The sequence below is a fragment of the Triticum urartu genome, chromosome 7A, assembly GCF_056163025.1.
Source record: "Triticum urartu cultivar PI428250 chromosome 7A, HENAU_Tu73, whole genome shotgun sequence".
NCBI classification, from domain to species: Eukaryota; Viridiplantae; Streptophyta; class Magnoliopsida; order Poales; family Poaceae; genus Triticum; species Triticum urartu.
This window is the reverse complement of record NC_141879.1, coordinates 157362233-157433780: the sequence shown is the minus strand read 5'-3', so window position 1 is coordinate 157433780 and position 71548 is coordinate 157362233. Positions and strand designations below refer to the sequence as shown.

The 71548-nt window shown below is 44.5% G+C and overlaps 4 protein-coding genes and 2 non-coding genes across 6 annotated transcripts; 5 read left to right on the top strand and 1 right to left on the bottom strand.

The window, feature by feature from the left end:
- Nucleotides 1–17906: 17906 nt before the first annotated feature.
- On the top strand, nucleotides 17907–21734 carry LOC125523993 (transcription termination factor MTERF15, mitochondrial-like). The gene has a single exon (XM_087536688.1). The coding sequence runs from the start codon at nucleotides 17921–17923 to the stop codon at nucleotides 19172–19174; it is 1254 nt and encodes a 417-aa protein (XP_087392814.1). The 5' UTR covers nucleotides 17907–17920; the 3' UTR covers nucleotides 19175–21734.
- Nucleotides 21735–28607: 6873 nt separating this feature from the next.
- On the top strand, nucleotides 28608–30073 carry LOC125520351 (transcription termination factor MTERF8, chloroplastic). The gene has a single exon (XM_048685246.2). It carries the CDS (start codon nucleotides 28701–28703, stop codon nucleotides 29877–29879), a length of 1179 nt encoding a protein of 392 aa, XP_048541203.2. The 5' UTR covers nucleotides 28608–28700; the 3' UTR covers nucleotides 29880–30073.
- Nucleotides 30074–31169: 1096 nt separating this feature from the next.
- TRNAW-CCA (transfer RNA tryptophan (anticodon CCA)) lies at nucleotides 31170–31241 on the top strand. The gene has a single exon. It is a non-coding gene; the product is annotated as a tRNA-Trp (tRNA).
- A 274-nt stretch (nucleotides 31242–31515) lies between these two features.
- Nucleotides 31516–31587, top strand: TRNAW-CCA (transfer RNA tryptophan (anticodon CCA)). Its single transcript has one exon. It is a non-coding gene; the product is annotated as a tRNA-Trp (tRNA).
- A 1579-nt stretch (nucleotides 31588–33166) lies between these two features.
- On the top strand, nucleotides 33167–40627 carry LOC125523196 (electron carrier/ protein disulfide oxidoreductase). Its single transcript, XM_048688247.2, has 7 exons — nucleotides 33167–33476; nucleotides 34644–35976; nucleotides 36232–36287; nucleotides 36397–36630; nucleotides 36961–37252; nucleotides 38963–39159; nucleotides 40236–40627. Exons 2-7 carry the CDS (start codon nucleotides 34666–34668, stop codon nucleotides 40387–40389), a joined length of 2244 nt encoding a protein of 747 aa, XP_048544204.1. The 5' UTR covers nucleotides 33167–33476; nucleotides 34644–34665; the 3' UTR covers nucleotides 40390–40627.
- Nucleotides 40628–41361: 734 nt separating this feature from the next.
- On the bottom strand, nucleotides 41362–44563 carry LOC125523197 (membrane-anchored ubiquitin-fold protein 3). The gene is made up of 3 exons (XM_048688248.2): nucleotides 44126–44563; nucleotides 42514–42681; nucleotides 41362–41903 (listed from the first exon to the last, which is right to left on the bottom strand). Exons 1-3 carry the CDS (start codon nucleotides 44256–44258, stop codon nucleotides 41848–41850), a joined length of 357 nt encoding a protein of 118 aa, XP_048544205.1. The 5' UTR covers nucleotides 44259–44563; the 3' UTR covers nucleotides 41362–41847.
- Nucleotides 44564–71548: the final 26985 nt, after the last annotated feature.

The window sequence follows — 71548 nt, the reverse complement described above, 5'->3', positions numbered from 1 at the left end:
ATGATGTGATGGACAAGACCCAATCCTAAACATAGCTTAAAGATCGTATAGTTCGTTTGCTATAGTTTTCCAATGTCAAGTATCCTTTCCTTAGACCATGAGATCGTGTAACTCCCGGATACCGTAGGAGTGCTTTGGGTATACCAAACGTCACAACGTAACTGGGTGACTATAAAGGTATACTACGGGTATCTCCGAAAGTGTCTGTTGGGTTGACACGGATCAAGACTGGGATTTGTCACTCCGTATGACGGAGAGGTATCACTGGGCCCACTCGGTAATGCATCATCATAATGAGCTCAAATTGACCAAGTGTCTGGTCACGGGATCATGCATTACGGTACGAGTAAAGTGACTTGCCGGTAACAAGATTGAACGAGGTATTGGGATACCGACGATCGAATCTCGGGCAAGTAACATACCGATTGACAAAGGGAATTGTATACGGGGTTGCTTGAATCCTCGACATCGTGGTTCATCTGATGAGATCATCGAGGAGCATGTGGGAGCCAACATGGGTATCCAGATCCCGCTGTTGGTTATTGACCGGAGAGTCGTCTCGGTCATGTCTACATGTCTCCCGAACCCGTAGGGTCTACACACTTAAGGTTCGGTGACGCTAGGGTTGTAGGGATATGTATATGCAGTAACCCGAATGTTGTTCGGAGTCCCGGATGAGATCCCGGACATCACGAGGAGTTCCGGAATGGTCCGGAGGTAAAGATTTATATATGGGAAGTCCTGTTTCGGCCATCGGGACAAGTTTCGGGGTCATCGGTATTATACCGGGACCACCGGAAGGGTCCCGGGGGTCCACCGGGTGGGGCCACCTGCCCCGGGGGGCCACATGGGCTGAAGGGGGTGCGCCTTGGCCTACATGGGCCAAGGGCACAAGCCCCAAGAGGCCCATGCGCCTAGGGTTCACAAAAGGGAAGAGTCCCACTAGTGGAAGGCACCTCCTAGGTGCCTTGGGGGGGAGGGAAACCTCCCTTGGCCGCCGCCCCCTAGGAGATTGGATCTCCTAGGGCCGGCGCCCCCCCCCCCTTGGCCCTCCTATATATAGTGGGGGAAGGAGGGCTTTTGATCCACGCCTTTGGTTGCCTCCTTCTCCCTCTCCAACACCTCCTCTTCCTCCATAGCGCTTGGCGAAGCCCTGACGGAGTACTGCAGCTCCATCACCACCACGCCGTCGTGCTGCTGCTGGAGCCATCTTCCTCAACCTCTCCTTCCCTCTTGCTGGATCAAGAAGAAGGAGACGTTACGCTGACCGTGCGTGTGTTGAACGCGGAGGTGCCATCCGTTCGGTGCTAGGATCTCCGGTGGTTTGGATCACGTCGTGTTCGACTACCTCATCCCCGTTCTTTGAACGCTTCCGCTCACGATCTACAAAGGTACGTAGATGCATCCGATCACTCGTTGCTATATGAACTCATAGATGGATCTTGGTGAAACCGTAGGAAATTTTTTGTTTTCTGCAACGTTCCCCAACAGTGGCATCATGAGCTAGGTCTATGCGTAGTTCTTCTTGCGCAAGTAGAACACAATTTGTTGTGGGCGTTGATGTTGTCAACTTTCTTGCCGCTACTAGTCTTATCTTGCTTCAACGGTATTGTGGGATGAAGCGGCCCGGACCAACCTTACACGTACGCTTACGTGAGACCGGTTCCACCGACTAACATGCGCAAGTTGCATAAGGTGGCTGGCGGGTGTCTGTCTCTCCTACTTTAGTTGGAGCGGATTCGATGAAAAGGGTCCTTATGACGGGTAAATAGAAGTTAACAAATCACGTTGTGGCTTTCACGTAGGTAAGAAAACGTTCTTGCTAGAACCCTACTTCAGCCACGTAAAACTTGCAACAACAATTAGAGGACGTCTAACTTGTTTTTGCAGCAAGTGCTTTGTGATATGATATGGCCAAAGTTGTGATGAATGATGAATGATCTATATGTGATGTATGAGATGTTCATGCTATTGTAATAGGAATCACGACTTGCATGTCGATGAGTATGACAACCGGCAGGAGCCATAGGAGTTGTCTTTATTTTTTGTATGACCTGCGTGTCATTGAGAAACGCCATGTAAATTACTTTACTTTATTGCTAAACACGTTAGCCATAGTAGTAGAAGTAATAGTTGGCGAGCAACTTCATGGAGACACAATGATGGAGATCATGATGATGGAGATCATGGTGTCATGCCGGTGACAAGATGATCATGGAGCCCCAAGATGGAGATCAAAGGAGCTATGTGATATTGGCCATATCATGTCACTATTATTATTTGATTGCATGTGATGTTTATCATGTTTTTCATCTTGTTTGCTTAGAACGACGGTAGTAAATAAGATGACCCCTCATAATAATTTCAAGAAAGTGTTCCCCCTAACTGTGCACCATTGCAACAGTTCGTTGTTTCGAAGCACCACGTGATGATCGGGTGTGATAGATTCTAATGTTCACATACAACGGGTGTAAGACAGATTTACACATGCAAACACTTAGGTTGACTTGACGAGCCTAGCATGTGTATAGACATGGCCTCGGAACACAGAAGACCGAAAGGTCGAGCATGAGTCGTATAGAAGATACGATCAACATGAAGATGTTCACCGACGTTGACTAGTCCGTCTCACGTGATGATCGGACACGGCCTAATTGACTCGGATCATGTTATACTTAGATGACTAGAAGAGGGATGTCTATCTAAGTGGGAGTTCATTGAATAATTTGATTAGATGAACTTAATTATCATGAACTTAGTCTAAAATCTTTACAATATGTCTTGTAGATCAAATGGCCAACGTAGTCCTCAACTTCAACGCGTTCCTAGAGAAAACCAAGCTGAAAGACGATGGCAGCAACTATACGGACTGGGTCCGGAACCTGAGGATCATCCTCATAGCTGCCAAGAAAGATTATGTCCTACAAGCACCGCTAGGTGATCCACCCGTCTCACAGAACCAAGACGTTATGAACGCTTGGCAGACACGTGCTGATGACTACTCCCTCGTTCAGTGCGGCATGCTTTACAGCTTAGAGCCGGGGCTCCAAAAGCGTTTTGAGAGACATGGAGCATATGAGATGTTCGAAGAGCTGAAAATGGTTTTTCAAGCTCATGCCCGAATCGAGAGATATGAGGTCTCCGACAAGTTCTTCAGCTGTAAGATGGAGGAAAATAGTTCTGTCAGTGAGCACATACTCACTATGTCTGGGTTACATAACCGCTTGACTAAGCTGGGAGTTAATCTCCCGGATGACGCGGTCATTGACAGAATCCTCCAGTCGCTTCCACCGAGCTACAAGAGCTTTGTGATGAACTTCAATATGCAGGGGATGGAAAAGACCATTCCTGAAGTATTTGCTATGCTGAAATCAGCAGAGGTAGAAGTCAAGAAGGAACATCAAGTGTTGATGGTGAATAAAACCACTAAGTTCAAGAAGGGCAAGGGTAAAAAGAACTCAAAGAAGGACGGCAAGGAAGTTGCCGCGCCTGGCAAGAAAGCTGCCGGGAAGAAGCCAAAGAATGGACCCAAGCCCGAGACTGAGTGCTTTTATTGCAAGGGAAGTGGTCACTGGAAGCGGAACTGCCCCAAATACTTAGCGGACAAGAAGGCCGGCAAAACAAAAGGTATATGTGATATACATGTAATTGATGTGTACCTTACCAGTACTCGTAGTAGCTCTTGGGTATTTGATACCGGTGCAGTTGCTCACATTTGTAACTCAAAGCAGGAGCTGCGGAATAAGCGGAGACTGGCGAAGGACGAGGTGACGATGCGCGTCGGGAATGGTTCCAAGGTCGATGTGATCGCCGTCGGCACGCTGCCTCTACATTTACCTACGGGATTAGTTTTAAACCTCAATAATTGTTATTTAGTGCCAGCTTTGAGCATGAACATTGTATCGGGATCTCGTTTAATTCGAGATGGCTACTCATTTAAATCCGAGAATAATGGTTGTTCCATTTATATGAGAGATATGTTTTGTGGTCATGCTCCTATGGTGAATGGTTTATTCTTAATGAATCTCGAGCGTAATGCTACACATATTCATAGTGTGAGTACCAAAAGATGTAAGGTCGATAATGATAGTCCCACATACTTGTGGCACTGCCGCCTTGGTCACATAGGTGTCAAACGCATGAAGAAGCTCCATGCAGATGGACTTTTAGAGTCTCTTGATTATGAATCATTTGACACGTGCGAACCATGCCTCATGGGTAAAATGGCCAAGACTCCGTTCTCAGGAACAATGGAGCGAGCAACCAACTTATTGGAAATCATACATACTGATGTGTGCGGTCCAATGAGTGTTGAGGCTCGCGATGGCTATCGTTATGTTCTCACCCTCACTGATGACTTGAGTAGATATGGGTATGTCTACTTAATGAAACACAAGTCTGAAACCTTTGAAAAGTTCAAGGAATTTCAGAGTGAAGTTGAGAATCAACGTGACAGGAAAATCAAGTTTCTACGATCAGATCGTGGAGGAGAATACTTGAGTCACGAATTTGGCACACACTTAAGAAAACGTGGAATAGTTTCACAACTCACGCCGCCTGGAACACCTCAGCGTAATGGTGTGTCCGAACGTCGTAATCGCACTCTATTAGATATGGTGCGATCTATGATGTCTCTTACCGATTTACCGCTATCTTTTTGGGGCTATGCTTTAGAGACTGCCGCATTCACTTTAAATAGGGCTCCGTCGAAATCCGTTGAGACGACACCGTTTGAATTATGGTTTGGTAAGAAACCTAAGTTGTCGTTTCTAAAAGTTTGGGGATGCGATGCTTATGTCAAGAAACTTCAACCTGAAAAGCTCGAACCCAAATCGGAAAAATGCGTCTTCATAGGATACCCTAAAGAAACTATTGGGTATACCTTCTACCTCAGATCCGAAGGCAAGATCTTTGTTGCCAAGAATGGGTCCTTTCTAGAGAAAGAGTTTCTCTCGAAAGAAGTAAGTGGGAGGAAAGTAGAACTTGATGAAGTATTACCTCTTGAACCGGAAAATGGCGCAACTCAAGAAAATGTTCCTGAGGTGCCTGCACCGACTAGAGAGGAAGTTAATGATAATGATCAAGATACTTCTGATCAAGCTCCTACTGAAATTCGAAGGTCCACAAGAACACGTTCCGCACCAGAGTGGTACGGCAACCCTGTCTTGGAGATCATGTTGTTAGACAACGATGAACCTTCGAACTATGAAGAAGCGATGGCGGGCCCGGATTCCGACAAATGGCTAGAAGCCATGAAATCCAAGATAGGATCCATGTATGAAAAAGAAGTATGGACTTTGACTGACTTGCCCGTTGAACGGAGAGCCATAGAAAATAAATGGATCTTTAAGAAGAAGACAGACGCAGATGGTAATGTGACCATCTATAAAGCTAGGCTTGTCGCTAAGGGTTATCGACAAGTTCAAGGGGTTGACTACGATGAGACTTTCTCACCGATAGCGAAGCTAAAGTCCGTCCGAATCATGTTAGCAATTGCCGCATTCTACGATTATGAAATATGGCAAATGGACGTCAAAACGGCATTCCTTAATGGTTTCCTTAAGGAAGAATTGTATATGATGCAGCCGGAAGGTTTTTTCAATCCTAAGAATGCTAACAAGGTGTGCAAGCTCCAACGCTCGATTTATGGGCTGGTGCAAGCATTTCGGAGTTGGAACATTCGCTTTGATGAGATGATCAAAGCGTTTGGGTTTACGTAGACTTATGGAGAAGCCTGCGTTTACAAGAAAGTGAGTGGGAGCTCTGTAGCATTTCTCATACTATATGTAGATGACATACTTTTGATGGGAAATGATATAGAACTCTTGGACAGCATCAAGGCCTACTTGAATAAGAGTTTTTCAATGAAGGACCTTGGTGAAGCTGCTTATATATTAGGCATCAAGATCTATAGAGATAGATCAAGACGCCTCATAGGTCTTTCACAAAGCACATACCTTGATAAGATATTGAAGAAGTTCAATATGGATCAATCTAAGAAGGGGTTCTTGCCTGTGTTACAAGGTATGAAATTGAGCTCAGCTCAATGTCCGACCACGGCAGAAGATATAGAAGAGATGAGTGTCATCCCCTATGCCTCAGCCATAGGTTCTATTATGTATGCCATTCTGTGTACCAGACCTGGTGTAAACCTTGCCGTAAGTTTGGTAGGAAGGTACCAAAGTAATCCCGGCAAGGAACACTGGACAGCGGTCAAGAATATCCTGAAGTACCTGAAAAGGACTAAGGAAATGTTTCTTGTTTATGGAGGTGACGAAGAGCTCGTCGTAAAGGGTTACGTCGACGCTAGCTTCGACACAGATCTGAATGACTCTAAGTCACAGACCGGATACGTGTATATTTTGAATGGTGGGGCAGTAAGCTGGTGCAGTTGCAAGCAGAGCGTCGTGGCGGGATCTACATGTGAAGCGGAGTACATGGCAGCCTCGGAAGCAGCACATGAAGCAATATGGGTGAAGGAGTTCATCACCGACCTAGGAGTCATACCCAATGCGTCGGGCCCAATCAAACTCTTCTATGACAACACTGGAGCTATTGCACTTGCCAAGGAGCCCAGGTTTCACAAGAAGACAAGGCACATCAAGCGTCACTTCAACTCCATTCGTGAAAATGTTCAAGATGGAGACATAGATATTTGTAAAGTGCATACGGACCTGAATGTAGCAGATCCGTTGACTAAACCTCTCCCTAGGGAAAAACATGATCAACACCAGAATTCTATGGGTGTTCGATTCATCACAATGTAACTAGATTATTGACTCTAGTGCAAGTGGGAGACTGTTGGAAATATGCCCTAGAGGCAATAATAAAAGCATTATTATTATATTTCCTTGTTCATGATAATTGTCTTTATTCATGCTATAATTGTATTATCCGGAAATCGTAATACATGTGTGAATAACAGACACCAACATGTCCCTAGTAAGCCTCTAGTTGACTAGCTCGTTGATCAACAGATAGTCATGGTTTCCTAACTATGGACATTGGATGTCATTGATAACGAGATCACATCATTAGGAGAATGATGTGATGGACAAGACCCAATCCTAAACATAGCTTAAAGATCGTATAGTTCGTTTGCTATAGTTTTCCAATGTCAAGTATCCTTTCCTTAGACCATGAGATCGTGTAACTCCCGGATACCGTAGGAGTGCTTTGGGTATACCAAACGTCACAACGTAACTGGGTGACTATAAAGGTATAATACGGGTATCTCCGAAAGTGTCTGTTGGGTTGACACGGATCAAGACTGGGATTTGTCACTCCGTATGACGGAGAGGTATCACTGGGCCCACTCGGTAATGCATCATCATAATGAGCTCAAATTGACCAAGTGTCTGGTCACGGGATCATGCATTACGGTACGAGTAAAGTGACTTGCCAGTAACAGGATTGAACGAGGTATTGGGATACCGACGATCGAATCTCGGGCAAGTAACATACCGATTGACAAAGGGAATTGTATACGGGGTTGCTTGAATCCTCGACATCGTGGTTCATTCGATGAGATCATCGAGGAGCATGTGGGAGCCAACATGGGTATCCAGATCCCGCTGTTGGTTATTGACCAGAGAGTCGTCTCGGTCATGTATACATGTCTCCCGAACCCGTAGGGTCTACACACTTAAGGTTCGGTGACGCTAGGGTTGTAGGGATATGTATATGCAGTAACCCGAATGTTGTTCGGAGTCCCGGATGAGATCCCGGACGTCACGAGGAGTTCCGGAATGGTCCGGAGGTAAAGATTTATATATGGGAAGTCCTGTTTCGGCCATCGGGACAAGTTTCGGGGTCATCGGTATTATACCGGGACCACCGGAAGGGTCCCGGGGGTCCACCGGGTGGGGCCACCTGCCCCGGGGGGCCACATGGGCTGAAGGGGGTGCGCCTTGGCCTACATGGGCCAAGGGCACAAGCCCCAAGAGGCCCATGCACCTAGGGTTCACAAAAGGGAAGAGTCCCACTAGTGGAAGGCACCTCCTAGGTGCCTTGGGGGGGAGGGAAACCTCCCTTGGCCGCCGCCCCCTAGGAGATTGGATCTCCTAGGGCCGGCGCCCCCCCCTTGGCCCTCCTATATATAGTGGGGGAAGGAGGGCTTTTGATCCACGCCTTTGGTTGCCTCCTTCTCCCTCTCCAACACCTCCTCTTCCTCCATAGCGCTTGGCGAAGCCCTGACGGAGTACTGCAGCTCCATCACCACCACGCCGTCGTGTTGCTGCTGGAGCCATCTTCCTCAACCTCTCCTTCCCTCTTGCTGGATCAAGAAGAAGGAGACGTTACGTTGACCGTACGTGTGTTGAACGCGGAGGTGCCGTCCGTTCGGTGCTAGGATCTCCGGTGATTTGGATCACGTCGTGTTCGACTACCTCATCCCCGTTCTTTGAACGCTTCCGCTCGCGATCTACAAAGGTACGTAGATGCATTCGATCACTCGTTGCTAGATGAACTCATAGATGGATCTTGGTGAAACCGTAGGAAATTTTTTGTTTTCTGCAACGTTCCCCAACAGTTCTCTCCCATCAAAGAAGTCACCTTGCAAACCAACACACACAATAGCCCAAACGGCGGGGTTATGTCCAAGAATACACATTTTCATTTTATGCTTCCAACTAGCAAAATTAGTACCATCAAAGTAGGGACCTCTACGGTGATAATTTCCCTTGCTAGACGCCATACTCTCCTAGGTTGTGAAACCAAGGCTATGACCACCAAAAGCTATGGAGATCAAAGAAAATGGAGACCAAAGCTCTGATACCACTTGTAGGATCGAAAGTATGTCTAGAGGGGGGTGATTAGACTACTTGACCAAATAAAAACTTAACCTTTTTCCCAATTTTAGTTCTTGGCAGATTTTAGCTATTTTAGGACAAGTCAAGCAATCATCACACAATTCAAGCAAGCATGCAAAGAGTATATTGGCAGCGGAAAGTAAAGCATGCAACTTACAAGAATGTAAAGGGAAGGGTTTGGAGAATTCAAACGCAATTGGAGACACGGATGTTTTTCCCGTGGTTCGGATAGGTGGTGCTATCCTACATCCACGTTGATGGAGACTTCAACCCACAAAGGGTAACGGTTGCGAGAGTCCACGGAGGGCTCCACCCACAAAGGGTAACGGTTGCGCGAGTCCACACAGGGCTCCACCCACGAAGGGTCCACGAAGAAGCAACCACCCACAAAGGGTCCACGAAGAAGCAACCTTGTCTATCCCACCATGGCCATCGCCCACACAGGACTTGCCTCACTAGCGGTAGATCTTCACGAAGTAGGCGATCTCCTTGCCCTTACAAACTCCTTGGTTCAACTCCACAATCTTGTCGGAGGCTCCCAAGTGACACCTGGCCAATCTAGGAGACACCACTCTCCAAGAAGTAACAAATGGTGTGTAGGTAATGAACTCCTTGCTCTTGTGCTTCAAATGATAGTCTCCCCAACACTCAACTCTCTCTCATAGGATTTGGATTTTGTGGAAAGAAAATTTGAGTGGAAAGCAACTTGGAGAGGCTAGAGATCAAGATTCATATGGTAGGAATGGAATATCTTGGTCTCAACACATGAGTAGGTGGTTCTCTCTCAGAACATATGAGTTGAAATGGTGTATGTGTTCTGATGACTCTCTCTTCGAATGAAGAGGAGGTGGAGGGGTATATATAGCCTCCACACAAAATCCAACCGTTACACACAGTTTTCCAATCTCGGTGGGACCGAATCAACAAACTCGGTCGGACCGAAAATGTAAACCTAGTGACCGTTAGAGATTTTCGGTGGGACTGACATGCAACTCGGTAGGACCGATATGGTTAGGGTTTGGGCATAACGTAATCTCGGTGAGACCGATTACACAAACTCGGTGAGACCGAATTTGATAATTAGCTAACCAGAGAGTTGGTCAGGCAAACTCAGTGGGACCGATTTGCTCTTTCGGTGAGACCGAAAAGTTACAAAGGGGAAACACTGAATTTACATTGCAATCTCGGTGGGACCAATTCGCTCTTTCAGTGAGACCGAAAAGTTACGAAAGGGAAACAGAGAGTTTGCAATCCCATCTCGGTGAGACCGGGATCCCTATCGGTAGAACCGAATTGCTAGGGTTTGGCAGTGGCTTATGACAAGTGAAACTCGGTGGCGCCGGATAGGAAGAATCGGTAGGACCGAGTTTGGCTTAGGGTTTAGGTCATATGTGGATATGGGAAAGTAGTTGAGGGTTTTGGAGCATATCACTAAGCACATGAAGCAAGACGCTCATTAAGCAACACCTCATCCCTCCTTGATAGTATTGGCTTTTCCTAAAGACTCAATGTGATCTTGGATCACTAAAATATAAAATGAAGAGTCTTGAGCTTTTGAGCTTGAGCCAATCCTTTGTCCTTAGCATTTTGAGGGTTCCACTTCCACATCCATGCCATGCCAATCATTGAGCTTTCCTGAAATAATCATCTTGGAATAGCATTAGCTCAATGAGCTATATGTTGTTATGAATTACCAAAACCACCTAGGGATAGTTGCACTTTCAAGGACATATGAGCTAACAAAATTTGTTGTGATTAGTTCCTAGATGTACAATGTTAACCCAAATTGAGATATTCTCAACTAGGGTAGAGGTGTCATTGTTGTTGCAAGTACAACTAATCACACTACAAGCAACATGCAGTGGCGGGGATTCCAACATGAAGGCAAACCTTTTGCTCTCGAGATGGAGGTGGATCCCTTTGACATGGTGCCCCAAAAGTTGTGCTTAGACTAACAATACCAAATTAATCAATCGCACGCATTAATTTCCCAACCGTAAAATAATTCATGTTGACTTTCAAGCCTAACAACTCACTTAAATACAACCTGATCTCTACTATCTTCATATAAGAATGATCTCCATTCATCATCACTAGACTATCCAACTCGAATATAAAGAGGCTTGGACATGACATATGTTTATATATTGGGCATTGTTGTCGCGAGATGCTTCACTACATTGCATTTTATCGGGTAGTGTGAATGTACACTTCTTCATTTTTAGCACATACAATACTCTATTCTTGTGAGTTGCTATCTGCCATTATTGTAAAACCATACTTTTTTCCCATATGTCATAAGCTCACACACATTTGATAAGGTCGCATGTCGGTTGTCATGTGCTAGAGCTATTAAAGATCCAGAGACTAGGGATATGTTACTCACCCTCATGTAACAGCTCACAGGGCCTAATTTTCGAGAAGAGAAAAAAAACTGAAATAAACTTGCATTTATGCATACCATCTCAGAATATGTTATATGAGCCACTTCAATCGGGCAAAACATGCGAACCCTCCCATCCCAGTCCATGGCGCGAGTACCACACACGGTAGCGGATGGCGGGTGATCGGGCCCTAACAAAGCCTCCCTGCCAATTCCTGCCTATATGCTCTATGACATGTCATGAACCGACGCGAGCTGACTTCAGCTAAGATGGGGCAGGGTTGCCAGATGGCCCTATGTGATCTCTTGGCAGCACCAATGACTTTATGTCCGCAGCTTGCGTCTAATTACTAACTATCAAAAACTTGGGGCAGGCATAAAAATAGTTATCATTATAAGCTTGTTTCCTTCCAAGCCATGTGTGACGTTTGCAAAATAAACAAATTATGTGGTGGATGAATAGTCCAAATCCAATTTGAAAAATGAACATTCACCTTGTTTTCCAACAAGTTTTATGTTTTTATAGAGTTATTCCTGGTTTTAGGTTTCCATGGATTACTCAGGTGTTGGTTTTTCAATGTAGGACTAGGCAAAGTCTCCATATCTCAACCTGTCAAAAAAAATTCTATGTAGTTTAATGCATTTGTTATAGGTCTCCACTTTGCATGAAGCTTGAGGATCCTGGTCGACTATATATTATGAAAATATCTTATATCGAAGATGAAAGCACAATAGTGGATCTAAGGGTATACTGAAACCACCAAAAGGATCTAGGAGTATATTTGTGCATATGCCACTTCATAGAGTGTTCTCTCGAGATTTATGCCTACCAGCTTAACAAATCTAGAATTTTAAGTTGTTGTTAATGACAGGCATTCTCTTACATTTGATTATCAATAATAAATGATCTAACAAAGTTACTAATGAATCTCCTTCTCAGCTCTATTATGTCAAGATGAGGCCATCTAAATTATGGTACAACAGTGATGCCTACTGTAGTGAAAATACCATGATCACACCACGAGGAACTCAGCTCATCGGTCGTAGGGATAGCAACATCAAGGAAAACTTTGGTGATCAAAATGGGTGTGGATTCCATGGACATGACTAGCATTGTGGGGTCCTATGAAATCAATTTGATGTAAGGCTAGAAAATCCGGGTAGTGAGTATGGATATGACGCCTAGCCTGATGGGACTAGGTGATGACATCCCTAGAAGTGCTCAAGTAATAAAATGATTCTTGATGTCTTTCAAGCCTAGCAAGTTATGTATCTACTCTTTGATCTCTGTTCCACATCACTAGAGTATGTGGAACTGAGAGGCTTGGATGGACACATGTTTTTGTGTTGCGCGTTGTTGCATGAAGTGAAGATAGTACATTGCATTGCATGTATTGGCTTGAGTGGATGCACTCTTATTAAATTTCAACACATGTCGTACTCTCTTGTAGCCAGATTTGATTTGCCATCTTTGCCTATTATTGTGAAAGAAAATTTGTGTCATAGGCTCACATGCCTTTGATACGACTTCACCTACATGAGGATTGTCATATGTAAAGTTGATAAGATCCAAAGACCAGGGATATGATGCTTAATCACGTCTAGCCGTAGGTTGATCATATGCGTGATTCAAAGAGTGCCTAATCATAGGTGTGATTCAAAGAGGCTCCCATGCTTTAGTTTGTGTCTTCTGACCAACTCGTTGCTTAATTATAAATCAATGCATGGTGTCTATTTTATTGAAAATACTTTTGAATTGATCCCTAAGAAACTAGTCCTAACATACAAGAAATATTCTTGAATTGTAAGAAACTAGACCTGTCCCTAGCTATCTCTAGTTTTCTAACTATTTCTATCTCTGTATTTAACACCTTAAATAAGATCTAATATCTTTATTTGATTATATGACATTGTTGTGTTGTGGTATTGCATGCTTCCATTGACATGACCACTAATCTGTCCATAGCTTGAGCTTGGGGTTGGGCCCATGCCATGACAATGATTCTAATTCCAATAACAACCTAATAAAAATGAGTGAATTACAAAAGGGTTGGAAATATGCCCTAGAGGCAATAATAAATTGGTTACTATCATATTTCCTTGTTCATGATAAATGTTTATTATTCATGCTAGAATTGTATTGGCCGGAAACTTATATACATGTGTGAATACATAAACAACACCGTGTCCCTAGTAGGCCTCTACTGGACTAGCTCGTTGATCAAAGATGGTTAATGTTTACAAACCATAGACAAGAGTTGTCATTTTATAATGGGATCACATCATTAGGAGAATGATGTGATGGACAGACCCAACTATAAGCTTAGCAACAGATTGTATCGCTTAGTTATTTGCTACAACTTTCTTCATGTCAAGCATCAGTTCCTCAGACATGAGATCATGCCACTCCTGAATACCTGGGGAATACTTTGTGTGCTATCAAACGTCACTTCGTAACTGGGTGATCATAAATTACTCTACAGGTATCTCCAAAGGTGTCAGTTGGGTTGCATGGATCGAGATTGAGATTTGTAGCTTCGTGTGACAGAGAGATATCTCTAGGCTCTCTCGGTAATACAACATCACAAGAAGCTTCATGTGACTAATGAGTTTAGTCATGGGATCTTGTATTACGGAACGAGTAAAGAGACTTGCCGGTAACGAGATTGAACCAGGTATGGAGATACCGATGATCAAATCTCGGGCAAGTAATATATCACCGGACAAAGGGAATTGCATACGGGGTTATTTGAATCCTCGACATCGTGGTTCAACCGATAAAGATCTTTGTGGAATACGTAGGAATACGTAGGAATCAATATGGGCATCCTGGTCCCGCCATTGTTTATTGACCCGAGAGGTGTCTCGGTCATGTTTATATGATTCCCGAACCCGTAGGGTCGCACACTTAATGTTCAGTAGCGCTAGGGTAATGTTGAGATATTAATAGTGGAAAGTATGAAAGTAGTTCAGAGTCTCGTATGTGATCCAGGACATCATGAGGAGCTCTAGAATGGTCCGGAGGTAAAGATTTATATATGGAAGTCATATTCAGGGTCTGAAAAAGTTCGGGAATTTTCGGTAGAGTACCGGGAAGGTTCTAGAAGGTTCCCAGGGTTCCACCATGGGGCCCGATGACCCAGGAAGGGCCCACATGGACCGAGGGGTGGGGCTATAACCCACATGTGCTGGCTACACCATTCCCGAAGGCATATGTCGTTTAAATCTAGAGATAAGGTCTTATCTCTAAATTTAAAGGGTTGAATCTAGAGATAAGATGTTATCTCCAAGTTTAAAGGGATTTCTCACATGTGGCCAGCCCTAGGAGGGTTTTGGACACCCTCCCCTGCCCCTAGCTTATATATAGAGGGGGGAGGCGCATCGGGGCAGCCAACCCTTCACCCTTGCCCATTGCCTCTCCCAACTCCTCCCACATTTCTCCGGTACGTGCTTGACGAAGCCCTGCCGGAATTCCGCTGCCACCACCACCATACCGCCGTGCTGGTTCTGATCTCATCTGCCTCCTCTCCCTTGCTTGCTAGATCAAGGAGAGAACGCCATCGATCTGAACGTGTGCTAATCTCGGAGGTGTCGTCTGTTCGACACTAGATCGGATTGGATCATGATTGGATCGCGAAGAGTACGACTACATCAACCACATTATATCCGCTTCCGCTTTCGGTCTACAAGGGTATGTAGACACACTCCCCTCTCGTTGCCTTGCATCTCCTAGATTAGATCTTGGGTGTTCGTAGGATTTTTTTTATGCTTCCTTACCCTTCAAAAAGGATGGTCGTTGATTATGTGGTCAAATTAGACGGTGCATATTTTTAATCCACAATCTAGAAAGTAGAGGTAACTGTTGTGTTTGTACTACAAAATGGACATTTAGGACTTACCGATTGACTGGAAATAATGGTATCAAATGAGAAAAAACAATTTGGGAGCCCAAACACCTATGTGAGTATGAACATCAAAGGAGTCTATGATTTACAACAACTATGCATCATTGGTTTGAACTATGGAAATGATCTTTTTGTCTTTAGTTGATCTATTTTTTGTTCATGTGTTAATTCTATTGTACCCTTTATGGCTTTATTGGGTATGTTTTGTATAGTTCTTGAAATTTGTGGTATATGTAATGATAGCGGGACTAATACTATGGTTGTAGCCAATGTTAGTCATATACTCCCACAATAACCAAATACTCCCTCCGTTCGAAAATAAGTGGAGTTGTTTTAGTTCAAATTTGAACTAAAACCACACCACTTTTTTCCAAATGGAGAGAGTATATGTCATTGTAGCTTTGGAATTCTATTTCCTAAAATATGCAATCATATGATTTTGAGGTAACATTTTACCACATTTACGTGTGATTGTATGCACCTTAAGTTTACATCATTGATATGGGAATATACTTTCCCGGCCAACTTGAATTGCCTAGTATTTCATTTCAGGGCCTCTCCGATTCACATAATTCCAAAAAAGTGCATGAATAGGAAAAAAACTCATGATCACAATGTCATACTCATATAAACCAAAAACCCTACAAGATTTTGTTTGTTTGCATAACATGAAAAACAAAGACATTTCCTAAAAGTTTTGAGAGAATGGACAAACTCCTTTGAGTATAGGGCATGCCTGATTTTCTACCCAAATTGGGTAGCCATTTTTTTGGCATATTGATAGTTGGAAATGTCAAAACTTCCCAAAAGCGGGCAAATTATATTGAGAGACTGGGCAATTTGGTAACCCAACAATTAGTAGCCAATTTTTGGCTTAGCCCAAACAATGGTAAGTAAAATTTAACCTCAGACCAAGCATTTACATAGTGTAACAAATCCTTAGTTTTTTATAGAATTTGATGCGACAAACCAAACCATCCATGTTGAAAATATTTGTAGTGGTTTTGACCTTCAATATTCCTATAAGAATCATTTGAATCAAATAGACCTAAGAAATGGGAGTGGCCAAGCAGGGTCTATTGGTAGCTCATGCATACTCAAGAGCAAATGCATGTGACATTGGAGTTAAATGTAGAACTCAACCAAAAGTTTCTTTATTCCAATCATTTGCATATATGTCTTGCTCGTACTTGGAAATGTAGGTAACATATTTGAGGAAGATACATGATGCGACAAATGAAGTACTGACGTAAGAAAATTAAATATGTTTTCAGTTTTGTATGTTGAGAAATTTTGTTGTGTGTCTTTGATTTAAACCGCCTTCCAATCATTAATCGCCCTTTTTACATCTCAATCCTCTTTTATTCATTGGTGATAATCGTTACATCATTGTTAAAGAGGGGGAGTATAACCCTAGGAGCTTCATGCAATCCCCCGCTACAAATAGAACTTGTAACCATTTTTGAAAATTCATAAGCTGCACAGTTGACCTCCCTAGGACAATGCTCAAAATATGAGGAAAATGACATGATAGATGATAGTAGTCATCTAAGATTGTTGCCGCCACACCAGCCGAATGTCCAACATCTTTCATTGTTGTTATGACTTTTAAACAATTTGCCACCATGTTGCACCCTGCTTACAACTCTAAAGAGACACCACATCCGTCTCTTCGTGGCATTTGCAACAACGATTTTGACTATGAGAAAATACTTCGTATTGATTCTCCAAAAGTTCCTGGGATAATGGACTTTGTCTAAAGTCATCTATCTTATCTTAGGCGTAGGGTTGGGTGTACAGTTTTATCATCCAAGTTTGGTTCATGTAGGAGTGTATAAATAGTTTTTTACACCCATTTCAATTATATGTGCAACTTGCGTGAGCAAAATGAAAATGTTTTCGGTATATGTCCACATTTCAAGGCTTATATTGTGGAAAACACTATTTCACAAGCACTACAAAATTGTTTTAGCTTTGAACACCGATTCAAATAAAAGTCTCTAAGAAATATAAGCTGGTTCTTTAGTTGGCAACCATTGTTAAACTCCACGGCAAAATTCAATTTCTTTCGAGAATCATGGGGAGGTAAAGTATTTCACTGCTATAGTGCTAAGTCTTTTTTTTGCGGGTAGCTATAGTGCTAAGTCAACCGATCATTTTTCCCTTTTGAGAAAATTCAATTTCTGTGGAAACTTAGGCCCACTTCATTGTTGAGCAATGTTCATAGGCATCATTACAAGATCATGTGGCACCCCCAACCAAATGTGGCAGCCAACATCTAATGTTAAAGCATGCTTAGCAAAATAATGATATTTAAAATTTCTACTTCTACCCTCATGAATATTGAGAAAAGTCAACTGATCTTAGGACATGCAGCCCAGAGATCAGGCCTGTATAGATAGATCCAGTATAGATGGGAGAATATCAGGTGCTCCCATCTCTTTGGTGCTCCCATGCTAACAGTTTTCAAAATGCACATTTATAGATTTCAAAAAATTCCAAAAAACAATTGTGGATGTTCACATCACATGAGTGTACATGTACAATTCCTAAAAGTTTCAAATCAAAATTTGAAATACACTAGTTGTATGTACAATCCCCAAAAAATTCAAATCAAAATTCAAAATGTGATGTCAACATCCAAAAATGTTTTCGGAGTTTTTGAACACTTATTACATGTTTTTAAGGGGACTTTTTTGAAGGATTTTTTAGGGGAATTTTGAAACACTTCATGTGATTTTTGAAAATTTGGAGCATGACAGAGCACTGGATAAGTGGATATCTACCCCAGTACAGATATGGGCCGGCCTTTGATCCACCGCATGTGTACAATTGTACCCTTCCCTAAAAAAAAAATTGTACCCACGTTCCGCTGCCCTGCCGCCGCGTACGTTTCCGCTGACCGCCGCCGGCGCCGCCGCCACGCCATGATCCACCACCTCCGAACGCGCGTCCTTTCTCTCCTCCTCCGCTACCCACCATCCCATCTCCCCGCCTCCCACCTCGTTCCCCTCCACTGCCTCCTCTCCACCACCGCATCCATCTCCCCCAAACCTTTCTCCGCCAAGGACTTCCTCGTCGCCGACTGCGGCCTCACCCGAGCACAAGCACTCAAGGCCTCCAGAAGGCTCTCCAACCTCACCTCCCTCTCCAAGCCCGAGGCCACGGTGGCTTTTCTCTTGGGCCGCGGCGTCCCCCGCTCCGACATCGCCGCCGCCGTGGTCGCCGATCCGTCCCTCCTGTACGCCAGCGTGGGGGTGGTCCTCGCCCCCCGCTTCGCCGAGCTTACCGAACTCGGCTTCTCGCCTTCGCAGATCGTGGCCATCCTCTCGATCCGCCGCACGGGCGCTCTCCGCGGCAACCTCCTGTTCTGGTTCGGGATCTTCGACTCCTACCCCAAGCTGCTCTTTCTCGCAAAGTCAAACCGCGAGCTCCTCAGCGCCAGCCTCGAGAAGGTGATCAAGCCGAACCTGACCACCCTCCAAGAATGTGGGATAAGTGCTCGTGATATTGCAGGTTTAAGCTTGTACTCCTGTCGGCTGTTCACCGTGAAACCCAAGTTTCTGGTGGACGCCGTGGCGCGGGTCGAGGAGTTAGGTGTGCAGCGAAGCTCATGGATGTTCCGTCGTGCACTCGCTGCACTCGCCTTCATGCACAAGGACGTTCTTGCCAGGAAAATACAATTTTTACATTCGCTGGGGTTTTCACAGGATGATTTGGTGAATATCGCCAAGAAGGCGGCACTTGTCCTGGCTTTATCTGATAAAAAGATCCAGCGATCTGTGGAGTTCTTGATGAAGGAGGTCGGTCTGCAGGCTTCGTACATTGCTCGAAGGCCAGCGCTGATCATGTATAGCGTTGAGAGGCGGTTGTTGCCCCGGTACTCCCTGCTTAAGCTTCTCAGGCAGAAGGGATTACTGGACGTGGAATTGGACTATTATAGCATGGCATCGCTGGCTGAGAAGAAGTTTGTGCAGAATTTTGTGGATCCTTATAAGGATAGTGTTCCAGGCCTAGTTGATGAGTATGCCTCTGCATGTCATGGGAAAGCACCAGAAGGAAGTGCTCGGCTATAACACTGAAACTGTGGTGTGCGAGAATCCGTTCATTTTGAAATTATCCGAGGAGTTTTTTGGCCACAAGACTGAGTTTTTGATCGGTGAGATCGGTTCGGAGTCAGAGTGCACTGTGAATTGATAAAAAGTCTGTACAGTTCATGTACTGCATGAAGAAGTGTCTGGTTCCCGGTATCATGAAAGGTCCTGCCAACAGATAGATTGTTGTGCAACTTTAGTTTTTACTCATTAATTGCTCGTTCTGTGGAGACTAAGAAATCAAAGTTCATTGATTTTCAGAAGGACAGTGTCTCTGAGCTCGCTGATATGTATACGCAGCTTGTGCTGGGGAGGTTGCCTCCCGAGTCCAACTTTGTCATTTTAAGATATTGAAGACTTGTTGTATCCTTTAGTGTAGTACATGTTCAGATGGTAACACTGCAGATCCTACCCATTAGTTACTGTCCATTGTGCAAACACTCTTAGTTCTTAGTCTCAGCAATTTAACAACTAGTTATCCGATTGCTACAAAAACAATTTGTGTTTTTTTTTTGAGGAATCGATTACAGTCCATGTTCAAATTTTGGATATGTGGTACGAAGGAACTAGATTGTCTTATTGCCTTATTGCTCATGCCTGCTAGCCAGTACTTATCCCTGCCACACGGCTCAAGGTTATGCTTTAGTTGGAATCTTCTTTTACAAAATGGTCACCGGAGTATTGACAGATTAGCTGCCTCTTTTCTCTCATCTGCTCATACTGTTTTTGTTTCTGACTGAAGTTTACATCACTGGCTAGTCACTGCTGCTTCTTTGAGGCGTTGTCATTTGTTTTTAGCTAATGGATCACTCCCATTCCAACTGTTGTTTTATCTGTCCATTACACCATTAAGGCTTGACTAATGGGCTTGTAGATAGTGGCAAGTCACTACAGAGAAGGGTTTTCTTATCAAGCACTTTTAGAATAATATTGGTGTTCTAAGGAGCAACCAAAATTTCCTGCCTGTTTATGAACTAATTTGGTGGCTCTAGGTGCTCTTCGTGGGCTGGGGCTCACATGGGCACCGACTTCAGAGCCCCGATAAAAATTCTGTCGTACAAAGCTTACAGGACATGGTATATATTACAAAAATGTTTATTTGTATTAGTATACGTTTTAAAACAATAATATGTTCAGTGCCATCACAAAAATGAGATAACTCCCCTCCATGCTACTAAAGTCATCCATCTCCTGATTTTTGCTTATATTTCTTGGCTAAAATAGGCATACAAAATAGTAAGTATTTCCGAAATAGTAAAATGTAGGGTAGAAGAAATATGTTTCTGTTTTTGGAAACTTTGATGCATTACTCATTGATTTTAGGTTGTTTGTAAATATGCTGGAGCAGCTTGAGCTTGAGCAAGATGGTATGTGTACTCATTTGTTGTTAAGTAAAATGCTTGCCCTGAATAAAGTTGTATATCCAGAAGAAATGAATGTCACACAGGTCCATTTAGCAGTTGGCTGGTAACAGGATTTGGCAAGGGAAAATGAGGCAATCAGTAGTATGGTTTGCTTCAATGCTGACAGTATATTTGTATATATGCATGCCATGTTCAAAAGACCAAGACCATGGGTGTGTGGTATAGAAATTAATATGGATATTCAATATGGATTTCTTTTTATCTTTGTTTGCGAAATGTCCCTTATGTGTGTACACTGTGCACTATTAAGATCGGCCATCGGGTGGTAGGCTGGGTACAGCATTACTCGGTAGATGCCATGATGGATCATTCATTCACGTGACATCTGTTCGATTAGCATGTTGTAGGCCCAGATAAGAACAGCTACCAGTTGGAATTGGGCATCAAACATTTTCTATGATTTTAGGACTAGAAATTAAACTAAAAAACTTCTTTGGTTTTGTCGATGGAATCAACTAATTCACCCCATTTTAGAAAATATGTGGAATGACATTAACACACACTCTTCTAGTGTGGATCTGTTTTGTGGGGGCAGACATCTAATCATTCTGGCGCTGCTAGGTGCCTCTGCAGCCTAGTTCTGAGGTACTCCCTCCGGTCCCTTTTACTCTGCACATTGGATTTGTCGAAAGTCAAACTTTGCTAAGTTTGACCAAATTTATATTAGAAATTATTATCATCTACAATATCTAATAAATATAATATGAAAATATATTCCAAGATGAATCTAATGATATTGGTGTTGTTATGTGAATGTCTATAATTTTTTATATAAACTTGGTCAAAGTTGGATGAGATTGACTTCGGACAAACCTAATATGCAGAGTAAAAAGGACCGGAGGGAGTAACACCAATACAAGATGGAGCCGCTGAAGATGGAAGGTTTCATCAAGTAGAATTCCTACTGATGGGGGAATTGCTACTGCAACCTTGTTTAGGTATAATTGCTATTGAGACGAAAGCTACATGTTAGTCCGTGTTGAATAGACCATAGCCCAGTTCTTGTTAGAAATGGAGTCAGAGTCAGTTTTGTAAAAGATTCTCTATACAATGAGATAGCGACCATGAGACTGGATCAAGCAAAGAATTAGAAGATGCTCCTTCTTTCCCTGCCCTCACTCACAACATCTGCACCTAGGGCCTGCATCTGCCCTTCCACTGCTCTCAAGCACTCCCGCGTGTTGATCCTAATCTATCCTCCCTTGCAGATTACGCTCCCAAAGATCAAAGTTGTGACAGGATCGCTAGCAATATGGAGTCCAAGCCATCATTTTGATGCAACTTTGATTGAACCATGATTGCGAATGGACTAAATTACTCATACATGTGGGCGGGCTACCCAGCTGCATAAAATGATTCCGATTGAGGAGGAAGTTGCAGTAAAACGTTTCCCGGTGCCTCTCAAGCATACACAAATCATTTACATAAAACGTCGATCTCCACTCTTTGAATATACAAACGAGCTCTGTGTATCATTGTTGGAGTAACTGGAGCTAAGGGGCTTGAAACGTATGTATGTTTGTTTGTTGTGTGTTGTTGCTGTGAAGGTGCCTCGTTGCGTTGCGTTTATTTACTTATATGAACGGACCCTTCTTTTCAGTTTTAGGTCATGTGGTACTCTCTTCGAGTGAGTTATGATATGCTATCTTGTTCTTTATTGTAGAGATATGAGGCCGGGGATACTTCAGTCCTAATTTGCCAAAACATGAAAATTATGGTTTGTACCATCTCAGTAAATATTAAGAAAAAAATTGAAGTTAACTACGACATCTGCATTTTGTAGATCATATATTTGTGTGTGCGTATATAAATTTGTGAGGCTTGTGGTGTGTAAAAATAGTCTTCGTTGTGTGATCAGCGGCTGGCTAATCCATGTCTAGTTTGAAATTGAAAGTTTACATGCTTTGTTTTTCAGCAACCTCTTCTGTTCCTATTGGAGTTAGCTCTGGTGTCAGCTCTATGTATTACTCAGGTTGTTTGTTTTGCACATGTAGCATACCGTGGGTGAAATCTCGCTAGTTCAATGATTTTGTTCCATGTCTCAGTCTTGTATGAAGTTTAGGATCCCTGATGATAGCAGATTTTAGTGGAATCTCAGACATGGAAGCACAAGAATACACCCAAGGTTATATTGAGCATATGTATATGAACTCCGTAGAGTGCTCTCCTGGGATTTATTTTTGTGCCCGTTCGACTTGAGATTAATTTAACATGGACTAGATGTTGAAGATTCCCTTGCCATTAGCGATGAAGAACATAGATAGACTAACAAAGATACTCATGAAACTCCTGCTCAACTCATGTATGCCAAATCTGATTGAGAGCATCCAGCACCTAGGTGATCACAAATGTACACCACGAGCAACTCTGGGGCAGCAGTAGCGTTGATAGTAACATCTATGCAACCTTTTGGTGCTCAAGCTGGGGGTTGGATTGCATGGCACTGCTACCATTCTAGAGTGACATGGCGTCCCTTGGTACATGGTCGTGCTGGTTGACATGGCAAGTTTGCACGTGGTGCTCATCTGGATCCAGTTAATAATGTTGAATTGACGTATTCTGTCGCATAGACTCGCTGCTTGGCTATAAAATGATTTCCGGTGCCTCTCAAGCCTATATACAACACAATATCTACTCTCTGGGTATATGGACGGTCTGCATTCACCATTGCTAGATTAGGCTTCGAAAGGGCATTGCTTATATGTTGAACATTGTTGTCGTGAAAATGATCCAGTGCACTGCATTTACTAACTTGATTGGATACCTGCTTCTTCAGCAAATACAACTACTATAGTCGATTCTGATTTGCTATCTTCTCCTTTATGGAAGAATCATTTGTTCTCATGTGTCGTACTTGTGGCTCACATGCATTTGATACAATTGCACGTCGGATGCCATGTGCTAAAATTCGTAAAGATCTTGCCACGGGGGATTGGCACTCATCCTCATTTAGCTGCCGTGAGGGCCTAGTTCTGGCGTGATTGTAGACTCCGAAGCTTTAATTTGTGTCTTTGAACTAATTCACGGATTAATTATGGATCACTACATGATGTCTCTTTTACACAAAAGACTGACATTCTCTTAAGAATCTAATCGCCAACATAATAATAATTGCTAACTAAAAACAAACTTATGTTATCTCCGTCTCAAAATCTGTCTTAACCTCCTAAATAAGATCTCGAGTTATATTGCCATGCACGACTTAGAAACAAACTTATGGAAAATCAAGGTTGCGGGTGCGTCAATTTTTTTATCCAGTCTTGTAAGTAGTGGTAATTTGTGTGTTGGATATCTTTACGTGTTTCGGGTGTAGCCTCGGAGGGGTTAAAAATAATTAGAATTTAATATTTTATCGAAGAAATGCAAATTAATTGTTTGATAAGGCAACTACTTGCTTGATAATCTGAACGACAATGAGTCTTGAATTTACATATCTTTGCTCCTTTGCCACATTGGTTCCTGTTCAACAAAAGTGGCCTTCAAGAGGTGAGATGACAAGCATATAACGGAAATATGTTACACTAAAAATAGATTTCTAACAAGGGGTGAACTCTGCTGGTGAAAATGGCACCGGTTATGTTCCATGACACGATGACCACTTGTGCATCTTGTGGGAACTCATTGTGTCAGTGTTTCCATCTGAGTTATATAATTTATATGATTTGGCCGTTTGTATCTTCAACATGGATCAAGTTATACTCTTTTATGGTTGTATCATCTCGATTCGACTATAAGAATAGCTAAACCTTGTTGTTAAAAAATGTATGATTGTGTGATGCATTCGTGCTAGCTCGGTCTTGGGCCTATGCGCGATGTTCACATTTTATTTCTTTTTTCATTTTATTTCTTTTTTCATTTAATGCTCTAAACAATGTTGCTATTGTGGCATTTTTTCACATGAGCTTCGCCTCACCCTTATGCAAAAATATAAATGTTGTGCTCAACTCTCTCTCTCTCTCTCTCAACTCTCTCTCTCTCTCATGAGCATTTTCTACGCATATCTCAATTGTTAGATCGGGTGGTTCTTTATGGTGACTTAGAAATAGTTATTTCTCAGATGACTGAGAAATAAAAAAATAAAAAAATAACCATGGATATAGTTTGAGGCCACACTTCATAGAAAGCATGTTTTCTAAGTAGAATTAGTATGAATTATTTGCTATTTTTTCCTTTTTAGGGTTAACGAATCATAAAGTTCTTACAACTCATATGCAAAGAAAAAAGAAAAATAAATGGACGAAAAAAATTGTCGGGGTAACTTGTGAGTGCCACACCTCACTTGAACACACTGCTTGGGATGAGCAGCAAGGTCATATCTGACAACATTGCTCCCACATGGGACTTGCCGATGACTTTTAAAGTTCACGATCTACCTTAGACACGCCTTTATCCCTTGGCAAATCCCACGACATCTTGAACGATCCTATGTTGGTGGACATAGGGCTGCCACGATGCCTAAATAGTCGCCCACCACCACCGCCACGAACTTGGATGAAGTCGACACATGCATGAACACCTACAAGATAGGGTAGAGATTTATCTCCTCCACATCGTGGCACCACTCCAGTTGGCTCCATGTTGAGAAGACCACTACCCCTAAATGATCATGAGCTATAAAATCCACAATAGCTTGACTTGTAGCGGAGAAAAAAGGTACATCAAGGATAAGTTTGATCCAATGCACATCCGGCAGCCGCCATCCACACACATTCTCCGAACCAACTCCTCCTTGATCGCTGATAAAATCCAGTGGTTCAATGCCCTCATGCCCTCTGGGTGCCTTACCTTTTGTATGTTGTTGGGCTTCACCATGGCAGGTTGGAGGGCGTCAATGTAGTTCAACAAACTATATATTTTTAGTTTCCCTATAAGATGATGACATGTTCGGATTGAGTTCACAAAATAGCAAATGTGCAAATTGCGTTGACGGAGAAGATTGAGGAAGATGTCAAATGGGCTACCAAAGTAGATGGTTGATTTCAGTTGACTACATTAGCAACCTATATTCAAAAAACTTTCTTCTCATTTTAGAGAAACGTTATTAGGAAAAAGTTATCAATGCACATCAAGCTATCCCTGGAATTTTTGTTCAACTTAAACAGTGAACCGTAAGATATTCAAATGTACCTATTTGTTTTCACAAGGATGTGTACGATCATAGCATTTTTCAGTTACTTACAACATAAAGTTCATGGAAGCTAGTATTCAAGTACTAATTTTCAGAGGAAAAAACTCCTTTTGAATTTAGGGTGTTAAGCGAAATTGATGATATCAGTGATTTGTTCTAATCCTGTAATAACATTGGCGACTATTGTGCATTTTTTTCTTGGTCTAAATTGATGAAACCAACCTCAAACTTTGGAGTTGATTAATTGGTCAAGCTCGACCTTAACAACACCAAAGTGGCTCCCTAGCCATCATCATTAACCCTAGTGGAAACTCTAGGTGATAGTCGGGGTAAAGGAAAATGAGGTGAGGAGTATGGTATATACGTTAATAAAGACATTCAATATGGATGTTCTATGTATCTTTGTTTGCAAATGTCCCTTATGTGTGTACATTAGCATAATCATCCATTGAGTTATAGGACGGGTGCATCATAAGTAAGTAGATGCCATGATGGATAATGCGTTCATGTGACATATATTTGATTAGCATCTTGTAGACATGGATAATAGTATCTACTAGTTGGAATTGGTTCTTAAACACTTTCTATAGTTTTTGTTTTTTTACTACGAGTTGAACTCGCACATTTTTAGTTATGTCCATTGAATCAAATGATTCAACTCCACCTCAAAGATAATGCGACATCACAAAAAACATGTGACTGGTGGTGAATGGATTAGTAGATGGCATGGACACCATTGTCATTCCAGAGTTCAAAGTATCAGTTTGATAATGCATGAGCATAAGATTTAGGATAATAATTTATTGTAGTATTATATTTTATGTTATAAATAATACACATGATTGCTCTCTTCTCTATGGTTGGCAATATTGCTTGTGGTGAAATCGTGGTGCTCAGCTACTTTGAAGAAAAAATATATCTAAATTTCATCATAGTTCACAACTAAGAGTTTTATGTCTAGAATTACCACAAATAATAGGAAGGATGTTTCAGTTTGGTCGTTAACAAGGTTGTGTTCTTTTACTATACATGGGATACGGGATGAAGGACGGAAAGAGATGGTACTGCTTAAAGTGAAACTTGCAGCTATGGTGCGAGTAAATTTGGTCTTTTGTGGGTTGGGATTCACATCTTCGTTGTGCTTTATCTTTTTGTCCAACCAATTTGTTTATATTTCTTTTGAAGTTGAGCGCATGTATTTTAGATGCACTTATATCCGAGCGCAGTGGAGCATGTTGTACCATCTAGTATCATGAATAGCGGTAGTTAAAGCTGCTCTTTTATAATCTAGAATATAACAACAAAAAAAGATACTCATAAATCAGTTACTCAACTTTAGTATGTTAACATGTATTGCACCCACATGTACACGAGTAATAGCAATTCACATCACGAACAACTTAGCTAAATATGAAAATCCGCAGGGCTGGATTATATGAAAATCCTAAGTATGCCTAATCGAGCATTGATTTGGAGTAAGCTTGGTCATATTCAAGTATGAAAATCCTAAGTATGCCTAATCAAGCATTGTTTTGGAGTAAGGTCGGTCATATCATAACAACAAATTTGAATATTGACACCGAGGTACTCCAAAAGCCGTGGAGGATGAGGGGACCAAATTACTCATGTACCTATACCACTTCGTCATAAAACAATTCCCAATGACTTTCAAGCCTATAGAACTAATTCATATACACAATGATCTCCACTTTTTTATTATATAGTTGGCATCCATTCACCGTCACTGCAGTTACTGATGCTAAGAGGTTCAAAAGGGACCTATGTTTATATGCACGGCATTGTTTCCATGATGATGTTTCATTGTGTGGTATTTATCCACTTGTGTTGGTGCATGCTTGTTCAATTTCAGCACATGTAGCATAGTACTTTTTTAAAATTTATTACCAACACCGACTTTTTTTGAGATAATACCTTATATTCAAATCACAAAATAATACAAAGTCCTTAACCCGTAAAAGCACACCCTACACACACAAAGAACATGAAAAATGAAGAGCACCCTAACAACCAATAAAATACGAAAATCTCCGGAGCTCCGTGTCATTATCCCCGAACCTTGCGAAAAGACCATGCCACACAAGAATATGCAACCAGACACAACCAGGTCATCATATTCAACCATGGCATAATCACCGCCATGCTACTCCCCTTTTTCTTTGCCCTGACGCCGAAAAGACAGGGACACACATGTGCATCCAGCACGCTTGCACTGGCCTTCACCATCTGTGGCTTTGAGTATCGCTATTATGTGCCCCTTCCGGGTAGAAGAGAGCTAGGATCCAGTTCCGACGCCGCGGCCAGGTCAACTGCCTAGGCAAAGCAGGACATTTTTCCAACAACATCACAAAGAAAGAGAGAAAACAACGGTAGAAAAAACACACTCACGAGAAGGAAGAAAAATCTCCGTCTCCACACAACCACCGCCCATCCGAGGACCGAACCGCCAAGTGTCGGTCGACATTCAAACACCATAGCCTACGACCTCAACGATATCCGGAGATCCCCGCCCCTGTTGGCTCCAAGATGAAGGCAAGAGCCCCACCTAACCGTGAACATAGTCCGAGAAAATTTATTCAGACATCGTGTCCCTCACCCCTAAGCCTAATGAGAACCCACCCGATGCACAACTTTAAGGTTCCCCACCCTCCCGCCGTCGAAGGGGCCGACAGAGGGAGAGGGAACTTGCGACGACGCCGACGACACTCAAAGGGAACGCGGTCGCCTTCTTTCACAGTTACAAGACGCGTCTTGAATAGACCAGATCAGTAAAATTTCCCTACTAGTACCTTTGAAGTGCTCATATGAAATGACGAAACTGCCCCAGACTATGGCATCAAATTAACTGCTCAGACCCACACCGAACTCCACTGGCTCCCTAGGCCATCGCCAAACCCTACCACAAACCCCGCCGAGCGAGCATTACGCCGCCGCCGCCATGCTCCGCCTCCAAAAGCGGTTCCTCTCTCTCCTCCGTGACGGCGGCGCCTCCCCTCTCCCCACCTTCCCCCTCACCTCCCTCCACCGCCACCTCTGCGCCACCGCCACCGCCACCGCGACCACCTCCACCGAGTCCCCTTTCTCCGTCCAGGATTACCTCGTCAACACCTGCGGCCTCACCCGGGCGCAATCCCTCAAGGCGTCCAGGTCCATCTCCCATCTCAGGTCCCCCTCCAACCCCGACGCCGTCCGCGCCTTCCTCTCGGGCCTCGGCCTCTCCAGCTCCGACATCGCCGCCGTCGTCGCCGCCGACCCGAAGTTCCTCTGCTCCAAGGTGGACGGGACCCTCGCCCCCCGCGTCGCCAAGCTCCGCGATCTCGGGCTATCCCCTTCCAAGATCGCGCGCCTCGTCTTGATCGGCGCCCCCGCGTTGCGCTCCTGCGACGTCGCCAGCAGGCTTCAGTTCTGGATCCCATTGTTCGGCTCCTTCGACGAGTTGGTCAATGCCGTGTCGAGGGGAGCTCTGGGAGGTGGTGCCCTCCTAAGGCGTGACATTGACACAGTGGTCAAGCCCAACGTCGAGCTACTTCTGCGCTGCGGGTTAAAAATCCCCCATCTCGCCAAGACTGGCCTCAGTGGGACGTGGGTGATCGTCTGCAGCCCAGAAAAGCTCCAGGTACTGGTCGCACGCGCAGATGAGCTCGGGGTACCACGCGGCTCAGGCCAATTCATGTATGCGCTCACCACCGTCTCCTGCGTGACCCGAGAGAAGCTTGCTGCAAGAATGGAGTTACTGAAGAAGACCCTCGGCTGCTCTGATGACATGCTGAAGATTGCGGTCGTCAAGCACCCAAGCCTCCTAAGATCATCTGAGGACAACCTGCGCAGCACGGTAGAGTTCCTGATCAACAAGGTTGGTCTTGAGCCAGAGTACATCGTGCGCAGGCCCGCGCTGATCACTTACAGCCTGAAGACGAGGCATGTGCCTCGGTATATTGTCATGAAGATACTGCAGGGCAAGGGACTTCTGAGTTCTGACTATTGCTCAGTGATTGCTGCGAGCGAGAGGTACTTCAATTCAAGGTTTATCGACTCTTACAAGGAGAGTGTTCCTGAGCTTGCAGATGTGTATGCCGCGGCTCGTGCAGGGAAAATACCTCCTCACCTCCAACCTTGACACATTTTAGGGATATTGAAGGTCAATATATTTCCTCATGGCCGTAGCTATTCACATAGCACTGCTGTTGTCTTTGTATCTTCTTCATTTTAGCATTCTGACTGAAACTGAACTGCCACTAATCTTATTGACCGCCGCGACAAGTTCCGTTTGCTGAAACATATGAAATGGTTAAGATTTTGATTTTGTTGCCATCTCTTACAGTTTTGTTGTTGATATCTATGAAGCAAGTGAATTAGACGAAATTGTGGTATAACATCATGAAATTAAATGTTGTATTCGCTGTTTGGCGCTGAAAATCGATGGCTCTCGGCAAACGCCGTGAATCTGTATGTTGCTCACTAGATAGCATTGCGACTGTTTATTGGGTATAAAACTTTTTTGTGAAATTTGGGAGGTTGAGAGGGAGGGAAATGAATGTGGTGCCTTTGACTTTTTCTTTGATTTTGCCGCACAAAACTTGGTTGATCTGATCAGGATTCGTGAGGAATTAGAACTTTGAGCAAGGTATAGGGCGTCACCGGAGCTTCTGGGTTGGGGTCCTCTGCCGTCCACACCATCAGCATTACCACCAAAGGTGTAGTTCTGAATTTCCTCCATTGGAAACTTTGTGAATCCCCGTTCGGTTCCGAAAATATTGTTGAGCATGTCTCTGCTCATGTGCAAACCTGAGAACATCATGGTGTACCTGCTGCACATCAAGAAGAGAGAGCTGCATCGTTGTCTTGTATGGTATATATCCTGTACTGAGAAGATTGTTCTGTCTAGAGGACTTAGTTCCTGTGGATTTTTGCTCGCCTGAAGCTCCTAGTCATTCTCAAGCCGGAGTATATTGCACACAGGTTCGTCGATTTCAGTCGATATATGGGTATGTTTCTTCCAGCCAAGCTGTAGCAACTATGACAGGATATATCCACACGCGTCAGCCAAAGCCCAAGCATGGTTCCTCTGATTGCTGATTACACGTCTAGCTCCTTTGGTTTCTCTTTGGTTTGAGCTGAAGCCCTGTGGTTGCTCTGCCTGCCGTTTTGTTGGTTCTGTGTGGTTTCAGCAGCTCATTTGCCTGATGTTCTGAAGACTTGTGCATACCTGGGGTGCACCAGAGGCCCAAACGGCAAGTGCCCCTGTATGCTCCAATGCTAGCCTTAAAATGAAAATTTTGCCATAATAATCCACGCCGTGGTTTCCATGCGGCATCGTCACCCAAAAGAAAAATTTCAGCGTTGTCTTTCCAAAAAAAAAAAGAACGACATATGTATTTCAGAATTTGCTGTAGGAGGATATCACATCGGATCCTTGGCGCAATGGTAGCGCGTCTGACTCCAGATCAGAAGGTTGCGTGTTCGATTCACGTAGGGTTCAAAATCCCGAACAAATATCCGATTCTTTTTTTCTTTTCTTGTATTATAATTTAAATCCTAGGCTATGTGTTAAAAATGTTAATTATAGCAACACATTACATCGGATCCTTGGCGCAATGGTAGCGCGTCTGACTCCAGATCAGAAGGTTGCGTGTTCGATTCATGTAGGGTTCAAAATCCCGAACAAATATCCGATTCTTTTTTTCTTTTCTTGTATTATAATTTAAATCCTAGGCTATGTGTTAAAAGTGTTAATTATAGCAACACATTACATCGGATCCTTGGCGCAATGGTAGCGCGTCTGACTCCAGATCAGAAGGTTGCGTGTTCGATTCACGTAGGGTTCAATCCCGAACAAATATCCGATACATTTTTATTTATTTTTTGTCCAACAAATGAGTGCGATTGTACGGCAATAGCCAAAGATCAGGTTTGGCTAAGCGTTTTTTCTGGTCCAAGAAATGAGTGCGACGTAGGTGCTGGGTAATAGCCAAAGACCAGGTTTGGCTAAGCAGGATGCTACTCATGACTCTATTTATATTTGTACTTTGAAAATGACTCATATTTATTATAAAATCTCATGGGAACTACAAAGCATCACAAACATAAAATAATATTAAGGTTAATGAATCAACGAAAGACCATTGTTATTGTCAGAACAAATCGTCGACACATTGTTGTCATCATTCTCATACTGAAACCGGCCTGACCTTATTGATGACAGTCAAAAAATCTTTCTGCACGTGTCCCAAAGGACCATCCACGAAGCCATGAATAGTCATATTTAGTTAAAAACATGCGCAACACTTTTTATTTTGTTTCAATGCAGACATAGAAGAAAGTGCATCACAAATCTCCACAAAAATTGTGTGTCCATGGATGGTGTGATTGATATGGTCGTCCATGAACAGATTGGGCAAAGGTTATCGTCCGCGTAGCATCACTCTTTGTAGTCTGAATGCTCGATGATGCTAGCTATTAAAGCAAAATGAAAAAAAAACTTCTACCAGTGAGAAAAAAAATGCTCCTATTACCTTTTCCGAGAAACTGTCGTCCTATTCATCTTCAATCATAACAGTACAATGAACATCATAAAAAAATGGAAATTACATTCATAGTCATAGACCACCTAGCGACGACTACAAACACTGAAGCGAGCCGAAGGCGCGCCGCCGTCATCGCCCCTCCCTCGTCAGAGCCGGACACAACTTGTTGTAGCAGATAGTCGGAAAGTCGTCGTGCTAAGCCCTCATAAGACCAACGCACCAGAACAGCAACCGTCGCCGATGAGAAAAAGCTCAGATCGAAAAGATCCAACCTGAAGACATATGAACAAAGACTGGATCCAAACAGACCCATCAAAGATAAACACCGACTAAATCCACGGAATTCGCCGAAGACACACCTTCACAAGCCCTCCGATGATGCTAAACACCATAATATAAATGTGTTTTCTTTTACATATTCCCGCCGTCCCAAAAAATCTGTGTTAGATTCGTGTAGATACGAACGTGTCTAGACACGTTTTAGCGTTAAATTCATTCGTATCTAGAGCTTTTTGGATAGAGTTGACGCTTATGCTTAAAATCAAGCCACCATCCCCTAATTGTCATCCTTTAAAAATAATTTTTTTGGATAGAGTTGACGCTCACGCTTAAAATCAAGCCACCATCCCCTAATTTTCATCCTAAAAAAAGATAAAAATTCCTCAAAAAGTCTTCCCCCCCAAAACAAAACCAGACCCCGTTCTAGCACGACCGCAACACAGAGAGAGAGTATCCGGGGGGCGTCCGTGGGCCGCCACGCCACGCCCACGGTCAAAGCCCCCGCCCGGTCCACAGACTGCTGCGTCGACCGACCCACGTGGTCAGAAGCGTCCGCCCGGGCAGCCTTTTCCGCTTTTCTTTCCTTCCCCCCTCCGCCTCGGCTCGGCTCGTCAGTTTCCGGTGTTCCCGCTTCCTACACACACCCGCACAGCCCCCCTCCCCCGGGTCTCCTCTCCACCGCCGCTGCCCATTTCCGTTTCCATTCCCGTCTCCCCCTCCTCTCGCCCCGGTCAAAATCCACCTCCTCTCGCTCTCCACGCCACCGCTAAACCCCCGCTCACGCCGCCCGCTCCCTCCCTCCCTCCTCGCCTCGCCTCGCCCGGCCGCTCAATCTCCTCCGTCCTCGCTTAGTCTCGGCAGCAATTAATACCCGTCGCCGTCTTCGTCGGCCCGAGATCTCCAGGGCTCAGGTTCGCATCCGCTTCCCCCGTTTTTTCCGCTGTCGTGTCCTGAGATTTTGTTCGCCGTGCGGTTCGAATCGGCGATGAATCCAGCGAGGGGTTATGCCCCCGGCCGGTTCCCTGCTCGCGCCCGCCGCGGTTCGGCGGGAGGTTTCTCTAGGGTTTATCGCATAGCGATGTCGGGGGCTGGGAGTGGGATCTCGTGGCGCTTCATCCGCGAGCTGGGGCCGGTTGGTTATGCGCCGATTGGTTGTTTTGGTTCAGTGTGTTCATCCGGTTTGTGGGCGGTGAGGTGAGGTGCGGGTTTATTGTCGGAAATGCAAACACCGCGACCGTGCGTTTCCGCGTGCGATTAACCCGGGGGTTTGTCTCGCGTGAGATCTCACTCAACCTGTAAATGCGTTTGAGTGCGCACATGCCTAGCACCGTGCATATGGCCAGAGGTTTGGTGATTGCGCGGATTAGTACTGGCTAATGACAGCTTTGCCATGCCAGATTGATAATGTTGATGTACTGGTGCTTGGTTGGCCCCGTGGTTTATTGGATGCAACGTGTTTGCATTTGGGGCGTCAATCAGTCAGGTACTATTTGCCCAGGCTTCATGGTTCGTCGTCCTGCGGGCAGAGCATTTGTGGATGCTGCTTCTGATTGCCGATCGCGTGCATATCTAGCAGTTCATCATGCACAACAGAGGCTTTTCACTGTGCACCCTTCGATTCAGTATCCGTTTCTTGAGATAGCGAGTGACAAATCTGTATCAATGCATATTTACCCTATCTAGTTCGTTTATGCCATTATAAAAGTCTAAAAGCTTTCACCTCCATACCCATATGAGTTGCTGATTGGTACTAATCATGCCATGCGATTCTTTTTGTAGCTAAATGAATAAAGAAATGCCCTCTATGCAAATTTAACTTGCATAACAGTTCATTCCATTCTGACATATGTGTCGTGTTGGTCGACATATGACAAATGCGAGCATTCCCTCACTGCATGAAATTTTCGTCATATGGTAGAGATCACTGTGCCACATGTCTTTGATATTCTCCTTTATTTGGCTTGTTAATTGAAGAATATCCAGCAGAATTTTATTTCCATCCAGTCCATGCCATTTTTAGTTTGCAAGTTTACAGTACCTTGCATGCACAAGCTTCTTACTTAAGGCTATTTTTGCAGATTGGTAAGCTTTCCTCGCGACATGGAGGATGGGGACAAGGATGTGATAAAAACTTCTGTCAGTGAAGAGTCCCCTAATCCTGGAGAAAAGGATGTGATAAAAACTTCTGTCAGTGAAGAGTCCCCTAATCCTGGAGAAAAGGATGTGGTAAAAACTTCTGTCAGTGAAGAGTCCCCTAATACTGGAGAAAAGGGTGAAGATGAAGGGGATTTGTCAAGGAAAACAGAAATATTGAGCGTAAAAGAAACAGTAAATTCGACGAGTGAGAATTCAAGCGATGAGGTAAAAGGGCAGTTCCATGGGAGAGATAACCCAGAAAAGGATCTCAATGAGCAGATGGATAAAAGCAGAAGCCCTGATGCCATGAAACCTGTAGATTCAGACCAGACTGTGAAAGAGATTCTTGAAGAAGAAAAATCTGAAGAGCCAGTTTTTGATGGAACTGAGATTCCTGAAATGGAACCAATGAGGCGTTCTTCTGATCAATCTGTGGAGCTTGATTCAAAAGCTCAGCAAGGGTCTGTGATCAATGAAAGAGCTGCTGCAATCGGGAATTTTGTTAAGGAAAAGGGAGCCATTGTAGTGTCAACATTTATACGCCGCCTATCTGGCAGAAAGGATGAGAATGATCTTCCTGTTGAAGTTGACAAGAATGATGTTTCAGCAAGTGGCAATGGTGAGAAGACCATCTCAGATTCTGAAATTAAGCCAAAAGAGGTGCAGAAGAAATCCGAGGAAAGAAGCACATGGAATCCACTGAACTTGATTAAAGTTGGAGGAGATATTGTTACTTCTACAACTGGGGAAGCTGGGGATGCAAATGTGCCTGGTTTGACAGAGCAACCAATAGCAAAAGGAAGGATTATCGTATACACAAAACTGGGATGTGAAGATTGCAAAATGGTTCGGTTGTTCATGCATCAGCAAAGGCTCAAGTATGTTGAGATTAACATTGATATATTCCCTAGTAGGAAGTTGGAGTTGGAAAAGAATACTGGGTCATCCATAGTACCAAAAGTGTATTTCAATGACCTGCTGATTGGAGGCTTAACTGAATTGAAGAAAATGGAGGAGTCTGGCATACTCAATGAGAAAACTGGTGCTCTTTTCAATGATGAGCCCTCCTCTGCTGCTCCTTTGCCTCCTTTACCCGGAGAAGATGACGAATCTGGATGTGGGAAGATGGATGAGTTGGCAACCATCGTCAGAAAAATGAGAGAGTCGATTACACCGAAGGATAGGTTTTACAAAATGAGAAGATTTAGTAACTGCTTTCCTGGCAGTGAGGCTGTGGATTTTATATCAGAAGATCAGTATTTGGAGAGAGATGAGGTAAAATGTTTACTATTGACAATTTTTTGAGCCATGCTATATATAGTACTTCCATGTGGATTTTAAACAACACGACTCTTGGTTTTGTCTGACTTTTGAGGCTATTTTAATTTAGGTATATATGGCAAGTTTGCATTATTTATAGCAGATCTTTGGAAAGGATTTCACATTTAGGAAAGCGCACATCTGTTTTGTATGTTCCCTACTGTACTGTTACCTTCCTTAACATTTTGTGGATACATATTATCCATGCAGGCAGTGGAATTTGGAAGAAAGCTTGCAAGCAAACACTTCTTTCGTCATGTTCTAGAGTAAGCTCTTGAAATGATCTTACGATATTATTCTTATTTCTATTATTTATGTCTCCGTTGGTTGGAATATTTGGAGGTTATTATTATTAATACACTGCTTGTATTGCAGTGAAAATGTCTTTGAAGATGGAAATCAGCCTTACCGTTTCCTAGATCATGATCCCGTTATTATGACACAGTGTTACAACATCCCTAGGGGCATCATTGATGTTGCACCAAAACCCATGGCGGAAATCGCATCAAGGTTGAGAAAGTTGTCTTGTGCCATTTTCGAGGCTTATGTATCTGAAGATGGTAGGCATGTTGACTACAGAAGCATCCAGGGTTGTGAGGAATTTAAAAGGTTAGCACATGTACATACTTAAGTATATGCAAAAGACATGGAACTGCATAATCCATGTATAATTTATGTGCAGATACTAAAATGAATTGCTTGTTCTGACTACTTCTGATAATCTTTTAGTCGATACATATGTTCAAGTTCATAATTTGATCAGTAAACTCCAATTTTCTACCTGAGTATATCTCTATATATTTTATGTTGTGTGTTATAAATTTATAGTAGCACGTGCTGTAAGTAGACTGATAATTGATAACCTGGTTCTCATCTCTTGATTGCCCTAATGCCATAGGTGATCGGTACACTTATCTGAAGCTCATATTCCTTGCACAGGTATATTAGAACAACTGAGGAGCTTCAGAGGGTGGAAACTAGTGACCTGTCACGTGAAGAAAAGCTTGCTTTCTTCATAAATCTGTACAATATGATGGCTATCCATGCGTTAGTGACATGTGGTCATCCTGCTGGACCATTGGACAGGAAAAAGTTCTTTGGAGACTTTAAGTATGTCATTGGTGGATGTGCCTATTCACTGTCAGCTATTGAAAATGGCATTCTGCGTGCCAACCAAAGGCCACCATACAATCTTGTGAAACCTTTCGGACAGAAAGACCAAAGATCCAAGGTGAACAAAGCAGATCCACTCCGAAAAAGGGGAACCTATATGTTTCTGTTTACTAAAAATCTGTCCTGTCATGAACTCTTGATGATACCTGGACTCATGTTCCTTGTCTTGAAGCTTTCGTGTTATATACTTTTATTATATCAGTTATGCTTCTTTAAGTACTCCCCCCGTTCCCTAATATAAGACCTTTTAGCTATTTCAAAATATTGACTACATACATACTAAAATGAGTGAACATACATTCTAAAATGTGTTTGGATACATACGAATCAAGAAAAAGCTAAAATGTCTTATAGTAGGGAATGGAGGGAGTATATGCATGCAGCAAAGCACATATTCAGTAAGATGTGTTCCAACAATTAAACTCGTGAATGTGTTTTTCTTGTTTAGACTCTAGGGTATACAATCTATCCGTGGTTCTTCATAGAAAGGGCAGCTTAAAGGAAACATGCTTGATCTGTGTTGGTGCCTGTAAAAATTGCCAAACATTAGTGTGGTGGAGATTATTTCAAACTTGCCTATTGCGTGCAAGAAATAAACTCAACTTATCTTGACCTACTATTTCAAACAAATAACATGGGTCTCTTTTCTCATAAATGCATGTTGATATAATTTAATATCCGGTGCAGCATAATATCGGTTTGCATGTGTGCAAGGGTACATGTGAGTGAGTATTATCTAGCACAGTGCGTACTAGTGTATGGTCGAAGTCCTTTTACATCAGATGGCATATACCGGTCATATAGAAGGCAGAACTAGTTCTATGGATGTTCCTTTTTTTTCCGGAAGAAATGATTGAAACTTACCTAGTATGTTGGGCCTAGGGCGTAATCAGTTCCCGGAAATCCGAAGGAATATAGAAGGCAAGGCCTACTGTGTTTCCATTATATGTTTACCTGTTTTCTATGGTTCTAGAAAGTCAGATTGAAGATATGTGAAAACCTTTTTGAAAAGGTCGTCTATGCAATAAAGGGCTGCCAAGGGAAGGCAAAACGACTATATATAGAAACTGGGCGCCAGCTGATCTGCATTGTACCACTTGTTTTAGCGCACTGGGATCCCATAACTGTACCTACTTGCCAAATCAGCCACATAATGCACACAACCGTTAGCATGCTATAGCAGCACTACGATATTAGTGTGACGTCCTATTTAAAACACCGTCATTTTGAACTACTAAATTCCTTGGTTCTTAAGCAAGCATTACGAGTCGAGCGACTAATCGAAACTAGTCGATAGACTAGTCTATGAGTCGCATTCTGGATGTCGACTAGAAAATTCGGGTAGACTAGTTCGTGGAGGGACTAGTCTGGACTAGTCATGCACTTTGAGTCGTTCGACTCAATTTTTTAATTTTTTTTAGGGATTGGGAGGGAATAAGTGAGCCAGCTGCCCAGCCCGCAACCCGTGGGAGGGAAAATTTGTATTTATCCACTTCTCATGCATTCAGTTTGTATTTATACTGTACTGTGCTACTGCTATGTAGTGTATATACTACAGACTGATACTAGGTTTTAGTAATTGATTACTGCAAGGTTTGTGTTACAGTACCATGTCGACTAGTCCAGCAATAGTCTAGACTAGTCACGATTAGTCTATGAGTCTCAACCTTGGAATGACTCGTCGACTCGTAAACCTTGTTCTTAAGTGATGCTAATTTTTCAGTGATATAAATTCTCACTGCCTTTTTTTCCTTGTTTGTAATTGCAGGTGGCCCTATCATACCCTGAACCTCTTGTTCACTTTGCTTTGGTATGTGGTACCAAATCTGGGCCTGCACTTCGGTGTTACTCGCCGGGAAATATTGATAAAGAGTTAATGGAAGCTGCACGAGATTTCGTAAGGAATGGAGGACTGATTGTTGATCCTGAAGCAAAGGTTGCATCTGCAAGCAAGATCTTACGATGGTAAGACAATAGAATGATTGATATTCTTGCTTTACCAATGTGCTCTTGAGTATTTACCGTTCTTGCTTAGTAGTGTGTGACTGTTCGGTACCAGAATTTGTAGTATAACAATGACAATGCATCTAATAGAGCTATTTACCCGAACATCTAGCACATTGACATGTTCAATAGTACTACTGACTTCAAAAAACAGTTTACTCTAGGTATAAGTTACAGCCCTAGAGCTGCTCGAAACATAAGCTAGATAAGTTTATTGCTAGGTGATCTAGCTTTTTCAGTCTTGTAGTTGGAGACAAAGTAGAATACCAGTCTGATATGGTGCTATTCTTGTGTGTCATAGTGACATAGTCCTCTAATGTTTGCTTGGTTTTTGTTACTTGAATTCGCCCTTGGTTAAGTTGGATATGAATGAATATATGATGAGTAGTGCTTCAAAAAGGGTCAACCAAGCTTGTAGCGCTCTGTGTGGTGCATTAACACTCATGTGGCCTTTTATGATTACTTTGCGTGTAATTTCAACTGGAATATAGCAGGATGCTGATAATTTTTATAGATATGGATTTGTGTGCTTTGCCCTATTAGGGTTATAACTAATGAAGAATAATTAAAATATGCTTAGTGATATCGCTTTATCCAATAATTTGAAGGCCGTAACGGTATGTGAGGTGGTTATGACCCGCATTTAGTCTGTGGTCACTAGAAATACAACTGGAACTGCACAGTGCCCAGCAAATTAAGGGAATGCGGTTTCAATGAGTTCGTTGATGATGTGACATCGGCCATTTATTCTGCGTGAGATAACAACAAATGCATTACCATGTTACTACTTGACAGATTGGCGGATGATCATACATTTGTTACACAGTTATATTGCTAGAGTGCAAGTCCCAAATATTAACTTGGTTAATTTTACCTGATATGCACTGTGATGAAATTATAACAGTGGCAAGAAGTTGACCATCAGTTACCAAATATTAACTTGGAAACCCATGGTCCAAATGATTTTAAGGTATAAGTACACAGATTTTGGTAAAATGAGATACAGCTCAAAAACTCTTGTTCTGAATTGTTTGCAGGTATAACGCCGACTTCGGTAAGAATGAGACAGAAGTACTGAAGCATGCAGCAAATTATCTGGAGCCTGCAGCGTCGGAGCAATTCTTGGAGCTGCTCGCAAACACTCAACTGAAGGTCTCGTATCAGCCTTATGACTGGAGCTTGAACATCTAGCTGCAGCCAGGATTATACAAACGTTTTTTTCCTTATAGCTAGTATACATGTTGCCCAAAGATTTGTGGAAGAACTACCGGTGTACCCAGTTTCTTTTTTGCGAAGTCAGGTGCACTAAAGAATTTTCATGTATTGTGGATTTGTGGCGAACTGGATGGCCGCCAATCAACCATGTTCCGTTCATTTGACTAAATGGGCGCATGTTGATTATCATATCTCTGTTCCTGGGACTGCTCAATTATTGTTGCCTGCAGATGTTATGTTGCCTTCGGTATTGCTGGCACTCAGTTGTTGCCTGCAGATGTTTTGTTCGCTGATGCCTTGCATTGGCATGTGCGGTGTTTATTATTTTTCCTTCTTTTCGTTTGAGAAAAGATAGATTTACTGTTCAATTTTTTAATGCTTACCCAAGTTGTCATATATTAACAGTTTTATGCATTGTTCAATCTTGCAATGCATTCACTGTTGAGCAATGTAGCTGTCATATATGAACATTTCTGGATTTTGTATAGGTTCTTTGGAGGAGCGATGAGATGTCAGTTCCAGTTCCTTGTTTATTAATCTTTGGAGGTTGCATTTTGTCTTAACCAAATGAGTTCGCCGAACTTCCATGGACTGAATATTGAGTGGTTAGGAAATTCCTTCGACCCAGACGGGCCTCCAGTGTTGCGTAGTGGTTGAAGACTAAAAAAGGTACTACCTGCTACCCACTTTCAACCTTTTCCTAATTCATGACCATTAAAAATGGATAGCCGAAGTAACAAGAAAACTGGCCATGTTATCATCCCTGGCGTCGTCAGCCACCCTGTCACAATTCTTTGCTCAGTCAGATGGTAGCTGGCCGACGTGACGGCCAAACCGACGCCATGGTCGACAGCCCGACCAGTGGCTGCCACCGGCGCGGTCCAGCACAAGCTGACAAGGCAACTGCTCCGAGCACACCACAGCTGCAACTGCAAAGCTACGAGCAGAAGAACCAAAACACACATACAAACTGCCTTCCGTCAGTCCAAACATATTCCCTTTACACTTCTGGACAGAAATCACTTCCCTATTACATATATATAGATATAATATGTAGTGGCAACTTGGGGGAAAAAATCTCGACAAATACTATACGACGAGTATATATATGTAGAAGCAAAAAAAAAAGAAGTGGAACCTCATTTCCGACGTCACTACACAATGTCTACATCTTAAAACAACAGCAAGCATCCCAGCTCTTGACTTCCTGCATACCCGTTACAGCTTACATATGATGTATGGAAGGCCCCCCCGCTGTAACCAAACTTTACTGTCGAGCAGAGATGAAATATATATGGGTGTTAAGTTACCGTCTCTAGGCATTTCATTCAAGAATGGCTTGCAAGAATCAAGTGTTAGGGTGAACTTGCAATCGTTGTGAGCATGGATGGCACCAATATACAGAAATACACAACGCGGGCTGAATCGAAAGCGTCACAATATCGTGCACCCACATCTGTTCTGCTTGGGAGAATTCGAGAGGTGTTTATCTGGAAAGAAAAAGGATGGTGGCACATTAAGATCAGAAACAAATCAGACGGAACTACGATGCTAAAGCAAATTAAACAAATGTGTAAATGCTGGAGTGCAATATGCTTGTCCACATAGTTACCCTTTAAATTAACATCAACATACTCTGGATTATCACAATAAAATGGTTCCATTTACAAGAGATCAGATAGCGGCCGCAATGCGAATAGCATGCAACAACAAGTCATCTAATCGCATTCTGACAATGAGAAAAAAGAGTCGGAAGCATAAACTGCTAGTTTAATTCAATGGCAAAGTTGCTGACAGAACTGAGCATCGGGTAATGGATCAACTAAACGAGGCGAAAACAATGTTACGACCAGCATAGAAAAAATGTACACCTAGAGATATACAGTACAATGTGCGCTCTTAAGTCTTAATTTTTTAGGAGTAGGACTGTTAGAATGGCAAAAAGGTGGATGCCAACTTCTTCGGACAGACAATAGTCAGAATTCTCATTCAGGTCACACATAATAGAAGTTCAACCCTTCGGATCTTAAACCAAGTGAGGTCATCAAACATATAAAGAGATGGGACTTTGAATAAATAAGAGGGAAATCAAAGCAATACCACTTTTGTCACTTTGGGGAGGGCGTACAACAACATGCATCGTGATCACACCTCCTGGAACTTCTCCTACTGGGACTCGAGACTCGGCAAGAGTTTTGTTATTCTCAAGTATCCTTCCAGCATTGATGAGCTTCACGTCATTGAGAGTTTTTGGAATAATGTCTTTGTCTGTCAAAAACATTGTCAAAAAGGCACTCTTAACACAGATAATGATATATTCCATAAAGCTTCTACAAGACTGAAATGATCAACAGCAGTATTCAGAGAATTTGAAGCACTTGCAAAAGCTGTATACCATTCCCCTGAAAAGAAAAGGGCAAAGCCCTGGAAGTGCAAACTCAAAATATCTCATCACAAGGTAAACTCTCCTTCTGAAGCATGGTCATCGACATGTTATGGACCATTTTGCGGCCTTATCCTCAAAGGACACACTTGCATATGTTGCAAAAGGGAAACATCTATTTCCTTCTCTACTGTGAACATGTCACAGTGATCAATTAATCCATGTTTTCTTACACACTAAATGAACATGTCGGAGGAAGAACAGAGACAAAACAGGAACAAAAATCACGTTCATGAGGACTTAAACCTGAGTAGTGGGATTGTACATCCACTTCACCCATGCGAGCTAGCTCAGTTCCTATTATTAATCTGTGCAGGCAAATAAGAATTGGAGCTTCCTGCTGCCACTAATTCCTCCTTTCCTTGCCGTCGGGTTTTGAGGAAACTTAACCAAAGGACAATTTCTGCAGAAACAGCTACTGCCTCCGATCCAAATTAGTGTTTCTTGTTTGATTACCAAACAAACAATTAAAAAAGTGTGCATCATAACTAATCTGCCGCTTCGGCTGTTAGTATTTTGGTACTTCCCATGCGCCTACATTACAGTCCAGACTCGTGCTTAAAAACACTCTCCAAATTTACAGTTACGAGCGTAACCCAGCCAGATTTGCCCCTATAAAAGCACTGACTGGACTTCACACCCAGTAGTTCAGAACTGAGACTGGACCACTAAATATCAGGATAGTATCCAAGGACACCAACAGGATAAGAAGGCATACAAACAGCCTCCTCAAATGGTCCGGTCATCCGTCATCACATGTTTCAGCATGCATCGTAAGATACAGAGATCCAAAATTCTTTGGGAGCACTAACGAGTAGCAACAAATGTCATCACCACAAAAATATGTCCTCTGTCTGCCTGTTTAAGAAAATGCAAGAACTTGTAGATGTACTGACATATCTATTCTCTGCCTGTCAACGTAGTGTTGGCTACTACGGGCAAGGAGACTTCTAAAAGCCTCAGTTAGTTGGAAACCTGGACGCGTGTTACCTAACTGGCCAAAGAACAGAAGAATCACGCAACCCGCGGAGCAACCTGATCAAATCACTGTGTTTTATCGCGAAAGGGAAAGGCGGGGATGGCTCCCAGATCCGGACCGAACCATCTGCACAGGGATTCTCATACCGGATCAAGAAACCGATGGAGAGGACACGAGGGGCGAGACGACCGCGCAAGCAACCGCCCCGAAACACATGGCATCAAAAGCGGAGGCGTGTATATATATGTACGCGGAGGAAAGGGAGGGGGAGGGAGGTCGATCGGCCTCACCCTGCGGCCACCGAGCGAGGACGAACTCCTTGAGCGCGGTGACGGTGGTGGCGGGGTCGTACTTGTTGGGCCCGATGTCCGTGCCGTCGAAGAGGCGGAACTTCACCTCGATCGGCTCCTTCCCGCCGGCCATCTCCCCCGGCCGGATCGCCCCCCGACGCAAGATCCCAACAACCGGCGGCTCAGTGGACGGCGGACGGCAGGGCGGAGGGATTCAGGGGAGGAAAGAAAAGCTGCCGGATTCGGCGCGGCGAGGGCAAGAACCGATGCGGATCCCACGAAGGATAGGATCCGCTTTCTCGTTTTGTTAAGCAAGAATTTAGAATTCTTTCGTGGGGAGCAAAGCGACGAGACGGGCGTCTCGAGGGTAGGGAGGGAGGAAGAGAGGGAGAGAGAGAAGAGGGGAGTGGGATTCCTCGGTGTTTTCGCAGATACGTCCCCCGCGGAAAACTATATTTATCCTCGAGCTGTAGTGGGAAAATAGCTGTCTTCGCCTACCTGCTGCTGAGTGGCGACTATTGTGTGTGTCGACAGCATTTTTAAATAGATTAATAACGCTGCACATACAACAGCTTTTTTTGTTTTGTTTCGAAAAGGGCTGAGACCATATCACAAGCGCTTATAAACACACCCTTAAAGAGAGAGAGAGAAATGTCGTTAAGGACATGTAGTTGAAGCCCACGTAAACCGTTCGAATTTAAATGAATCCACCAGAAGCATAAACTGATCGGATCCTGAAAGATCCATCAAAGACACGGCTTGACACACCCTTCGCCAGCAGAAAGCAGACCCACAGAGTGGTGATAGGATGGGAAAAATATTATTCCTACCCCGGGCAACACCGTCCTAAACCAAAACTGAATATCCATAAAGAAAACCTGGAAAATAACACTCATCTTGTTGTATAATAGATTCGGGTCTGATGTCATGCTCGTCGCCGTGCAAAGCCATGCATCCATGCCCTCTTCTCCGATAATCTAGTCAGGCCGAGCTAGCGATGAAGAGCGTCATGTTGGGTCCATCCAACAGCCGTCGCCTTCACCAACATTGCCATCGCGCACCGCCTGGTGAAGACCGCCGCTCGAGCACCATCTCCTTCGCAGTCGTAACAACACTCTAGCACCTTCACGGCAAGCCGCCCCGATAAGGACCTCGTAGCTAGCGTCGGCGCGGCGAGAGGGGTAGGCGATGGGTGGCAGCTGGGTTTTGTGGTCGGCGACCTTGCCCGTAGCCTTGAGAAAATAATTCACGTACACACATCAATTTATTATAGATATGCATTTTAAAACATCTTTTATTTTTCTACGAAATGTGCACTTTGGGACACTAATCGATAAAAACACATAGCACTTCTTTTGAGGTAGAAAAAACTGGCCATTGTGTTCTTTTAGACAAAGACAAAAAATAGCACTTAGTTTAGTTCATGAACTTGTTTAGCGGGTGCAAATTGGCATAAAATTTGGCCGAGATGAGCTAATTTCGATGACGTGGTATGCCACACAAGCAATTTGCACCAGTGTCACACATATGAGCGGGCGACGGGAACCCGACTTAGTATCACCAACAATTTCTTTTCGCCATGAATAATTTTCCTTTACGGAAAGTTGGGCCAAAAAATAGCTACAACAGCCCCTATAAAAAGCAAAAAAAAATTAAGGGACCCATATAATCAACCTATTGGTGCAATTACTTGCCCCTTGTGTTTTGGAGATTGTTGTCAGAAACAGTTTGTGACTGATGTGTTTGCTAGTTCACACAGAGAGAAATTGTCCCTCGAGTATCGAGAGGATTACCATAATCTTCCGAAAGATTTGCTACCGAGAAGATTGCTATAATCTTCCGAAAGATCTACCGAGAAGATTGCTATAAACTTCCAAAAGATTTGCTACCGAGAAGATTGCTATAATCTCCCGAGAAGTTTGCTATTGAAAGGTTTGCTACCGAAAGGTTTGCTATAAAAAGGCTTGCTACCGAAAAGTATGCTGCTTCGAGAAGTTTGCTATAAACTTCTAAGAAAGTTATCTGCACAATAGAGAAATTGATATGCTTCAAGAGGCTTACTATCAAGAAGATTGTGACTTCCGAGAAGTTTGCTATAAACTTCCTCGAAGGTTACCTGCACTGTAGAAAAAAATGTCATGTCTCAAAGTGTTTGTTATCAAGAATATTGCATGCCAGAGATGGCCCTGAAAATTTTTATTGCTGAAACGAAGCAATTTTCATTCGGTGTGTCCGAAGAAGACTGACTGTAGTCGAGAAGATTGAATACAAAGCGAAGACATAACATTTGTTTTGTTGTTCTTCTTTCTCTTGTTTGAGTCGTAGGACCATCGTACTATTAAGAGGGGTATAAGTATTCAAGACTTTTGACTATTATGATGCTTAACCAAAACCTATGAGAGTTTGAGATAAATCTCTTTGTGTTTCGAATAAATACTTGTCAGCCAGAGACGTTCTTCGGAGATGCAAGATATTTGATTCGAACTGAGGAGTTAGCATTACTTGTTCCTCAAGTAATGTTACCGTTGTGCTCAAAATCTGACTGTTGGAAACATGTCGGTTGGCCATTAGCTGGACCGTGTGTTCCAAAATGGTCATTTCCCATCCGGAAAGGCTATGACTATAAATAGACATCCCACTCCAACGCCGTTTGTTGGCTACTCCGCTTGAGATTCTAAGAAGATTGATTGAGCACCCCTCTCCGAGAAAATCAAGAGCCAAAACTTAGAGAGTGGTTGAGCATCACAGTAGATCTGAGTTAAGAGTTCTTGTACCTATTAGTCTTGAGAGTTGAATACTCTCTAGACGGATAGGTGTCAGCTCGAGTGACGAAGAGTAATTGTCGTTTCCAAGTCAAAGTCTTCAACAACTAAGAGTTGTTGTGGTTTGTGAAGAGTGACCAAGAGTAATTGTGGTCACCGAAGACAAAGTCCGTTGAAGGTTTGGAGATTTCCAAAAAGAATCTACCATGAGTGAAATCAACTAAAGTTCGAGGAACTTCACGTTGAGGAGAATTGGACAAAGAGAATTTATCTTCTGTGTTCAATCACAAGTCCCTCCAACAAGACGTAGCTCTTTAGTAGAAGAGTGAATTGGTCTACCAAATCATCTGTCGTCATCAAGCACCACCGGTCATTTCTATCCTACTGCATTTCTTTCGGTAATTTATTTTTGGTGCTCTTTGTTGCCGATAGATATCTATCTGCGATTCTTTATCTTCCAAGCATTCTTTTCAGTACTGTGACAATATTGTATTGCATATTTGCTTTCACGGTATTTAAGGTTGTTTGTTTGTATGTTCATCTACTCTTCATTTGATGTTGAAAGAAATACTCGGTAGGATGCACAAGCAAAGGATATAATTTGCAATCATCTCTCCAGGTCGCAATTCCTTTAGTACATAAGACTTGAAATAGAGAAAGAAATCTGGGACAGATTAGAGAAGATCAATGAAGGTGTTTCAACTCAAAAAGAAACACAAATCGATATTCTTTGGGCCATGTACAACCGCTTCAAGAGGCTCGAGAATGAAAACTTTCAAGAAACCTTTGATCGTCTAAATGATATCGCAAATGAGTTGCAAGGTCTTGGTGCTGAAGACATTACCGATCATGAGATTGTGAAGAAGTTGCTTCGGTCCCTGAATAGTTCTTTGAATACCCTTGGGCTGATTATCAAGGAAAATCGTGAATTCAAAAGTCTCGATGATGCTGATGTTATGGAGAGGCTAAACATCCATGAAGAACAACAAGAAGAGAAAAGAGATCTGTATGGCGCTCGCTACCGAAAGAATCATGCTCTCAAAGCTGCTGCCGATTCTTCTTCAGACGCTGAAAATAATGTTGATGAAGATTCTGATGACCCTAATAGCATCAACAAAGATCTTGTGCAGATAACTAAGCATTTGCAATGCTGCCCGAAAAAGAATCAGTTTCTGAAAAAGAATCAGTTTTCAAAAAAGAACTCGGGTAGTAATTCAAAGTCTTTGTCGAGGTCAAAATCTTCTGGAGAATATATTGCCACATGGCCCTCACCGTCCTCGAAATCTCCCACTCATTGTCAAACCAAGTAAGCATCTCATTCAACCTGGCTAACTTTGCCTGGTCGCCGCTGGCGATCTGCCTTCGCTGCTGCATCCTCTCCATAGATGTCCTTCTGAGTGGTCCGGTGCTACCTTTGGAAGATGGGAGGAGAGACGGTGGTCTTGCAATAGGGAAGAGGGAGAGGCGAGATGATGGTTTTCGAATGGAGATGATGGAGAGGAGAGGGGGTGGTTTTGCAATGGAGAGGAGGGAGAGGCGAGACGGTGGTTTTGGAATGGAGACGATGGAGAGGAGAGGAGGTGGTTTTGCAATGGAGAAGAGGGAGAGGAGCGTGCAACAATGATTTAGGATTGGACGAGAGGGCCGACGCGCTGTGACTGGATCAAAATCAAAATCAAAATCAATTTACCCTTCAATTAAGAAAGCGACCCCACATTAACTAGTCTCCCTTTTATTATGGGTCATAATTGACCATGATTTTCACAAATAAAATATATGTTATACGTTGCAAAAATAATATATTTTGAAAGTACATTCAGATACGAACCAAACGATACACATGCATTCACATTTTGCTTGTAAAATACAGTACGTGGTCAAACTTTGACCTAAAATACACAAAACAAAAAAAATACTTCCAAGACCAGCGCCAATCCTCTCCTCTTAAACCACCGTCGCTCCTCTCCTGTTCCAATCTAAATCCAGCGTCGCTCCTCTCCTCTTCAATTTCAAAACCACCACCCCTCCTCTCCTATTCCAATCCAAAACCAGCGTCGCTCCTCTCCCGTTCTAATCCAAAACTAGCGCTGCTCCTCTCCTCTTCCATTCAAAAACCACCGTCGACGAGTGAAGGTGTTGTGGAGAAGTAGATCGATGGAGGAGTACAACCGATACGTGAGGATCACAGACGACGACCCTGTGAAGCTAGCTAGGATGTTGGAGATACAGTCTTGGTTTGACAACAAGGACCAACTAGCAGCGACGGCGACATCCATGGCCAAATATCTGCAACAGAGCGAAAAGGCGGCGATACTCCCGAAGGGAGTCACGCGGGAGTACATAGAGCTGCTCCACTGGGCCATGGAGCAAATAGATTCACCAAATCCGATCATGAGGGAGCGGGGGTGGGAGTATCGATCCCAGATGGAGCATCCACCAGAGATTGAAGGATCGAGCATCTACAGGGTGCCGTTTGTGAGGGTGTCGTGCCAGAGCGAGCCGGTGGAGTCTTCGTCAACCGAACCCAACTGCAAGAGGAGAAAAGCAGTTGGCCCGACGACGCTTCCCTACCATCCTCTCCCTCGCCGTTCACATCGTCTCACGGGGCGACTGTCTACCGCCGAGGAATAGGAGGCGACTGCCCCCCAGCCCAATAGTCAGGCAGGTTATGAATTTTCAGAAGGAGCTTAGGGTTGTCAGTATTTGCAGGTTGTGAATTGTGTTGTGTATTTTTAGAGTACTTTCAGATATGAATGTATTTTGAATTTCAGATTTGCAGTATTGAACATATGAAGTATTTTATGAATTCTAGAGATCTATTTTTAGCACTTAAAAATGTAGTTTCATAGGAGCATAAAAGTGCAGACAATGTGATTCTCAGAGAAGAAACCGCAAGTTCAGTTTCAGATAAGAAACTGCAAGTTTCAGAGGCAGAGCATTTATATTAACACGTCCTTTTCAAACAGGGATAACATCATGTTGGAAGTTTTATTCATGGTCGAAAATGGAACTACCAGCCACTTAACATCATGCTGATCAACATTCATGCATAGCTGATACGTCTCCAACGTATCTATAATTTTTGATTGTTCCATGCTATTATATTATCTGTTTTGGATGTTAATGGACTTATTTTTACACTTTTATATTATTTTTGGGACTAACCTATTAACCGGAGGCCCAACCCAAATTGTTGTTTTTTTGCCTATTTTAGTGTTTCGCTGAAAAGGAATATCAAACGGAGTCCAAACGGAATGAAACCTTTGGGAGCATTATTTTTGGAACAAACGTGATCCAGGGGACTTGGAGTGGACGTCAAGAAACAATCGAGGAGGCCACGAGGCAGGGGGTGCGCCTACCCCCTAGACGCGCCTCAACCCTCGTGGGCCCCTCGTTACTCCACCGACCTACTTATTCCTCCTATATATATCCATATACCCCGGGAATATCCAGGAGCACCACGAAACCCTATTTCCACCGCCGCAACCTTCTGTACCCAAGAGATCCCATCTTGGGGCCTTTTCCAGAGCTCCGCCAGAGGGGGCATTGATCACGGAGGGCCTCTACATCAACTCCATGGCCCCTCCAATGATGTGTGAGTAGTTTACTTCAGACCTTCGGGTCCATAACTAGTAGCTGGATGGCTTCTTCTCTCTCTTTGGATCTCAATACAAAGTTCTCCTCGATTCTCTTTGAGATCTATGCGATGTAACCTTCTTTTGCGGATTGTTTGTCGAGATCCGATGAATTGTGGGTTTATGATCAAGTTTATCTATGAACAATATTTGAACCTCCTCTGAATTCTTTTATGTATGATTGGTTTATCTTTGCAAGTCTCTTCGAATTATCAGTTTGGTTTGGCCAAATAGATTGATCTTTCTTGCAATGGGAGAAGTGCTTAGCTTTGGGTTCAATCTTGCGGTGCTCGATCCTAGTGACAGAAAGGGAAACGACACGTATTGTATTGTTGCCATCGAGGATAAAAAGATGGGGTTTACATCATATTGCATGAGTTTATCTCTCTACATCATGTCATCTTGCTTAAGGCGTTACTCTGTTCTTATGAACTTAATACTCTAGATGCATGCTGGATAGCGGTCGATGTGTGGAGTAATAGTAGTAGATGTAGAATCGTTTCGGTCTACTTGTCTCGGACGTGATGCCTATATACATGATCATGCCTAGATATTCTCATAATTATTCGCTTTTCTATCAATTGCTCAACACTAATTTGTTCACCCACCGTAATACTTATGCTATCTTGAGAGAAGCCACTAGTGAAACCTATGGCCCCCAGGTCTATTCTCCATCATATAAGTTTCCAATCTATTTTATTTTGCAATCTTTACTTTCAATCTATATCATAAAAATACCAAAAATATTTATCCTATTATTATCATCTCTATCAGATCTCACTCTTGCAAGTGGCCGTGAAGGGATTGACAACCCCTTTATCACGTTGGTTGCGAGGTTATTATTTGTTTGTGTAGGTACGAGGTGACTCGAGCGTGGTCTCCTAATGGATTGATACCTTGGTTCTCAAAAAATGAGGGAAATACTTACGCTCACTAGTAGAAAAAGGGTCAAACGTGAAGCACATTAGTGCCGGTTTGATTTTGGCCCGGTACTAATGGTACCATTAGTGCCGGTTCGAACAGATTTGCATTAATGCCGGTTCGTGTTGAACCTTTAGTACCGGTTCGTGGCACGAACCGGTACTAAAGGGGTGGTGGCAGGCTGGCGTCAGGCCAGGGCCCCACGATCACCTTTAGTACCGGTTCGTGCCATGAACCGGTACTAAAGGGGTCTGACCTATAGTACCGGTTTGTGACACAAACCGGCACTATAGGGCAATTTTCAAACTCTACCCCCCCGTGTGTCGCCATTTCAGTTCTGAAAAAATCAAAAGAAAATAATAAAAACTTCAAAAAATAAAATCCTTCGAGAGGTAGTTATATTACTACATCTACTAGTTAGGAAAATTTAAAAACTACAATTTGGACATGTTTTGCAAAAAGTGTAGGGAAAATGTAAAACGGCTATAACTTTTGCATACGATGTCGGAAAAAACATATAATATATCAAAAAATTCAGCAAGAAAATCCGCATCCGATGGAGACGGCCTATGGCCTGTTTGGAATTTTTTAGATCCTCAAATTCCAAAAGGAAAAAAAGATATGGTCAAATTTCAGTTTGTTTAAAAAAATTTGGTTAAATCTGGTCAAACTACTTATTCAAGAAGTATTAATGTTACTACATAATTATTCAAGAATATTAGTGTTACTAAATAATTATTTCAATTTTTTGAATTTTGGTCAAATCTGGTCAAACTATGGTCAAACTTATTGAAGAAATATTAGCGTTACTAAATAATTACTGTTTTTTAGAATAATAGTTTCAAACTCAAACGGTGAAATGTGTGACTTCATGCTCAAGCCAAACTCCTGAGGGTTAATAGGATTGACATCTTACTATTGTCAGGAAAACAACAAGTGCAGACTCGGAAACGAAGGAGAATAGAACCCGAAAGTTAAGCGTGCTTGGGCTGGAGTAGTGAGAGGGATGGGTGACCGGTCGGGAAGTTAGATGATTTGGAATGAGTGATCCACACTTGAGCAGTTAAGAGAGGTGATTAGAGACTAAATCATCAAATAATTCAAAAAAATTAAAAATCAATTTTTTTTCCAAAATTTTAAAAAAAAAATTAAAAAAAACCTTTAGTACCGGTTGGTAACACCAACCAGTACTAAAGGTCCCCCATACCAGGGCGCGAGCTCACGCCACGTGGTGGCACTTTAGTGCCGGTTCGTGCCGAACCGGTACTAAGGGGAGGGGCTTTAGTGCCCACCCTTTAGTGCCGGTTATGGAACCGGCACTAAAGGCCCTTACGAACCGGCACTAAAGCTCTGTTTTCTACTAGTGGCTGCTTTACTGCATCACCCTTTCCTCTTCAAGGGAAAACCAACGCAGTGCTCAAGAGGTAGCAAGAAGGATTTGTAGCGCCGTTGCCGGGGAGATCTACGCCAAGTCAATACATACCAAGTACGCATCACAACTCTTATCCTTCACATTACATTATTTGCCATTTGCCTCTCGTTTTCCTCTTCCCCACATCACCCTTGTCGTTTTATTCGCCCTCTTTTCCGTTCGCCCCTTTTCCGCTTGCTCCGTCATTATGGCTAGTCCTTTATCTACTCCTTTGTCTCCCGAGATTGAAGTTCTTAATTTTAAACAAAGAGAGGGAGAAAATCTAAAAGATGCTTGGTACAGAATTTGCAATGCGCAAAATATATCTACTAGAAAGCAATCTACTTCCGTTCTTCTTCGCAATTTTTATGTAGGCATCACTCCTTGGAATAGATATATTCTTAATACCATTACCGGAGGAAATTTATTGGGTAGCCATACTTTTGATTCTTATAATGCTATGATAGATTTTTTTTGGCCCACCACCTCTTTTGGTTAATGGAACTATTTTAACTTTGGAACATGTGATGCAACGGCTTGAAATTATTAAAAATAAAGTTGCCACCGTAGAGTTGATTGAAAATTTGGATAGAAATATCCATAACCAAATTACCCAATACGGATCTAAGGTAGGAGTTGCTCTTAAATTTTTTAAAGAAAAGGAACCTATGGTTAATGAAAAGATAGATCAAGATCCCACTAGAATTGATAAAATTGAGGATATTATTACCAACCTAGGGTCTGCCTTTTCTTCCGTAAAAAAAAATACTCATTCTAATGCTAAGATTGCCAATTTGATGTATGTTCCTAAAAATAAGGGTGAAACTTCTAGTAAGGAAAATGCGGACCTCAAATCCATAAGTGCTCACCCCAACTTTCTCACTATCCTTAAGGAACCTTTTGCTACAAATATTTTCTCGATTTCGTGCCTAGGAGTTTAATAATTAATAAAAATAAAGAAACTCCTAGGAGTTATAAGTGTCTTATTGAAGAATTGCCTACCAAAGATGGCAATACCTAGATCTATCCTTGCTTTTATGCCTAGCTAGGGGCGTTAAACGATAGCGCTTGTTGGGAGGCAACCCAAGTTTATTTTTATTCATTGCTTTTTGCTCCTGTTTAGTAATAAATAATTTATCTAGCCTATGTTATGGTTGTGTTTTTGTGTTTAATTAGTGTTTGTGCCAAGTAGAACCGTTGGGAAGACTTGGGGAAAGTCTTTTTGATCTTGCTGTAAAAAACAGAAACTTTAGCGCTCACGAGAATTGCTGCCATTTTTTATTGGAGAGTGCTATTTAGTTAATTATTATTTTCAGATGATTAATAGATAAATTTCTAACGTCCATCAATTTATTTTAGAATTTTTGGGGTTTCAGAAGTTTGCATTAGTTACAGATTACTACAGACTGTTCTGTTTTTGACAGATTCTGTTTTTCGTGTGTTGTTTGCTTATTTTGATGAATCTATGGCTAGTAAAAGAGTTTATAAACCATAGAGAAGTTGGAATACAGTAGGTTTAACACCAATATAAATAAAGAATGAGTTCATTACAGTACCTTGAAGTGGTGTTTTGTTTTCTTTCGCTAATGGAGCTCACGAAGACTTTCTTTTAAGTTTTGTGTTGTGAAGTTTTCAAGTTTTGGGTAAAGATTTGATGGATTATGGAACAAGGAGTGGCAAGAGCCTAAGCTTGGGGATGACCAAGGCACCCCAAGGTAAATCCAAGGACACCAAAAAGCCTAGGCTTGGGGATGCTCCGGAAGGCATCCTCTCTTTTGTCTTCGTTCATCGGTAACTTTACTTGGAGCTATATTTTTATTCACGACATGATATGTGTTTTGCTTGGAGCGTCTTGTATGATTTGAGTCTTTTCTTTTCAGTTTAACACAATTATCCTTGCTGTACACACCTTTTGAGAGAGACACACATGAGTCGGAATTTATTAGAATACTCTATGTGCTTCACTTATATCTTTTGAGCTATAAAGTTTTTGCTCTAGTGCTTCACTTATATCTTTTAGAGCACGGTGGTGGTTTTATTTTATAGAAATAATTGATCTTTCATGCTTCACTTATATTATTTTGAGAGTCCTTTAGCACAACATGGCAATTTGCTTTTAGGCATGATAAAAACTTTCATATAAGTGCATTGAATACTAAGAGAAGTTTGATACTTGATAATTGTTTTGAGATATGGAGATGGCGATATTAGAGTCATGCTAGTTGAGTAGTTGTGATTTTGAGAAATACTTGTGTTGAAGTTTGTGATTCCCATAGCATGAACGTATGGTGAACCGTTATGTGATGAAGTCGGAGCATGATTTATTTATTGATTGCCTTCCTTATGAGTGGCGGTCGGGGACAGGCGATGGTATTTTCCTACCAATCTATCCCCCTAGAAGCATGCGCGTAGTACTTTGTTTTGATAACTAATAGATTTTTGCAATAAGTATGTGAGTTCTTTATGACTAATGTTGAGTCCATGGATTATACGCACTCTCACCCTTCCACCATTGCTAGCCTCTCTAGTACCGCACAACTTTCGTCGGTACCATAAACCCATCATATACCTTCCTCAAAACAGCCACCATACCTACCTATTATGGGATTTCCATAGCCATTCCGAGATATATTGCCATGCAACTTTCCACCGTTCCATTTTTTATGACACGCTTCATCATTGTCATATTGCCATGCATGATCATGTAGTTGACATCGTATTTGTGGCAAAGCCACCGTTCATATTTTTTCATACATGTAACTCTTGATTCATTGCATATCCCGGTACACCGCCGGAGGCATTCACATAGAGTCATATTTTGTTCTAAGTATTGAGTTGTAAGTAAAAAGAAGTGTGATGATCATCATTATTAGAGCATTGTCCCATTGAGGAAAGGATGATGGATACTATGATTCCCCCACAAGTCGGGATGAGACTCCGGACGAAATAAAGAGAAAAGAGGCCAGAAAAAGAAGAAGGCCCAAATAGAAAAAAATGAGAGAAGGGACAATGTTACTATCCTTTTACCACACTTGTGCTTCAAAGTAGCACCATGATCTTCATGATAGAGAGTCTCATATGTTGTCACTTTCATAAACTAGTGGGAATTTTACATTATAGAACTTGACTTGTATATTCCAATGATGGGCTTCCTCAAATTGCCCTAGGTCTTCATGAGCAAGCAAGTTGGATGCACACCCACTTAGTTTCTTTTGTTGAGCTTTCATACACTTATAGCTCTAGTGCACCTGTTGCATGGCAATCCCTACTCACTCACATTGATATCTATTGATGGGCATCTCCATAGCCCATTGATACGCCTAGTTGATGTGAGACTATCTTCTCCCTTTTGTCTTCTCCACAACCACCATTCTATTCCACATAGTGCTATGTCCATGGCTCACGCTCAAGTATTGCGTGAAAATTGAAAAAGTTTGAGAATATCAAAAGTATGAAACAATTGCTTGGCTTGTCATCGGGGTTGTGTATGATTTAAATATTTTGTGTGGTGAAGATAGAGCATAGCCAGACTATATGATTTTGTAGGGATAACTTTCTTTGGCCATGTTATTTTGAGAAGACATAATTTCTTAGTTAGTATGCTTGAAGTATTATTATTTTTATGTCAATATTAAACTTTTATCTTGAATCTTTCAGATCCGAACATTCATGCCACAATAAATAAAAATTACATTGAGAAATATGTTAGGAAGCATTCCACATCAAAAGTTCTGTTTTTATCATTTACCTACTCGAGGACGAGCATGAATTAAGCTTGGGGATGCTTGATACGTCTCCAACGTATCTATAATTTTTGATTGTTCCATGCTATTATATTATCTGTTTTGGATGTTAGTGGGCTTATTTTTACACTTTTATATTATTTTTGGGACTAACCTATTAACCGGAGGCCCAACCCAAATTGTTGTTTTTTTTGCATATTTTAGTGTTTCGCCGAAAAGGAATATCAAACGGAGTCCAAACGGAGTGAAACCTTCGGGAGCGTTATTTTTGGAACAAACGTGATCCAGGGGACTTGGAGTGGACGTCAAGAAACAATCGAGGAGTCCACGAGGCAGGGGGTGCGCCTACCCCCCTAGACGCGCCCTCCACCCTCGTGGGCCCCTCATTGCTCCACCGACCTACTTCTTCCTCCTATATATATATATATTCATATACCCCGAGAACATCCAGGAGCACCACGAAACCCTATTTCCACCGCCGCAACCTTCTGTACCCAAGAGATCCCATCTTGGGGCCTTTTCCGGAGCTCCGCCGGAGGGGGCATTGATCACGGAGGGCCTTTACATCAATTCCATGGCCCCTCCGATGATGTGTGAGTAGTTTACTTCAGACCTTCGGGTCCATAGCTAGTAGCTAGATGGCTTCTTCTCTCTCTTTGGATCTCAATACAATGTTCTCTTCGATTCTCTTGGAGATCTATTCGATGTAACCTTCTTTTGCGGTGTGTTTGTCGAGATCCGATGAATTGTGGGTTTATGATCAAGTTTATCTATGAACAATATTTGAATCTCCTCTGAATTCTTTTATGTATGATTGGTTTATCTTTGCAAGTCTCTTCGAATTATCAGTTTGGTTTGGCCTACTAGATTGATCTTTCTTGCAATGGGAGAAGTGCTTAGCTTTGGGTTCAATCTTGCGGTGCTCGATCCCAGTGACAGAAAGGGAAACGACACGCATTGTATTGTTGCCATCGAGGATAAAAAGATGGGGTTTACATCATATTGCTTGAGTTTATCCCTCTACATCATGTCATCTTGCTTAAGGCGTTACTCTGTTCTTTTGAACTTAATACTCTAGATGCATGCTGGATAGCGGTCGATGTGTGGAGTAATAGTAGTAGATGCAGAATCGTTTCGGTCTACTTGTCTCGGACGTGATTCCTATATACATGATCATGCCTAGATATTCTCATAATTATTCGATTTTTCTGTCAATTGCTCGACAGTAATTTGTTCACCCACCGTAATACTTATGCTATCTTGAGAGAAGCCACTAGTGGAACCCATGGCCCCCGGGTCTATTCTCCATCATATAAGTTTGCAATCTATTTTATTTTGCAATCTTTACTTTCAATCTACATCATAAAAACACCAAAAATATTTATCTTATTATTATCATCTCTATCAGATCTCACTCTTGCAAGTGGCTATGAAGGGATTGACAACCCCTTTATCGCGTTGGTTGCGAGGTTCTTATTTGTTTGTATAGGTACGAGGTGACTCGAGCGTGGTCTCACTGCTGACATCTGGGACCCACTGGAAGGGCCTCCGTATTTCGTGAAAAAAATGTTCCCGCCGCTGACAGCTCGGACCCACCAGCTATATCTTTGCACACAAGGAAGTGCTTCCTTATTACACAGAAAAAAAGAATACTCCCCCTACTAGCTAGGACCCACCATATGGGAGGCTGACTTGTGGGCCTACTAAGTTGACGCGGACGGAGGGTTTTGTCAACTTAGTCAATATGAACGATTCTAGCTCTAGTGACCGTACGATGTCCATCCAACGGCCGTAGTGCTTCTTCAACCTCTGGTCTTCTTGCTCCAGCCGCCCCAAGCAGCGCCGGTCGTGCCGCCTGTTCCTGCCTCCCGTGGCCTGCTGTGCTGCCACAGAGGCCTCACCGGCCCCTACTACTCCCACCGCTGGCCAGGCCATCCCTCTACTCACCCACATCCCCTATTATTTTGCGGTGATGGCAGCCTCACACCGCAGCCGAAGCAGTGAACCATCGTACTCCTCTCCGCGTGGGCATCCATTGCCATGTCTTCCCCGGCTCCGCGTCATCCCCTTCCTAGGCCTCGTCGTCCTCTACCTCCCTAGTGCTCTCGGCGCGGCGTGGTCAACGTGGCCAAGGAACGACTTCCATCGGAAGAGTATTGTACATGGAGAGGCTGATAGCTGGGTCCACGGCCGCAGCAAGGAAGTGCCTCATTATGCGCAAAATAATGATTCCTCCACCTAACAGCAGGGACCCACTAGACGAGCCACCGTATTTTGTGAAAAAAACATCCCCCCTGACTGCTGGGACCCACCAGCTACATCTTCACATGCAAGGAACTGCCTGACAGTCGGGACCCACCTGGTCAAAGCGTACATAGCGTTGTCATTCTGGTCGCGAACGTGTACGTACATACTGGTCGATGTAGAGGCGCGCACGTGTCGTAGTAGAGGCGCGCACGTAGCATGTACATGTACGTACAACCAGGGTGCAAGAAAGAAAATACGATCACATATGTACATACAGGTGAGGTCTCGAATGCCTACTTGCGCATACATACGGCCAGGGCTCGTGTACATGGCTGGGTCTGAATGGAGAAACTGCGTCGTCGTGTTCATGGGGAGGCAATGGAATGCGTCGTGTTCAACGGGAGGCAACGGAACGCGTGCTGTTCATCGGGAGCCAACCGGCTTGGACGGAATAGCCAATGGAAACGAGGCCCGGTGTACCGCAGAATGGAGGAAACGTCCTTGTGTTCGACCGGCCACGGTCGAAACGGGATCCTGTTCATCGGGAGGGGTCCGACATACCGCAAAACAGAGGCAACAGACTTCTCTTGGACCTCCTACGGTCGAAACGGGGTCCTGTTGATCGGGGGGGGGGGGGGGGGTTGTGGCGTACCGCAAAACAGAGGAAATGGACTTGTGTTGGAGCGCTATGGTCGAAACGGGGGTCCTGTTGACCGGGAGGGGTGTGGCGTACCACAAAACGGGACTCCATGGGATACTGTTTATCTCCATCGTCGACCTCATCCAGCCTCCACGGGCTACTGTTCATCCACCGTCGACCTCCTCTAGCCTCCACCTATGACTGTTCATCCACGGGCTCCTGTTCATCCAGCCTTCACCGCGCGCTCCTCCACCGGCTACTGTTCAACTAGCCCTCTCCATGGGGTCCTGTTCAACCACCCCTCCATGGGACACTGTTCATCCAGCCCTCCACCGGCTACTGTCCAACCAGCCCTCCATGGGGTCGTCCTGTTCATCCAGCCCTCCATGGGGTTTTGTTCATCCACCCCCAATCGGCTCGATCGGGGTCCTGTTCATCCAGCGGCAACGACCTCTACTACCACGGGGTCCTATTCATCCAATCCCCCACCGGGAACTGTTCATACACCCCCCCAACAACGCTCAATGTTCATCCAGAGGCAGCATCGATCGACTTCAGTTAGCAGTAGCAGCGAAGGAATCACTCGGGTTCAGTTAACAGCAAGTGTCGGTGTCAAAACCGGCGGATCTCGGGTAGGGGGTCCCGAACGGTGCGTCCAGGCCGGATGGTAACAGGAGGCAGGGGACACGATGTCTTACCCAGGTTCGGGCCCTCTTGATGGAGGTAAAACCCTACGTCCTGCTTGATTAATATTGATGATATGGGTAGTACAAGAGTAGATCTACCACGAGATCAGAGAGGCTAAACCCTAGAAGCTAGCCTATGGTATGATTGTATTTTATGGTTGTTGTCCTACGGACTAAAACCCTTCGGTTTATATAGACACCGAAGAGGGTTAGGGTTACACAAGGTCGGTTACAAAGGAGGAGATATCCATATCCGTATTGCCTAGCTTGCCTTCCATGCCAAGTAGAGTCCCATCCGGACACGAGACGAAGTCTTCAATCTTGTATCTTCATAGTCTAACAGTCCGGCCAATGTAGATAGTCCGGCTGTCCGGAGACCCCCTAATCCAGGACTCCCTCAGTAGCCCCTGAACCAGGCTTCAATGACGATGAGTCCGGTGTGCAGTATTGTCTTCGGCATTGCAAGGCGGGTTCCTTCTCTGAATACATCACAGAAGAATTTGAATACTAGGGTAGTGTCCGACCCTGCAAAATAAGTTCAACATTCCACCATAGAGAGAATAATATTTTCGCAGATCTAGTTTGCTGGCTTGTTTTGGCAGCATGACGTTATGTCATGGCCCGATGATTATTCGAACCGTTTCCTTCAACCAGCCCCGCACATAACGCGAGGCAGTTTTTCGACACGTCTTGTCAAAGCAGAGATCATGTCCCCTTATTATGGGATTCTCATGAATACGGGCATGGGTAACCCAACTGCGCCATTAATTACGGCGCTTGGGGGATAAGCGAGTTTTATCAGGCAAGTGGGGACGCTTAGTTTCGTCCGCCCATATAAAGGGATAAGGATTCACCTTTCTATCCACGCCTTCTTCCTCCCTTGCTCATCCGTTTTCGCACACTCGAGCTCTAGTGCCCAAGTCCACACTTCCCACCTCAACCTTCTCCAACCATGTCCGGAGCGGGAGGCAGGTGGATGGTCTCCTCCGTCACGGAGGGAGACATCAAGAAGCTGCGCGGAGCCGGATACTTAGCCGCAAACATCGCGCATCGGCTGCCCGTTGCGGGGCAGATCGTCCTACCCCGGAACTTCACGAGAGGGTAGTTTTCCTTCACCACTTCCTCCGTGGACTAGGGTTTCCCCTCCATCCATTCGTCCATGGTCTCATGTTGTACTATGGGCTGGACTTTCATGATCTGGCCCGAACTTCATCCTCAACATTTCGGCATTCATCATCATGTGTGAGGCTTTCCTACGCATCCGGCCCCACTTCGGCCTGTGGTTAAAGACCTTCAATATCAAGCCGAAGGTGGTACGAGGCCAACAAGCAGAATGCGGCGGAGCCATGGTGGGCAAGATGCCCAATGTCATATGGCTCGAAGGCTCCTTCGTGGAGACAATAAAGGGATGGCAGTCGGCATGGTTCTACATCACCGAGCCGCGCGATGCCAAATGGGTGGCAGCCCCCGAGTTTCGATCCGGATTCCCTACGCGGCTCACTTCTTGGAAAGAGAAGGGCTTGTTGTGGGGTTCGTCGGTGGAGCTGGATGGAATCCAGAAATGTATCCGGAGTATGGCGAGCAAGAAGCTCAAGCTCGTCAACATAGTCCAAGTTATGCTCATCCACCGGATCCTCCCGTGCCAACAACGGGAGTTCAACTTGTGGGAGTTTGACCCGGCGCAACACCGAACTCTGAACAGGCTCTTCGACATGACTCATGAAGATGCCTGGAGGGTGCTGTTCAAAAGTGACGAGGTCCCCCCTCCTATTACTAAGGATCGCGGATTCAGCGCGAAGCGCCAAGCCAGTGCGGTAAGCTGCTTTACCTTTCACAGGATACTTATTTTTTTATAGATTGACTCTATGCGGGATCTAAACTCCCATACCTTTGACAGGACTGGTAGAAGATGGCCGGACAGATCGACTGTCCGGCTCCTTTGCTCGAAGGCCCCGCAGACGCTCTTCTGGCAAAGATGTTGACTCCGGCCCCTTATACGGTGTCGGAGAAGACCAAGAAGGCCAAGGGAACCTGTAAGAGTTCCCGACGCCAGGCGTCGTCGGACTCACCGTCCGATGACTCTGCGGCGCACTCTTCCCCCAAAGACGAGGAAGAAGAAGAAGATGCTCCCCCACCGACTGGGGGAGACAGGAAAAGGAAAGCCACCCCAACTGGGGGGGACGAAGTGTCCAAGAAGGGAAGAACTCTCCTTCCGGACAGTTCCACCGCCGCCGACGAAGGCGAAGATGAGTGGTTGCCCAGGGCCAAGCCCCCGGGGAGATCGTAAGTATTCGGATATCAGAGTAACTCATAGGATTCCTTTGTCGCACTGCTTTCCCTAACACCGAACATAATTATGTAGGCCGCCACGAGCCAATATCGAGGTATCATCGGACGGCTCCCTGGGCTCGTCGGACATGGACAGTGATCCAGTTCCGACCGCCACCTCCCCTCATCCTGCCGACGACACCGAGGTGTTGTCTCAAGAGGCACCGGATCGAGGGGAGACAGTCCCGGAGGCGCCTCAAGGCGACCTTCCGGACTCCGGGAGCCGAGGGGACGGGGCCCCTGAGAGCTCAGAGTTCGTCTCTCAGCCGAACACCGCGCTGGAACCTCCAGCGGTTCTAGGCTCGGGCAGGTGGCCTCCTTCTAGGAGGGGCAAGATGCCTGTGCTGGTGACCTCTGTCCATCTAGAGGCACCGAACAATCTGCTGGAAGCGCTTCGCAGCGCTTCCATCGACGAGGAGCACCGCACTATCATGAGTGCGGTGATCCAGAAGGTTCAGTCCGCCAAGAGCGGATTGACTGAAGCCTGTGCCAGCCTTCTAACAGGCTTCGAGGTAAGTGTTTTAAAATGTAGTAGGAATATTACCGCATAGACAGTAGCCCCTGATGCTTTGTTCGGTGTTCACAAAGAAAAGCCGAACAGAGGATCAAATAACATCGCAGGAGTCTAATATAAGTGAGTCAATATGCATATGCAGGCTTCGCTGCTGGCGTCCGCCGCACTGACTGCGGAGGTCGCCGTACTGAAGCAGGCCTTCAAGGGATCCCGGAAAGAGCTCGGCCTCGCCAAGAGGCAGCTCGAGGAGAACAAGGGTAAGTAATACCCTGTCTATAGATATGTATATATAAAAGAAGACGCGATTGCAAAATGACAGGATCATCGAATATTTGCCAGGGGCCACGACCGAGGTGGCGACCCTGAAGCAAGCGCTGACCAAGGCCGAAGATAAAGCGGCCAAGGAGCGCACCGAGCGAGAGAAGCACGAGGCTCGGGTGGGCGAGGTGCAGCAAGAGCTCCAGGCTCTCGTGGCGAAGCACGAGGCATTGGAGCTTGACTCAAAGACGCGGGAGTCTGAGCTTGCCGCGGCCCTCGAGAGCGCAAAAAGTGCCAAGGTCGAAGCCCAAAAGGCTCTCCAAGAGATCGACACGATGAAGAAGATAGCGGCGGGTAAGGCTTTCTATATGCAAATCAAGCATGTAAAAGTAAATTACCGATTACTTCCCCGAATCCGGAGCTCTCCAGGAGCATTCGCAGATTTGCCCCGCAGCATGTCCGATGCCGCACAATTTTACCAGGCCGAGGATGGAAGCTCAACGGAGAAGCTGTTCTGGTCTCAGTATGCTGAGGCCGAACACCCGGTGCCAATTAGTGACCAACTAAAGCAGATGGTTGAGCTACATAAGGCGGCCGATCAGGCCATGAAGAGCTTTATAGTCTGGCTGTGGCCTGGCGACACCCTTCCGAACAACTTCTTCGGCCTGGTGAGGCGGCTTGTGGATGCCTGCCCGCGGCTAGAGGTCGTCAAGCGATCCGTCTACATTGAAGGTGCACGCCGGGCTTTCGCCCGTGTGAAATTGCAGTGGGTCAAGCTAGACGCCGTGAAGCTTATCAAGGAGGGGCCACCGGGGGGCAAGGAGCATCGCCACCCCGAGATGTACTACGAGGGTGTTCTGCCGGGTGCCCATCTCATCGTGGACGAGTGTTCAAAAGATGTAATATTTGAATGAGACTTGCTCGTTTTATCCTGTATGTATGAAAACTTGTTTCATATGCGCTATGCAACGCTTGTTAGAATTTAAAATATTACCTTCTGTTTGGCTGTTTATCCAATCTGAGAGATGGCTAGTCCTCGGCTTCTGCCCCCATGCCATGAGTGCTGGGGTGTTTAGGATAAACCTGAGCACTCTTGTTCCCATGTTTGGGTCCTTCGAGGGAGGTGCTCAGCACAACGAACAAGGCAACCAGACTAATAATGCTTTATCACTCTCACTTAGCCATAGAATTCTATAATTTTAAATTTCGGCCAAGCCCCTGGTATTCGGAAGGCCGAATTCGGGGCGCGATACACCCCTTTAAGCCGGACAGGGCCGGCCCCTCGCTCTAAGCGGCATAAGTCTTTAGGGACTTGAAAACCTCGCCGAACAGCGACCGGTCTCTTGCCTTATCATGACAGTCAGTTTTAGCTTTCTCTACTGAGGTGCTGAACCCAGCAGAACCGGGGCACAATCGCAGTAGTTCTCCTAGCGCTACCTTAGCCGATAGAGCGGAACGTAAGGTACCAAAACATAGGAGCCGGGCAAACCCAACATTTGACCAAAGACATGATTCAGAGCTAATGCATATAATGCTATAAGTTCGGGGTGCCGCACTTGTGAAAGTGTTCGGACTTTTCACACCGCATTGTGGGGTACATAAGCCCCTGGTGTATTGGCCGTACCAAAGTGTACGGTTGCAAGGCGTCATTAATGAACACAAAGATATATATATATATAACAAGAATGGAATAATAATCATAATGTCATGCATTGTTTATTCAAAAAATTGCGTTAAGGCAGAGTGATACAGATAGTGCGATAAGCAAAGAGTAGGACTATGTCCCTTCAAAGGGCAAGCTGAGGAATGATATTGAATCAAATATTTGCTCGTTACTGTAATCCACCTGGGAATTCCTTGGTATGACGTAACTGTCTGCCTCCTTGGTTGCTGCATCATGTGTTCGGCAATAGCGCTGCCGGACAGTGTTTCCAGAGATTAAGGTACTGAAAAAAAGAGAAAAAAAATTAACCAAATGGGAAGCCCCTAGTGCGGTTTAAGCCACGTCTTGGGGCGTGCCACAGTTGTGCCCCCCCTCCCCACCTGTGCCCATGGTATTTTTAATGCGTAATTATGTACGCGCGACACGAGTTTCGCCGTTGGGCTGGGATTGGGGTGGCGCCGCATTGCTACGCGAGCTTAGATCGCGCCAGGCGGTCGATTTTCCGATTGCGCCGAGCGCGCTTGAAGGTGTCCGTGCTTTGAAGCGCCGAACTGGTTGATTGCCTTGAGAGGCTGCTTTGCGCTTCTGCTGCAAGGGCTACGGTGTGCTCCTCTGTTCGGAGAGAGCGCTCTGTGTTTCCATTGACTGTAATAACTCCGCGAGGTCCTGGCATCTTGAGCTTGAGGTATGCATAATGTGGTACCACATTGAATCTAGCAAATGCGGTTCGCCCAAGCAGCGCGTGATAACCACTGTGGAACGAGACTATATCGAAGATTAACTCTTCGCTTCGGAAATTATCCGGGGATCCGAAGACCACTTCCAGTGTAATTGTGCCTGTGCAATGGGCCTCCACACCTGGAATGACGCCTTTAAAGGTCGTTTTTGTAGGTTTGATCCTTGAGGGGTCTATACCCATTTTGCACACCATGTCCTGATAAAGCAGGTTCAGGCTGCTGCCGCCATCCATAAGGACTCGAGTGAGGTGGAATCCGTCAATGATTGGGTCTAGGACCAGTGCGGCAAATCCGCCATGACGGATGCTAGTGGGGTGGTCCCTGCGATCGAAGGTGATCGGACAGGAGGACCAAGGGTTGAACTTTGGGGCGACTGGCTCCAACGCATAGACGTCCCTGAGTGCACGCTTCCGCTCCCTCTTGGGGATGTGGGTTGCATATATCATGTTCACCGTCCGCACTTGCAGGGGAAACCTCTTCTGTTCTCCAGTGTGCGGCTGCCGGGGCTCCTCCTCGTCATCGCTATGCGGCCCCTTGTCCTTGTTTTCGGTAATTAACTTGCCGGCCTGCTTGAACACCCAACAATCCCTGTTGGTGTGATTGGCTGGCTTGTCTGGGGTGCCGTGTATTTGACACAAGCGATCGAGTACACGGTCCAAGATGGACGGACCCGGCGTACTTTGTTTGAATGCCTTTTTCCGTTGACCGGGTTTAGAGCCTTTGAATCCGGCATTAACTGCCGTATCCTCAGTATTTTCGCTGTTAATATGGCGCTTATGTTTGTTGCGACGTGACCTGCTATTGCCGTCCTTGGTATCCGGGGTACCATGGTTCTTTGATATGTTATTACTGCGAGCCAGCTAGCTGTCCTCTCCCGCACAAAAGCGGGTCATGAGCATCGTGAGAGCTGCCATAGATTTCGGCTTTTCCTGACCAAGGTGCCGGGCTAGCCACTCGTCTCGGATGTTATGTTTGAAAGCCGCTAAGGCCTCCGCATCCGGACAGTCGACGATCTGATTTTTCCTTGTAAGGAACCGAGTCCAGAATTGCCTGGCCGACTCTTCTGGCTGCTGAATTATGTGGCTCAAGTCATCGGCGTCTGGTGGTCGCACATAAGTGCCCTGAAAGTTGTCGAGGAATGCGGCTTCCAGATCTTCCCAACAACCAATGGAGTCCGCTGGCAAGCTGTTAAACCAATGCCGCGCTGGTCCTTTGAGCTTTAGTGGGAGGTATTTGATGACGTGTAAGTCATCACCACGGGCCATGTGGATGTGGAGGAGGAAATCCTCGATCCATACTGCGGGATCTGTTGTGCCATCGTATGATTCAATATTTACAGGTTTGAAACCTTCTGGGAATTGATGTTCCATTACTTCGTCTATGAAGCATAAGGGGTGTGCGGTGCCTTTGTATTGGGCTATGTCGCGACGCAGCTCGAATGGGTCTTGCCCGCTGTGTTCGGCCCGGTCGGATTTGCTTTTACTGTATCTGGCGTGATGTTTATCGTCTCACAGAGTAGTGCACCCTCGTGATCCGTAGATCGATCTTGCATGCTTTGCTTTGTCCTCCAATATGTCTCGCAGGTCTAGCGTATCTCCCCATGCCTTTTTATTTGAATGGCGTCGGGGTGGAGGCTGAGTTTTGGCTGGAATGCCTCTCTATCGCGGCCACGAGGTGGCCGATCATCCATATCATACGCTTCTTCCTCTAGTCGGGGTAGTAACCTGCACTTTGGGTAACTCTTGGAGGGGCGCTTGAGTTTATATTCCTCGGCCGCGAGGACTTCAGTCCATCTGTCAGCTAGCAGATCTTGATCAGCTTGAAGCTGCTGCTGCTTTTTCTTCAGGCTATTTGCCGTGGCCATAAGCCGGCGCTTGAAGCGCTCTTGTTCGATGGGATCCTCTGGTACGGCGAATTCATCGTCGCCGAGGCTTGCCTTGTCTTCAGAGGGGGCATGTGATTGTCATCCTCCTCCTCTCCGTCTGCCGCTCTCTTAGGAGAGCTGGCTCCTCCATCCTCCTGCTCTAAATCATGCTGGAGGGGATTGTTGTTGTCTTCGGCACTATCCGGAGTGTTATTATCTCCTGTGCTGGTATCACCACTTTTGCTTTAGCGGGACTTAGAGCGGCGCCGCTGACGTCGGTGCTTGGGTTGCTTCTTGGAGGGGTCATCCTCCACTATCTCGTCGCCATTGCCTTCTTTGGGTGTATCCACCATGTATATGTCATATGACGAGGTGGCTTTCCAGTGCCCTATAGGTGCTAGTTCATGTTCGTCTCCTACATCGTCGTCCATACTGTCGATGTCTTCGGAGTCGAAGTCGAGCATGTCGGTTAAATCATCGACAGTGGCTACGAAGTGGGTGGTGGGTGGGAGTCGAATTTCTTCATCGTCCGCATCCCAATCCTGTTGGCCATAGTCCGGCCAGGGCTCTCCTGACAAAGAGAGAGACCTCAGTGAATTCGGAATGTCGCCGAAGGGCGAGTGCTGAAAGATATCCGCGGTGGTGAATTCCATGATCGGCGCCCAATCGGATTCGATTGGCAGGGGCGCGGGCGGTTCGGAGTCCGGAAAAGAGTCCGACACCTTGGAGTCATGGGCTGCGCAGAGGGTTAGGCTGGTGTTCGGCTCGATCACCGTTGAGACTGCATCCCCTGAGGCGGTGTCTAACCATCCATCCTCGATTGGCACAGTTGGCTCCGAGCTAAGGGTCAGAGCTGATGCGGGTGCGACCTCTGGGGTACTGTTCGGCGTCAGAGCTAGGCCATACCCATTGTGACAATACGGCGCGCTCGGCTGTGGCTCGAATCCGTCGAAGGTCAAGTCTCCGCAGACGTCGGCCGTGTAGTTCAAACTTCCAAATCTGACCTGATGGCCAGCGGCGTAGCTTTCAATCTGCTCCAGATGGTCAAGCGAATTAGCCCGCAGTGCAAAGCCGATGAATACGAAGATCTGTCCGGGGAGAAAAGTCTCACCCTGGACCACATCGCTATCGATGATAGTAGGAGCCATCAAGCCAAAGGCGACGACACAGAGGAACTCTCAATGAAAGCACCAATCTCGGTGTCAAAACCGGCGGATCTCTGGTAGGGGGTCCCGAACTGTGCCTCTAGGCCGGATGGTAACATGAGGCAGGGGACACGATGTTTTACCCAGGTTCGGGCCCTCTTGATGGAGGTAAAACCCTACGTCCGGCTTGATTAATATTGATGATATGGGTAGTACAAGAGTAGATCTACCACGAGACCAGAGAGGCTAAACCCTAGAAGCTAGCCTATGGTATGATTGTATGTTATGGTTGTTGTCCTACGGACTAAAACACTTCGGTTTATATAGACACGGAGAGGGTTAGGGTTACACAAGGTCGGTTACAAAGGAGGAGATATCCATATCCATATTGCCTAGCTTGCCTTCCACGCCAAGTAGAGTCCCATCCGGACACGAGACGAAGTCTTCAATCTTGTATCTTCATAGTCTAACAGTCCGGCCAATGTAGATAGTCCGGCTGTCTGGAGACCCCCTAATCCAGGACTCCCTCAGCAAGGGATCGATCGCTTGGGTTCAATACCGTAGCTAGTGCAATCGCTCGGGTTCAGTTAGAGCCCAACGCCTCACTCGGGTTCAGTTAGAGCCCAACGCCTCGCATGCATGCGCGTACATACGAGAGAAATGCACATCGCTCGGCCCCCGACCACCCACCGTAACCGGGAACTCCCCCGTTATTTTCCTCGCCCTCGCTTCTAGCATGGTTTTTTCTGTCATGGATGGCCCAAAGAATGTCACACAGCCGCGTCTCAAGCCCGCCTAGGACGAAAAGCCCATTTTCTGTCATGATTTTTTGTCATGGAAGTAGGATCCCACCACATTTATGATGATACCGGGTTTTGTCACTATCATCCTAGAAGTGTCATAAGCATGACAATTTTTTTGTTCGGCCCAAAATGTCACGGATGTGTCTTTTTTTGTAGTGTGTACAACCTCTTTACCGCTGCCGTGTCGACCTCAGCATCATTGGGTTGGTCGCTGAAGAAGTTGAGGCAGAGGTGGCTGTCGGAGGTGTGGAGGAAGATCTAAGGAATCCGTAGACGGCGTCCAGGGCACTGCTCTGTTGTGATGGATCGTTCCATCATTGGAGCAGCTCCGGTGAGCCATAAGACGTCGAGGCTGAAGTAGCACAAGACAGACATCGTTAATCTCAAGTGGGATTCTAATAGCATCTCCTATAGATGATGTAAAATACATTACCACCAAAAACCACCTGACTACAATAGATGAGGTAAAAACTATTGACTCTAAACTTAATTATCGAAACTGAAATTTACTGTGGAATCTGAATGTTACTGTCGAAACTGAAGGCAATGGTAGCAGAGAGGCACTTCACATGTAGTTTAGGGAGGGCCTGCAGTTCATCTTCAACCTACACCCCCCTGAGCCGCCATCCACCACCGGCCGCCTCACCGGCCCGAAACAACTCCCTACTGTCGTGTCAAAACCGGCGGATCTCGGGTAGGGGGTCCCAAACTGTGCGTCTAAGGTCGATGGTAACAGGAGATAGGGGACACAATGTTTACCCAGGTTCGGGCCCTCTCTATGGAGGTAATACCCTACTTCCTGCTTGATTGATCTTGATGAATATGAGTATTACAATAGTTGATCTACCACGAGATCGTAATGGATAAACCCTAGAAGTCTAGCCTGTATGACTATGATTATGATTGTTCATCGATCCGTACTAAGCCCTCTGGTTTATATAGACACCGGAGGGGACTAGGGTTGTATAATGTCGGTTATAGAGAAAGGAATCTTCATATTTGGTCGCCAAGCTTGCCTTCCATGCCAAGGAGGATCCCATCCAGACATGAAAGAGAGTCTTCGGTCTTGAGTCTTCACAACCCATTAGTCCGACCCATGTCCAACAGGCCGGATGCCCGAGGACCCCTTAGTCCATGACTCCCTCACTAGCCCCAAAAGCAGGCTTCAATGACGAGGTGTGCGGCGCGCAGATTGTCTTCGGCATTGCAAGGCAGGTTCTTCCTCCGATGACTTCAGAGTGATGTGTTCGGCCTCCCAGTTAATGTCGCACCCCTCGGTTTCTGTGTATCAACAACTTTAGTTTCCACATGTCGAGCGAAGGCGAGAGGTCAGGGTGATTTTACACATAACACCCCGGTCATTAAGGAGGAGCCTCTATTTAAAGAGATTGAATCTCAGATCCATTCAGCACCACACGGAAAAATCCTCTGAGCACGCCAGGAAAATCCATTCCAACATGGCTGACGCTCCCAGCTCCGTGATCAAACACTCCTGGAAGTAGTGTCGTAGCTTTCAAGATGCCATGAAGACCGCGTATGCTATCTTTTGATAATGAGGGTACCAGGATTTGCATGGTGTGAGGACAGTGGATACATAGTATACCGGCTTCTGAAGCGGAAATTTGTGTCCGTCCTACTCTCGCTCAAAGATGAGCACGACGCTCACCACCTGGTGTGTTGCCGATATGTATAATAACATAGGTTCACCGATGTTAGGCGCAGCCAGGATTGGGTTGCTTGCTAGAAGGGTTTTTATTTTTTCCAGTCCGGCTGTTGCCGCATCCGTCCACTCGAAGTGATCGGTGCGCCACAGAAGGCGATAGAGTGGCAATGCCTTTTCTCCCAATCTGGAGATAAAGCGGCTTAAAGTTGCCATGCAACCGGCGAGTTTTTGGACTTGTTTAAGGTCCGTTGGCGTAGCCAATTGTGACAAAGCTCGGATTTTGGCTGGATTTGCTTCAATTCCTCTATTTGAAATGATGAAGCTCAGCAGTTTTCTCGCGGGGACGCCGAAAACGCACTTTTCCGGATTGAGCTTGATGTCATATGCACAGAGGTTGTCGAAT

What these genes read in the sequence shown, in the direction of transcription:
- LOC125523993 (XM_087536688.1), top strand. Translation starts at nt 17,921, where the DNA reads ATGTGTACAATTGTACCCTTCCCTAAAAAAAAAATTGTACCCACGTTC.
- LOC125520351 (XM_048685246.2), top strand. Translation starts at nt 28,701, where the DNA reads ATGCTCCGCCTCCAAAAGCGGTTCCTCTCTCTCCTCCGTGACGGCGGC.
- LOC125523196 (XM_048688247.2), top strand. Translation starts at nt 34,666, where the DNA reads ATGGAGGATGGGGACAAGGATGTGATAAAAACTTCTGTCAGTGAAGAG. An exon ending in AGTATTTGGAGAGAGATGAG is followed by an intron (nt 35,977 to 36,231) that starts GTAAAATGTTTA and finishes TTATCCATGCAG; the next exon opens with GCAGTGGAATTTGGAAGAAA. An exon ending in GGTTGTGAGGAATTTAAAAG is followed by an intron (nt 36,631 to 36,960) that starts GTTAGCACATGT and finishes TTCCTTGCACAG; the next exon opens with GTATATTAGAACAACTGAGG.
- LOC125523197 (XM_048688248.2), bottom strand. Translation starts at nt 44,258, where the DNA reads ATGGCCGGCGGGAAGGAGCCGATCGAGGTGAAGTTCCGCCTCTTCGAC. An exon ending in CCTCGCTCGGTGGCCGCAGG is followed by an intron (nt 42,682 to 44,125) that starts GTGAGGCCGATC and finishes TGTTTTTGACAG; the next exon opens with ACAAAGACATTATTCCAAAA. An exon ending in TCCCCAAAGTGACAAAAGTG is followed by an intron (nt 41,904 to 42,513) that starts GTATTGCTTTGA and finishes TTTTCTTTCCAG; the next exon opens with ATAAACACCTCTCGAATTCT.